This window comes from Hydra vulgaris, chromosome 15 (genome assembly GCF_038396675.1).
Source record: "Hydra vulgaris chromosome 15, alternate assembly HydraT2T_AEP".
NCBI lineage: Eukaryota > Metazoa > Cnidaria > Hydrozoa > Anthoathecata > Hydridae > Hydra > Hydra vulgaris.
This window is the reverse complement of record NC_088934.1, coordinates 3,083,521-3,155,609: the sequence shown is the minus strand read 5'-3', so window position 1 is coordinate 3,155,609 and position 72,089 is coordinate 3,083,521. Positions and strand designations below refer to the sequence as shown.

General features: G+C 27.7%; 4 protein-coding genes and 1 long non-coding RNA gene across 8 annotated transcripts; 2 read left to right on the top strand and 3 right to left on the bottom strand.

Annotated features, from left to right (window-relative positions):
- The first annotated feature begins 4,639 nt into the window (after positions 1-4,639).
- LOC136091538 (uncharacterized) lies at positions 4,640-11,139 on the top strand. Of its 4 annotated transcripts, XR_010644056.1 has the most exons (6): positions 4,640-4,967; positions 5,249-5,357; positions 5,474-5,704; positions 9,715-9,840; positions 10,608-10,761; positions 10,904-11,139. It is a non-coding gene; the product is annotated as an uncharacterized LOC136091538 (long non-coding RNA). The 4 variants fall into 4 exon arrangements; XR_010644058.1 differs by having other exon boundaries at positions 4,640-5,357; positions 10,608-10,677; XR_010644055.1 differs by having other exon boundaries at positions 4,640-5,357.
- Positions 11,140-18,682: 7,543 nt separating this feature from the next.
- On the top strand, positions 18,683-19,675 carry LOC136091677 (ADP-L-glycero-D-manno-heptose-6-epimerase-like). Its single transcript, XM_065819385.1, has one exon. The coding sequence runs from the start codon at positions 18,683-18,685 to the stop codon at positions 19,673-19,675; it is 993 nt and encodes a 330-aa protein (XP_065675457.1).
- A 3,245-nt stretch (positions 19,676-22,920) lies between these two features.
- On the bottom strand, positions 22,921-33,779 carry LOC136071996 (uncharacterized). The gene is made up of 4 exons (XM_065819054.1): positions 33,566-33,779; positions 28,897-29,070; positions 28,664-28,795; positions 22,921-23,131 (listed from the first exon to the last, which is right to left on the bottom strand). Exons 1-4 carry the CDS (start codon positions 33,629-33,631, stop codon positions 22,988-22,990), a joined length of 516 nt encoding a protein of 171 aa, XP_065675126.1. The 5' UTR covers positions 33,632-33,779; the 3' UTR covers positions 22,921-22,987.
- A 6,990-nt stretch (positions 33,780-40,769) lies between these two features.
- On the bottom strand, positions 40,770-41,312 carry LOC136091676 (uncharacterized). Its single transcript, XM_065819384.1, has one exon. It carries the CDS (start codon positions 41,310-41,312, stop codon positions 40,770-40,772), a length of 543 nt encoding a protein of 180 aa, XP_065675456.1.
- A 2,325-nt stretch (positions 41,313-43,637) lies between these two features.
- Positions 43,638-66,396, bottom strand: LOC136091411 (uncharacterized). The gene is made up of 4 exons (XM_065818954.1): positions 66,010-66,396; positions 60,891-61,091; positions 43,981-44,145; positions 43,638-43,906 (listed from the first exon to the last, which is right to left on the bottom strand). Exons 1-4 carry the CDS (start codon positions 66,112-66,114, stop codon positions 43,769-43,771), a joined length of 609 nt encoding a protein of 202 aa, XP_065675026.1. The 5' UTR covers positions 66,115-66,396; the 3' UTR covers positions 43,638-43,768.
- Positions 66,397-72,089: the final 5,693 nt, after the last annotated feature.

Sequence of the window (72,089 nt, the reverse complement as noted above, 5' to 3'; positions counted from 1 at the left end):
AAGAAGGCCACTACAGATGAGGAGGCTATTTAATAGAGGTTATAACCCTCTCTCAACTCTATAACTCCAAAACACGAACCTCGACGAACAAGGCCGCTGCGCGGATAAACAAGTTGAGCGCGTTACTACCAGGAACGTGGTGGGGATTTATGGAATATATATATATATATATATATATATATATATATATATATATATATATATATATATATATATATTTATGGAATATATATATATATATATATATATATATATATGTATATTTATGGAATATATATATATATATATATATATATATATATATATGTATATTTATGGAATATATATATATATATATATATATATATATATATATTTATGGAATATATATATATATATATATATATATATATATATATTTATGGAATATATATGTATATATATATATATATATATATATATATATATATATATTTATGGAATATATATATATATATATATATATATATATATATATATATATATTTATATATTTATGGAATATATATATATATATATTTATGGAATATATATATATATATATATATATATGGAATATATATATATATATATATATATATATATATATATATATATATATATATATATATATATATATATTTATGGAATATATATATATATATATATATATTTATGGAATATATATATATATATATATATATGGAATATATATATATATATATATATATATATATATATATATATATATATATTTATGGAATATATATATATATATATATGTATATTTATGGAATATATATATATATATATGTATATATATATTTATGGAATATATATATATATATATATATATATATATATATATATATACACAAATATATATAAAAAATATTTTGATTGTAATTAAAAGTTTGTATTATATTAAATTAAAGTATTATAAATATTTTAATAGTTTTTAATGCACAGTTTTTGAAAGCTTACATTTAGTTATGACTTAATTAGACTTACAACTAATATTACATTTATACACCAATGTTTATTTATGTCATATTAATAATAAAAATCCATAAGTTTACAAAATAAAGGATTGTTTTGTTATGAAATTAGAATTATCTGGCTTAATTCCTGCTTAATTTTAATGGAGTGATTTAAACGGATTATTTTCTTCAACAGCCTTATTACTCCATTATTTTAATGAATATCAACTGCGCATAACTTGATGCACTAACTTAATACATGGTTTTTTTTAAACACTTTTATTTTCACATGTATGCTTATAAAATATTAGGAAAAAAAATCCGAACCGTTATGCTTGAAAAAAACAACATGTAACTGCTTTTTTTCAACTGATTGTTTGTTACATTAAGGTGTCTTCTTAAAGTAAAGTTTTTATTACGCAGTTATGGGGGACAGGGACCATCCAAAAGCTTACAGATTCGTAAAAGGGAGAAAGGGTGTTCAAGCAGTGCCGTATCCAGACGTAATTCTATACCGTTTGACCGGTATGGGCGCCCAAATAAAATTTTTTTAATAATAATAAACTTAATGTAAATAAACACCGCATTAACAACATCAAAAAAGTTTAAATATTCCAAATGATCACAGATTTTATTAAACGTAAATTGCTGAACGTATAGGTTAAATCGTCATTTCGATGAACCGGTACATTGATATGGAGCATTACCGCTTTATTTGGGAGGTAACGGTCCGTTACAGCTTAAACTATCGCTGGGTACGGCATTGGTTCAAGACGGCGAGTAAGTACGTGGTTTGACTATCTTTTTCATGAATCTTTACTAATGAAAATACTAATAAAATTTTAATTTACTAATAAAAAAATATAATTTTAACAAAAAGTTTTCATTTTGTTTGTTTTTTATTTTATGAAACTTTTTTTATAAGAGATAATGCTTACGTAAGCAGTGAAAGGACGGGTCGTTAAAAGCATACAGCTGCCTTCAAGGGCGAATGTGGAGTCTGAAACCATTGGTTTTACTGCGTACGTACTTTATAGATGCCCTCAAACGTAATAAATCCCTTATTTGAAAAAGAATAATATCCACGGACTTCAATCCGTTAAAATTTTCAACTATAGCGGGATACCCGTTAGTTTAATGACAACGGATTGATCCGTTATCAAATTCTCTGTGTGCAATGGAATTTGGGCATTTGTTGTTTTTAATTTATATCAATAGTATATATAAAGCACTATTAATAGTATCTTCTACAATTTATGCAGGTGACACAGATTTGTTTTTTTATCTTAATAATATAAAATCGATGTTCGGAACTATAATTACCGAACTAAAAAACTTTACGGTTCAGAGCAAAAAAACTTTTACTGCGAAAAAGCAAATACATCTTGTTTTAAAACAGAATAGTGAATATTTCTACCGTTAAAAATTCTGGAGTTGTTTATTAACAATAAAACAATAAAACGGAAATATATGCAAAGTTTCTTGGTGTTCAAACAGACAAAAATTTATCATGGAGAAATTATATTAGACACATTGAATCAAAAATAACATCTGCAACAGGTATATTAAATAAATCTCGCTTTTTTTTAATTTTGCTCAACAAAAAAACTCTCTCATATGCTAATATAGTATGGGCTAAAACATACAAAACCATATTAATCAAATTATAAGGCTTGCAAAACCATGCGTTCATTATCTGAAGTAGTAGAATGAATAATCCTTCCAATGTGATGCAAAATATAAAACTCTTAAACTTGGAACAACTTAATTTATATCAGTTCCTATTTTTATGTTTAAATATAAAAATGACATGTTACCGAGATCTTTTTTAGACATATTTTCGTTTACATTTTCATAAAGTCGTAAATTTGCGATCAAATAGTTAAAATAGCTATTATTTAAAAAAACTAAAATCCAATATTCTGAATTTTTGGTTATGTCACAAAGCCCCAAATCATGGAAAAACTTAAAAAGCAAAAATTTAAAAGACTTTGATGGACTATCATCGTTAAAATGGCAAGTAAAATTGCATATTCTTAATTCGTAAAAAAACAAAAAAACAAACAAAAATATTTTGTGTAGTTTTATACCCAAAAATGCTGAATCTTCTTTGGTTTTCTTCTATAAGTAATATACTCATGTCTTATCAAAAAACTTATCCACATCACCTAACTTCAATACAGAGCCAATAATTTACAAAACTTAGTATTGTTAGTTATTTTGGATAACTCCTTATGACATTTTTTATCGTCTTCAAGATAGTAATTGACAGAGTATTTATTGAATATTATTTCAAAAATCTCTATAAATACTAATTTTTTGGGTTCGGGGTTTCAGACCAGTCTGAAACCCAGAACGATCAAAACCCCCTTCCGTAAACCCAAACAAAAATCATAATGTAACCATCTGTTTTGCTCGTGGGTAGGGTAGGCAACTTATTTAATAGAAAAATTTGCGGAAGTTTGAAAAGTGCTAAATGTTAAATTTCCAGTAGTAAACAAATAGTTCGTCTCAAATCTATTTTTTTTAATTTTATTATAGGTTCCCCAAGAAATCCTTAGAGTTTTATCACAGAGCACTGCGAAATAGTATTTAACAGGAAATACACGCCTCCTTTCTAACCGATATCGCAAAATTTGCCGAGTGGTGGCTTTGAACCACCAATCTCTTGCTTCTTGTCCAAGCGTCTATTTGATGTCCAATAGGGGCTGTCCAAATAATATGTGACAGTCCAAGAGGAAAAGGGTATTAAAAAGTGTCACCAAATATCACATAGGGGAGGGTTTAGCTACAGTGTCAAGTTGCCAATTTTTTTTTATTTAAACTCTTATCAAAGCGGAACTAGTGATCTTTAGCTTACCAACTCTGAGTTAATTTTTTGTTTAAAAATAATGTCACACACATATAAGAGGGGGTTTGGATCAATAAAAATGTCACAAAATGTCACGTATTATTTCAACAGCCGCTTTAACCAAAAACTAATTATTTTGCTAAACTTTATTAACTAACTTAATCATTAAGCAATCGTTAAAAAAATCTCAATATAGGCTTATCCTATACTACCAATTTAGCTTTCAATGCCTTATAGCATTTTCTGGGCATATTTTATCCTTATTACTTATTAATTTTTTTTTATTGGTACGCACGTACAACTAATTTTTTCATGTTTGTACGCGCGTACAAATAATGCTTACCATAATATAATGTAATAAACTAAGAAATAAATTTGTTTTACGCAGTATAACCCAAAAATGTAATTGCACCTGTCACGATAATATTGGTCCGCCGATAAAATGACCCCGAACTAAATTTCTCAGAAAATATATATCCGCCCGGATAATTTTTTTTCGAAAAAATTAGTCATAGCTAGAAAAAATTGATCCGCAAAGAATAATTTAGTTTGCATATGCAATATATTGCAATAAAAAGTTAGTTTGCAATAAAAAATAATTTAGTTTGCATGTGCAATAAAAAGTTTTTACTATTTAAGTAATAAGCAATACCCTGATGGAAGTTTAGATGGCGATAAAAGAATAATTAGAAAAAAGGCTTTTAAAGCTTATAATTTCTGAATGAGGGGAATTACTATAGGCTGTGGTTATTGTTCCGACACCGGAATAATAACTTACTCAGAATCAAATGGCTCTTCTTCCGACAAGCATGCGCGCGCAGATACAAATACTTAAAATCTCGATTTATTCCTAAATCAATTTATTCCTAAATCACAATTTTGCTAATTTAAGGTTACACTACAATGGACACTTTTGATATTGGCAGGGCATTTTCCTCTTTTGGTGATTTGAAGAAGGCGATAGAAACGTTACAAAAGACAACTTATATAAAAGATAACAGAAGTATAGCATCAGCATTAAAACGCACGCCAGGAAAGATAATAAAGCCAGAGCTGGAGTATTCCTTTATAGTTTTTGCATGTATTGCAGGGGGAAAGAAGTTCGTATCGAAGTCAAAAGGCAAAAGACCAAATCAAAGGTGAGTTTTAATAACTTTTACTGTTTGTTGTGTATAGTCTTGATGTGTACGTGTATATATACCATACATGGTCTAAATATTTATAAATTAAAATATTATAGTATAATATTTTAATTTATACTATAATATATTATAAGTTTTGTAATAAGATAGGATCATTTTCGTTTATATATCATGTTCATTAAGTTTTAATGATGTACTGGAAAAATAGGTTAAAAATTGTTGAAAGTGTTGTTGCAACGAACTTTTGTAACTGTAATAAAAAATAATTTATGATTAAGTACATTCAAAATGAATTGTCCAGTGGAAATAATATTGACAGTTGAAAAGGAAGGTTCTTGCCTTAAAGTTGCATCCTTAAATATGAATCATAACCATCAATGTAGTGAGGTAACTTTGTTTAAATATTTTCTCTTTTATTTTAGTATAAGGATGAATAAAAAAATTTAGATAAACAAATACTGACAGTGTTATTGCTTCTTTACTTTATTTTGTTTTTTAAGTAGCATTTTCTCATCTACCTCATCAAAGAAAGTTATCTGGATCTGCTTCTGATGAAGCAGTCAAACTACTAAAGATGCGATGCAATAAGATGGTTTTGCAAAGTCATTTGAAAAACATTACTGGGAAAGTAATAACAGGTCGTGACCTTTCAAATATAAAAGCAAAACATGTCACATATTCCATCGGAAAAAATAATGTAGAAAGTATTGTTAAAAAATTGCAAAATAATGAAGGTAAGAAATATTTAAATTATTTATATCTTTTTAAGATAAAAAATAGCTCTTTTAATTATTTTATGGATTTTAACCCTTATAAACAGTTCCCTAGGGTTCTAAAGAAAAATCTGTACAATGGAATTTTAGTTGATTTATAGCAACTACGTCCCCTAATGGGTGGATTTTATATGTTTTTGAAATTTTGGTTATGAAAGAATGAGTGAAAAGCAAATAAACAATTTGTTAATCAAAAAATATTTTGAAAATTTTAAACTTTTAAAAACACAACATAATTTTGTTAAGTTAAATAATTTATTTGTAAAATAGTTGTATGTGATGTTTTTTTAAAAGAAACTGCTTCTGTGATACATCATAAATCACGATGAAAGAAAAAAAGTATTAGTTGCTTGCCATGTCCATCCTACTGGCCATATGGGTAAAACAAGAACATTGGGCAGGATAAAAGAGCGTTTCATGTGGCACAGAATGGTAAAAAATGTCCATGAGTTGGTAATTCAGATTTTGCATTATGCATTATGAGCAAATTATGATTTTTCCTAATAATTATAATAAGGTATTGCTATACCATTCTAAATTCTGTTTAAGCTTATATCATGTGATGTATGCCAGAGAATGAATAGAAAGTTAAACTGTGGGAAACCAGAGACGCACCCAATAAAGGTGAAGGCTCCATAGTATATGGTTGGCATAAATTTTATTGGCCCACTCAGTCCAATTAGTGAAGATGGTTGTAAATATATTTTAACTATTAGTGACTTTTTTTCAAAGTGGGTTGAAGTAATACCCACTAAAGACAAAATGGCAGTTACAGTCGCAAGATGTCTATTCTTATGTTCTTATGATTTATGTGTTATGTATATTAGCATCTATGTAACTTCATGGTTTGCGTATATATAGTACTTTTATAATAAGTTTATCATTCAGGTTTTCATGAGGTTGGGAGTGCCAAGAGTTTTGCTGTTAGATAATGGGACTGAATTTTGTAATGAACTTAATAATACACTTAATGTATTGCTTGGTATAAAGAAAAGGCTCACAACACCATATCACCCCCACAAGTAAGTTAAATTTAAAAAAGTTCTTAAATAGGTTAATAAAGAAATATGATATTAATATCTCAAGTTATTTAGTCAATTAATTCAATTAGTTTAAATTATTTAAATTATAAAACATTTAAAAAATTTTTTTTTTGATTTAAGGCTAATGGACTTGATGAACGATTTAATCAAACTTTGCAGAATATGCTAGTCAAATATGTATCCTCTAGTATTTCTGTGCATGCACACACAATACATCTTGTCATGATCTACAAAGTTCACACCATTTTAACTGGTGTATGGTCCACAAGCATATCTTCCAATTGATGTAGATTTCCAGACAGAATCTTTGGAAGAATTAAGTTCAAATTATTTTAAATTAAAGGAGCCTAACATGGCGCAAAGTGAATATAAGTTAGTTTTGGAAGAAGCTGAACAAAATATTTTAAAAGCTTAAGTAAAGCAAAAAAAAAATATGATAAAAAGCACACGAAACCTGTAGTCAATAAAGTCAATTCATTAGTACTAAAATTAAATCATAGACGGAAAAAAACTAAAGGAGGTAAATTAAATGATAGATTTGTAGGCCCGTATAAATTACTTAGTTGCCTATCTCATGGAGTATACAAACTTCAAGATAATAAAGGTGTTATAACTCGTGCTACTGGCAGTCATCTCAAAATTTGTGAACCTTCAGACTCTACAAAATTGCAAAACATTTGGTTGATTATAGCTCTTCTGATGAAGAATTCTGATAATTAATGTTTTAATGTTGAAGTAATTTCTCCGGATCCCTTGGTCTTTATTGAATCATCAGACTTAATATCAGAAAATGAACCAAGAAATGATAATTATGAGGATTTAAATGAAACTCCTCAAAAAACAAGTATCTCTGGTAATGGCTCACCTTCAGTAGATGCATTAAACTATGCTCATGAGTGCTCCAAAGAAAATATAAATTGTTCCACTATTGATGATACACATTCAGAAGTAAAAATAGAAGATGAAATCTATCAAATGAATTTGGTTTGTTCATGCAAAAATAGGTGTGCTACAAAACGATGCCGTTGCAAACAGTTCCGTGTAGCATGCAAAAGTCATTGCCACCCAAATAGAATGTGTAAATAGGCAGAAAGCTTTTCTAGCAGAACTTATTGAAGAAGAAGCATATACAGAAGAGACCATTTCTATGGTCTTTTTTAAACTAGAAAAATAATACTTTCAGTAGATGATAAAAATGTTTTGATGAGTGGTGGATGGTTAAATGACACAATCATTTATGCTGGTATGCAAATGCTTAAAGATGCTTTTCCTCATTTATCAGGGTTTCAAGATCCCATTTTACAGCTCACAAATAGTTTAGTGGTTCAAATAGATAAAGAGTTTATTCAATGTCTGAATTACAACGGTATATATTGAATCACTATAGCAACACTAGGCTGTACACAGGGGACTGTTAGGGTTTATGACAGTTTGCATAATAAGTTGACATTGTTGCTGAAGAACACAGTTGCTGATCTTTTGTGCTCTAACACTAACAAAATTAAAAATTGAATATGTAAATGTTCGGTATCAGTTAGGTTCAGATGACTGTGGACTTTTTGCACTTCCAAATGCTTGTGAACTTTGCTTTGGCAGAGATCCATCCATTGTAAAGTACACACAGGAAGATATGAGAAAAAATTTGTTTAAGTCATTTGAAAAATTAGAGTTGACACAGTTTCCATATAAGCTGCAGAGAGTTATGTAACAAATTTCAAAGGTTGAGTTTTTAGATATATATTGCAATTGCAGAATGCCAAGTAATGAAAAACCAATGATACAATGTGGGTTATGCAAGGAATGGTTTCATATAGAATGTGTTGAAGCACCAAAAACATTGATATGCAATAATCTTTTATGGTGTTGCGGTTGTAAATAACTTTATTTTGGTCTAACATTACCATATTTTGTTATATAACAACAATATATATGTGTATATATATATATATATATATATATATATATATATATATATATATATATATATATATATATATATATATATATATATATATATATATATATATATATATATTGTTGTTGTTATATAAGTTGTTGTTCTTTGCTATGTATGTGTTTTATGTTAGATAGTCTGTCAGATAGTGCACAGCAGCCTTGATCAATTACCAGTTTATACTTTGGTTTGGCAACCTATTTTTAGTAGAGACCCATTTTTTCTTAAATAATCTTATAAAAAATCTTATAAAGAGGAATAAGTATACTTATTGCTCTGTAACTATACTTACATATAAACTATCATATATAATAGTTTTATTATGGTTTGATTAAATATAGAAAGGTTTGAATTAATATACCAGATAGATTGAGATAAAATAATTCTTATTAATAAAATTCTTCTTCTTATTAATTTTATAGTGAGAGTGCCAACAAGTTAGAGCTAAAAGTTTTGCTTTTTAGTGAGAGTGCCAACAAGTGAGAGTTAAAGTTTAGGTTTTTTAGTGAGAGTGCCAACAAGTGAGAGTTAGAAGTTTTAGTTTTTTAGTGAAAGTGCCAACAAGTGAGAGTTGAAAGTTTTTTAGTGAGAGTGTTAACAAGTGAGAGTTATAAGTTTTACTTTTTTAGTGTGAGTGCCAACAGAAAGAAGAGTGGGTAGTTAGTAAATTTATCTATTATATCACTTTATTTAAATTTATTAAAATTGAAATATTTTTATATTTTAATAAGTTATAAATAAGTTAAGTACATATAAAATATATTAAATATATAAAGTATATATAAATAAATGAAGTAAAATTTTATATCCTAATTTATTTAATTCGTTCTCTTCAATTAATAATTTTTTTAATTTTCAATTGTTAGGATTATATTTGTTGATTATAAGGATTATATACTTTGTATTAATTTTTATTTTATTTTGTTTACAAATATAAACACCTATTTTTTATGCTTCTTTTTTCATTTCTTTAGTTTGATGTTGGAAAATTTGCTGGGAAATATCAAAGTTTATCTAAGCGATGATCAAGTTAACACTGGCAACCATAATTTAAAAAAATAACTTTCTTGTTCAGTTTTTGAACAGTTCAACTACCTCAGGTATATCTAATTATTTAAAATTTAAAATTGGTTGTGTAGTTTTTATATGTTACTTAGGAATTGAGATAAAAGTTTGTACTTTTCAAAATAGTAACGATGATGCATAGCTTTTTCTGGTGGTAAATGGGTATTTGATCTCGGATTTAGTTGCAGCTATCAGATTTTCATTTACAATTGGTACTAAAATGTAATCTGTTTTCTGATTGGAATATTTAGTAACAATCAATAAGATTCAATTTTAAATGTTTCTTGATTTGGTAGGTATCTAAAAGAAACCTGCTACTCTCATGGACAGCGCATGTGTTGTATGTTAAAGAACAAAGCGATATAAGTTAAGGGAAATGAGCATATTTATAATACATGTGTGTGTGTGTGTGTGTGTGTGTGTGTGTGTGTGTATATATATATATATATATATATATAAAGTTTTCCTAGTCCTGGTTACCAACCCATGGTAATCTTTTATTTTAACAGGGCTGCGGTCTTAGGCCTACATCACTACTTATCACTACGTCATATATAACTACTTCTTTCATTGACATATGAACTATGTGTTTCACGCTTTGCAAGAACAAGACATGTTAATTTTTATTCAAAATTAAATAAAGCAAAGTTTCCAAATCTAGTTTCAAAATATTCATAATGGCAGTCTTCTAAGACTGCCATTATATTATTTTTCATACATTATGATTTTTTATTTATTTAGGTTTCAAATGTTTAAAATATGATTATGTTTTTTACTTTTAATTAAATTTCTTTTTCTTTAGTTTTACCTTTTGTTTAAATTTCATTGAACTGTTGAAATATGGTTACCTGTTGAAATATGGTTTTAATTTGGTAAATTTTAATATATTGATCATTGAAATTTACTATATTGATCATTAGCCAATAGTTAAAGAAAAGAAATTTAACATAAGTAAGGTAAAAATACTTTGTTAACTGGTAACATTGCAGATCAGTTTAATGCTTTTTTATTCAATTTATTGTACTTGTGATGTTAATAATGAGATTTTTTTTAACTTATGATGATATTATTTTAATTATTTGCCTAATATATTTTTAGATTTAAAATGTTTTCAAAGTGATTCGAATGTAGTACATACATGTACATCTTGGGGTTACCATTAGTAGATCTCCTTTGTTTTTTCAAAGTGTTTTTTAAAGTACATTTATTTGCTAAGCTAAAAACATTAGTTGGTAGAACAATAAATGGATAATATGGATGAATGAAGAATTTGAATCAATAACCAGTTATTGAAATAACTTTGAAATAAAATCTAAAAATAAAAAATTTTATAATTGCATATGGCTTATAAATTTAAAAACAAAGCTTACGTCCAATTCATGTCTACTTACGTATCACAAACCCTATGGATACTTAAGTAAAATAAATGTAAGGCAAAAAAAAAGCAAATACCGATGTATGCCGATGATATACGAAGTTTTTCTAGAAAAGTTTTGTATATAATACATAAAAAGTCCTATAATACGTATTAATACGTTTAAAAGATACGTATTTAGTCCTAAAAAAGTTGTCTACGTATTTAGTCCTATAAAAGTCCTACAATACGAATTAATACAGGGTTCGTAGCGAACCTGGAAAACATGGAAAATTGGTTCATTTTGGCAAAAGTGAGGGGAAACCTAAAATAGTCAGGGAATTAATAATATTGAATTAGATAGTCAGGGAATTTTGATAGAGAAAGTGACTTATTTTATAATTATGGTGTTTTTTTCTCTTGCTGATACCATACAGTTAACTCATCGGAATCGATAAGGCTTTTATGCTAATTATTTGTTTTGACAATTCTAAAATGTCCATTTATAACATACCGAATATAGCCGATGGCTTTTTTAAATGTTGTTCTGTGTTAAAAATAGTCAGGGAAAATTGACCGATTTTTAAAAAAAGTCACGGAATTTTAAATGAAAAATTGTCTACGAACCCTGTAATACGCTTAAAAAATACGTATTTAAACATCTTTCCAGCCGTTAAAAGTACCCTAAATTATACAAAACACGCACAAGTACGAATTAAATATTTACAATTTTATTTGGCCTGTTACATTTAAATAAGTAGAAAACACTTATATAACTTTGTAGAATACGCTAACAATTTACATTAGGCATCGACCTACGGACTAATTGATTTTTTCAATATGTAAAATAATCTATTATCAGGCCCGTACAATGAACGTTTTTATAGTACCATTTAGGGAGTTAATGGTCCCTCTTCCCCAACGATTTTGGCATTATATTTGCAGAGGTCTGTAATAAGACTTTGTGATATGCACTTCTTAGCGTTTCCTTATAAAACAGTCATTAAAAAAAGGTTGTCAGTCCTCTGTTTGTTTGCACTAACCTAAACTACATTAAAAAATTTTAATGAGTGAACTTGTCACTATACAGTAAAATAGTTTTTTAAAGCTAAGCATAAATTTTCAGACATTTTCAGATGTCTGAAGCATATACTAGGCATGCAGCATATACTTTAACTTTCAGAGAAAAGCGCGCCAAAAAATACTCTCTCAATACTTTCTCAATAGTGGCAACCCAGACCATTTTAGGTACACCCAGAGCAGGATTTCCTAACTTTCTCTAAACCGTCCCCAAAGTATATATAATAAAATTTTCATCGACCCATTAGTTAAAATTATTACTTGGTGTAACATTTTATGCACGCACTTTTTATTCAAAGGGATAATATTTTGTATAATGCATTTCTGAAAAGATATATATATTTTTTTAAACAGAAAAAAGAAAAATATTAAAACTAAAATTCATTTTCCGAAATAATATTTAGAGTTTCCTTATATCTTTTACAAAATTCTGGAAATCTATGGAATCAATGAGGAGCTTTGATTCTGGAAAGCTATGGAATTAATGAGGATGCTTTGTGCATGGATCAAAGCATAGTTGTCCATGGTTACCATCGACGTACCCTAAGGTTCGGTTTTAAGTCTATTATAGTTTGTTCTGAATATTGACGGTTTTCCAGACAAATTTAAAAATCAGATCAAGCTCTGCTATACTATGATGATAGTGTAGTCTAAATTTAGTCCAAGACGCAAATTTTATGCAACTAGACAAAGCCATCAAAATCTATAAGTACAAAGATATGCAAATATGATTAAATGCTGGGAGAGTGAAAAAGCATAAATCCATGTCAGTAAATTTTAGTTACGAAAGGTTATAAATGGGTTAACCGTTGTTTTCTTGAATAATTGATTTCAAAAACCTGTAAAAAAAATTTATATCAAATTTACTATTTTACACTTTATCGCACCGATCAAAAATTTTACGTAATATGGTCCGATATCAAAACTGCAAAATTTGTGCGCAATTTGTAAAATATTATCACGGATCTTTTCTTTCAAAGTGGACCAAAATTATCGCAAAAATTGATCCGGCCGGACCAAAAATTTCAACGAAATATTTGGTCCGGGATAAGAATTTTCGCTGACCGAAATTCCAGCGACACACCTTAAATCTAGTTTTGACTTTTAGTTTAAAATTTTTAATCTTTTAAATGTAGGTTTTATATAAATCTAGTAACAAAATCAAATTTCTAAAAATTAGTTGCAGTCGAATGAACATAGTAGCAAACATAAAAGTTTATCAGAAAGTATTCTTTATGATAGGTATGTCAAATCCCGCGTTTTACGGAGCCGATTTGTGTGCGAAAAAACTGTTCCATGTTTTTAGAACTTGGCGTTTGAGCAGTATGGTGTTTTGTAGCATATTTTTTTAGAATTTTATATTAACTTAGAAGTTTTTTTAAAGGCAGAATAGTTGAACTTTTTTAAAGAGTATTTTTTTATTATATTGACGAAAGTTAAAGTGTTACTTATTGATATCAAAAAGTGTGTTGTACTTCTTGTTCTTAGTAAATGTTGAAAATATTATCTTTTTTTTTCTATCTTATTCTTTTTTTTAAGTTTATACGTTTTCTATGCACATGCCAAATTTCAAGAATTTATTTTAACTAGCAGATACCCTATTTTTACCCTCACTTTTGGTACCTAAATTTTGTTTTTCCGACTTCTGTTTGGGGGAGAAGGGGAGGATACTGAAGGCTATTAAATATTCGTTTTTATAAGCCAATAATAATTATTAAAAAATTTATGTGATTTTTCTATACAATGATTTTGTGATATAAGTACTAATATTACATTTATAAAGAATCAATGTAAAAATAACATTTATTATACATTAAATCAATAATACATGTTTTTTGCTCAGTCCAATCATATTATTACATTTTTAAAAAGCTTTATATCATATAATAATATAATAGATTGCTTTTTTATGTATTTAGAGTATATCATATATTAGTAATATACTAATATTTGTCTAAAAATATATAGACATATAATATATTTATAGTATATTAAATTTAATATACTATTTATAGTATATTATATTTATAGTATAATATATATTTAATATATACTATATTATAGTATATATTAAATATATACTATTATATAATATATATTTATTACATTATATTATACAGCAATGACAGTCTTGCACAATAGCAGAATAGAAAAACTTAAAAAAAACATAGAAAGGCTATTACTATTTTTTACTGGACTAGAAAAGAAAATGATTCTGAAGTTGTTGATTATTATATGAAAAAGTTCCAGCTAGTTGCTGATATTGTAGTTGATGTTTTCATTTTCATTGATGTTTCCAGTGATGTTTTTATTTTCATTGATGTTTCCAGTAAGTTGATGTTTTCCTTATGTGAATTTGTTGCCATTATTTTTTGATAATTGGACATGCATTTTATTATCTTACTACATGATTTTACTATTTTTTGATTGTATGTATGTATGTATATATATATATATATGTATATATATATATATATATATATATATATATATATATATATATATATATATATATATATATATATATATATATATATATATATATATATATATATATATGTATATATATATATATATACATATATATTATATATATATAGTGTGCAACAAGTAGTGGAACTTGCAAAAAAAATTTACAGCGAGTAGTGGAACTTGCAAAAAAATTTACAGCGAGTAGTGGAACTTGCAAAAAAAAAATGTACATTGAGTAGTGGAACTTGCAAAGATATGTACACGGAGTTGTGGAACTTGCAAAAAATGTTTAAAGCAAGTCGTGGAACTTGCACAAAAAAAATTACAGTGAGTAGTGGAACTTGCACAAAAAAAATCTACAGCGAGTAGTGGAACTTGCAAAAGTATAAAGTGAGTAGTGGAACTTGCAATTTCTTTGATAGACGGGTCTAGTTTACATTCACGTCATGTCTATTGTTAACAATAATTATTATATAGTTTCATTAATGGAATTTAATATCTTAATCATTAACTAAAAGCCAAGATGTAAACTAATTAAAATAATATTTTAAAACATTTTTTGTTTTTAAAATTTTTTTCAGGTCAGAGGAGGAACCATCTATAACTATCACTAAGCATTATGTGATGTATTTTGAATTTTGGTAAAAGATAAAATATTAAAGTTTATTATTTTAATTACATTTAAATATTTTTTCGAATCTCATTAAAAATATAAATTTTTTTAGGTTGTAAAAAAGGGGGAGGAGAGCGATGACACGCCCCCTTCCCCATCTACACCCCTTGAAACAAAGGGTGCGCTGCTATTGATGTTGTAAAGTAGTAAAATATAATTTTTGATTTGATACTAGGTTTCTTTTTAATTATAAAGATAAATATTTATAAAAAAAAGAGTCATTTTTGATAATAGGGTGTTTGAAACCATCACCCTTACATCCACCCAAAGACAATAATGAAACTTCTATATTTGACTGTGGTCTGATAGCTAATTACAAAACATCTTGTATATAAAAATTTACATTTTCATTAAAAAAAAACACTTTTATAAATATTGTCAGTCTTTATGGTATGGATAGTGGTTTTGTGCCCCCTCTTGCCCCCGGATGTGCCCGTACTCCTGGATCTATCTTTTGATACCAAGATGTAAACTTTTGGATAAGAATTGATTAAGTTATAATAGTTTTAGTTAATAAAAATTTTATTTTGACCACAGTTTCTTCAACAAATCCTATTATCAAAAAATTGGTAGTTAAAACCTCATAACTTTTTGTAGGGTGGTTCGATTTTGAAAATTTTTTCACTTTTAGAATATTGAAATGAAGCTCTTTTTAACGATATATAACAACCTAGAATTTGATGAATTTAAAAATTTCATGTAACATATTTATTTATGATAATAGTAAAATTATTTATTTTTCCTTCTTAGTCAAGTTAGTAGTATGTTATGACAAAAGTATAACACATTCAACGTTATATATACATATACACAATGTTATACGTATGTATATATATATATATAAATATATATATATATATATATATATATATATATATATATATATATATATATATATATATATATATATATATATATATATATATATATATATTATGTTTGTGTATTCTACAAACAGAGTGCTCAATGTTATAAAAGAACAGAGCAATAATAAATTTCTAATTTATATATATATATATATATATATATATATATATATATATATATATATATATATATATATATATATATATATATATATATATATATATATATATATATATATATAGTATATATATATATATATATATATATGTATATATATATATATATATATGTATATATATATATATATATATATATATATATATATATACATGCTATAATATATATATATATATAAAAGCTAATTTATATATATATATATATATATATATATATATATATATATATATATATATATATATATATATATATATATATATATATATATATATAATTTTTTATTTATTTATTTGATTCAGACAACAAGTGCAGTACAAGGTCTATAGTTAAGATTAAAAAAAAAGAAGTAATTAATTAAAAGTTCTGTTTAATCTATACACAGCTGCATTGCTGCTGGCACAGGTAATATATATATATATATATATATATATATATATATATATATATATATATATATATATATATATATATATATATATATATATGTATATATATATATATATATATATATGTATATATATATATATATATATGTATATATATATATATATATATATATATATATATATATATACATGCTATAATATATATATATATATAAAAGCTAATTTATATATATATATATATATATATATATATATATATATATATATATATATATATATATATATATAATTTTTTATTTATTTATTTGATTCAGACAACAAGTGCAGTACAAGGTCTATAGTTAAGATTAAAAAAAAAGAAGTAATTAATTAAAAGTTCTGTTTAATCTATACACAGCTGCATTGCTGCTGGCACAGGTAATATATATATATATATATATATATATATATATATATATTATATATATATATATATATATATATATATATATATATATATATATATATATATATATATATATATTTAAACAACTTTGAAAAGTATTTTACACAATAGAGTGCTCAATGTTCTTAAAAGAACAGAGCAATTATATATTAGTAGAAAATCACTTAACAAAATTTTTTTCCATTTGACACTGTGTTTCATCAACAAAGATTCATCAGAAATGAATGATCATATTAATTTGATCATTTATTTCTGATGAATCTTTGTTGATGAAACACAGTGTCAAATGGAAAAAAATTTTGTTAAGTGATTTTCTACTAATATATATATATATATATATATATATATATATATATATATATATATATATATATATATATATATATATATATATATATATATATATAATATATATATATATATATATATATATATATATATATATATATATATATATATATATATATATATATATATATATATATATATATATATATATATATGAATCGGTGAAAAGAAGAACAGTTCTCGTCCAATATTTTCATTTCGAGATAATATTTAAGTTTTAAACAGTTTATAAACTATTTACTCTATCTACTTTATGGCAAAAAAATAATGAAAGGAAAATGAACTAGTATTATTTTTTTAGTACATAGAGAGATCGACATAAGTTATATGAAATTATGAAAAGAAGTGCAAATAACAAAAAATGGACTTGTACTGTTCTTCTTCTCACCAATTCATATGTATAACATCACATATATGTAAGGGTATATAATGTTGCACTGTTTATATTTATGTTTATAATATACTATGAATATTGTAAACATAAACAAAACAGCTGTCTATCAATAATTATTGCAATATTGACTCTAGGTAGACTCTTTATTATGCTTACCATTTTTTTGGAAAAAAAAAGTTAAAAAAAAAAACAACCAGAAAATGTTTGAAAACATAAAAATAACTTTTTTATGAAGTAATAGACTTCCTGCTTGAGCCAAAACCCTTACTTGTTTTACATTGTAAGGCATTGTATTCCTTGAAAATCAGTTGATATTTGTAGGTTCACTCTATATATATTTCTAAATGGTTATGAAAAATTAATTCAAATAAAATATCTATAGCTTATTTTTAATTAACAAGATGAAGAACTTTTTAAACGTGTTTTTTAAAACATAATTTTCAAACATTTATTCTAGTTAACTTTGCTCATCCAATTTAAAAAAGTATACATTTAAAAATGTACATTTTTAGTTTGTATTATGCATATATATTATTTATAGTAGTTTGGACTACTATAATTAATTTCTTGACTTTTTTTATTTTTTGCAGTTTTATTTAAAAAATACAACAATAGTAAATTATATACATATTTTGGTCTGATAGTAAGAAAACTGTAAAATTGGTATGATAAGGGGGCTCCATGCAAAGAAAAATCCAAACTTCAGATTTAATTGTCATCACAGGTGCTGCTGGTTTTATCGGCTCTTGCATTGTGCGCCGTCTCAATGATTGTGGTTTTACCAACCTTGTTCTTGTTGATGATATTGGCACTTCTGACAAATGGAAAAACCTGCTTGGTAAACGTTTCAAGTACTTTATTGGTATCAGTCAGCTGTTCGATTGGCTAGGAGGAAAAGAGCACAATGTTGCTGCCTTTATCCATCTGGGTGCTTGTTCAGATACTTTAGAAACCCGTGTCGACTATCTTCTTGATAATAACACGCGCTATACAATTAGATTAGCAGAATATGCCCTGCAATATGGACAGCGCTTTATCTATGCCTCCTCAGCAGCTACCTATGGTGATGGTGCTTTAGGCTTTAATGATGATCATGACATGTTACACAAACTCAAACCGCTGAATGCATATGGGTTTTCTAAGCAACTATTTGACCTTTGGGCACTTGAGCATGGAGTGATAAACCGTATTGTTGGCCTAAAGTATTTTAACGTTTTTGGGCCTAATGAGTTGCATAAAGGAAGAATGGCCTCCATGATTTGCAAAATGGTTCCACAAGTGCAGAAAGAAGGGGTCATTCGCCTTTTCAAATCAACTGAGCCTGGGCGTTTTTCAGATGGTGGACAATGCCGAGATTTCATTTATGTTAAAGACGTTGCTGAGATGACCTGTTCTTTCCTAGACAATCAACATTGTGGTATATATAATATCGGAACTGGGAAGCCAACTACCTGGAATCAGCTAGCTACAGAAATTTTTAAATCTATGGGTCTCCCAGTGAACATCGAGTATATTGAGATGCCAGCAGATCTAGCCAAGCAGTACCAGAACTTTACCTGTGCCAACATGGAAAAATATCATAATATTACTGGAAAGGCTCCTCTTAAGTTTACGCTTGATGAAGCTGTTCGTGACTATGTTCAAGAACACATTTTGAAGGAAGCTACATGGTAAAGCTGGTTGGTCTGCCAACTTTTTTATGCTTGGTTAACTATTTTTTATTTTTTTTTCCTATAAAAATTTTATAAAATAGCTTCATGTATTTATAGTTTTCTACAGGCAGTTTTGAACTATAGGACTTTTTTTATCAAAATATTGGATGAGAAAATAATCTTTTAGCATAAGATCCCCCTTCACCTTGTACGCATTATTTTGCTTTTAAGTCTTCCCTCTATAGTACATACGCACTATTTATCCCATAATTGATAAACTAAATTGATTACATTTTGTAACAGATATGTCGCATCAAAATAATTTTTATGTTATGTATTTAATGTTTTGAAAAAGTTATGCGTTGTGGAAGAGGAGGTTGATTTTGTATAAAAATATCGCGTATGTTCGCAGAGAAAGGTGAGGTTGTTAAATGCACACAGGTGCGTAAAATGGGGGTCCTTAATCACTGCGTACGTACTTTATGGATGCCCTCTAAAATATATATATATATATATATATATATATATATATATATATATATATATATATATATATATATATATATTTGTATGTTGAATGCAATGTATTCTAGTAGAACTGCACTGAGCATTGGATGTCTAAAAAAGCATAATATGTTCAAAAGGGTGTAGCAAATTGAGATAAAAGTATAAAAGGACAGATGTTTAGTGGAGAATAAGGAGTAGCTATCAAGTAAGATACTAAAATTTAATCATGCTAAAACAAAGTAAATATAAAAAGAATAATAAAAAATAATCAAGAATGGTGACGGTCATTAAAAGTCGTAATAATAAATAGCTATTAGTGTAAGGCGTAAATGTACTGCATAAATGTCAGTGGTGAAGCAGAATTATTTGTTTTATATGTAGTTACCATATGGTGTTTGTTATAGCAAGATAAGCATACATTATTGATATACGTGTTTCATTAATGTTCCGAAACCCTCCCCTAAATGAGAGGATTGTAAATTTTTCATGGTCATAGATTTTGTAATTCACAATATTTTTTAATGAAATTTTAAATCTCTCAATAAAATTAAATTTAGTTTAAGATTGTATAGTTTAAAACTTCACTACATCAGTGCCCTCACGTTGAGGAGGGGAGATCAAATGAGGAGCCCATCTAAAAGTCACAAAAATAAAAATTAAGAGTTAGTTCCATTTCTCTATTCTTTATATTGAAATCTAATATCTATTTAAATTTTAAACCTGTTAATAAATGTTTACTCCTAGAAATGGACAAAAATTTTATTTTTTTCTTTTGATGCGCAACTAAGGTAGTTTAGTTTTTCGTTGTTTTCTCAAAATCAGTTTATTCGGACTTGGCGCGTCTTACAAACGGGCTCCTCAAATATGACTTATGATAAATTTGTGGTATGAATGATACCTACTAACTGTTTTATAAAACGAATAAATACACACACGAACGGTATTAACTACATTCATAAGCGTTAATAACTACATACATAAAGTTTCTTTGTAATTTCTTTTTTTTTCTTTTTCTTTTTTTTAAATTTTTTACCAACACAAAAATAAAAAGTTAAAGTCGGACTTTAGGACCGATGATTTTTATTTTATAAACGTTTTTTATTATATATTGTTACGTTTTTAATTTTTCTTGTTTTATATTTAAAGTATAGGCTAAGGGGCTTGGTGATAGGACCAATTATGTCTTCTTCTTGCCCCTGCTATTTGTATTTATATTATGGTTTCCGACACGAATAAATTTATATGGCAAAAAAAAAAACAAAAAAACAATAAACGTTAGCAAATTGCATCTTCACACTTTAATCAAAGTTTTCTATTAAGACATAAGAAAAATTTAAATACTATTTTGTAGGCGGAATTTATTCTAGCCAATTAAAGAAAATTTTGAAGAAATATTTTATTCGAACATGCTAACGTATAAACAGGGCAACTGCTTGTGTTTTGGGCTAAGAGCATTGAGAGATGGTTGTAACAACAACTGCCTCCTGGACTGTGGTAGCTCTCCTGTCACAGACCTCCTGAACTATGGTAGCTCCCTAAAAATGATTATTTCAAAAGACTTTGTTGTTGCCTTTTGTTACTATTTAAAAAAATAAAATTTCAAGGATAAAACTTTCCTCCACAATAAAATTGAATCTCATATTTATGAAACTTAGCTGCATATTTATGACAAAGTTTAAGAATAAACAATTTTTAGTTTATCATTTTGACATTTTAAAAACCAGACACTAAAACTTTTTAGTCCGAAAAGATGAGAAATTATAGTTTTTATGTTTTATAAATGACCTATGTGCCTATTTTTCTATCTGTTATCATTTTAACTCAATCGTTTCAGGCTCTTACTTTATTTTATTTCTGTTCTTCTAAAAACTCACTTACTCCTGTTCCGGAAAGGTGGGTTACGATGCTTTCTAGTAGGCTTAAGTCTTCTTCGGATCTTTGTATGTGGCCTCTATATTAAAATTAGCTGGAGAACGATAAACCACAATATCAATTGAAGGTTTAAGAGAATGAAGGTGTTATGTCGCGAAAATACAAGCATCCTCATTGCAGATAACAGTTTTAAGTAACGCTCATTCACACGAACTTAATAAGATTGCATAAAAATATACTAAAATAAAATTTTCACTGTGGATGTGGAAGAGTTATGTTGCTCATCAACTCACTCTCAACAATATATAACGGGGATGTATGTTCATTAACTTACCCTCAACAATATATAACGCGGATGTATGTTTATTAACTTACCTTTAACAATATATAACGTGGTCGTATGTTCATTACCTTACCCTCAACAATATATAACGAGGATGTTGGTTCATTAATAATGCTATTTTGATTGCAACATCGTTACAAATATCTTTGCTATAGAAAAATATCTAGAACAAAATATGTTTAAAACTTTCAGTTTAATTCACAACAAACCCCTTTATTGGGGTGACATACCACCTTTATCCAATTATTGATAAAGTAATATAATTTATTAAATTATCACATTTCTGCAAAATTATAAAGAAAACGAAATATCAAAAATTAAAAGTTAAAAAGTGATAATTTTAAATCCAGATAATTTTAAGTTTATAAAATGAACCGAGTGAGCATTGGACTTCCTTTTAACGTCTTACTTAAGGTATTACGGCGTCAGTGCCCACTGTAAAGGCACCTTCAAAACATTAATCAAGTTAGAAAATAAATAAATTGAATTATAAATCAATAAGGTTACGCTTTAATCAGGGGGGATCTATGTGTTTTTACATGCAGTTTTTAAGTAATTTTTTAATTTTCTTTAAAAATAATTACAAACATTAAATAAAGTTTTACAATTTTTTTAAACGTTTCTTGTTGTCTTAACGACAGTTTTAGTTGTTGTAACTGTCCGACTATTCGAAGTTGTTCCTGTAATTGTATTCATGCTTTTCCAAATTAAAATAGCGTCCATCAAAAATAAAAATGATGCAACTATTCCTAGACCCTAAAAAAGCAAAACATGGACATAAATAATGATTTTATATAACTTCGCAGTTTATAAATAGCTACAATATACGTTATATATATATATATATATATATATATATATATATATATATATATATATATATATATATATATATATATATATATATATATATATATATATATATATATATATATATATATATATATATATATATATATATATATATATCTATTTTGTAATTATTTATTTTGCCGTTTAAAAATGTTTACATTGCAAATACATTCATATAAACTATTGGCTGGAGCAAGAAGAAGGCGTATTCAGCCTTATCGTCGAGCCCCATTAAAAAAAAAATAATAGCAATAAATTCTACATTACCGTAACGTAAAAATATATATAAAATAACAAATAGAAATAAAAACCAAAATAACTAATATAATTAGAAATAAAAAAAAATTTTTTTTTTTTTTTTTTAGAAGTGTTTAAAACAATTGTTAAAATGTTTTACAAATATATTAATAAAAAATAAAAAAGTCAAAAAAATAAAATTTCTTGAGGATGAAAGACAACAGGAAATGAAATTTCATAATTAATATAATCACTATATAAATTATTAACATCATCAGTGATATTTTTTATATATATTTTTTTATTTTAAATATTTTGTATTAATTCAAATTAATCACTGATACAATTAAATCTATTTTTTATATGTTTGTTTTTAGTTTAAAATAAACATTTAAAGTTGGAAATATCCATGAATAATAATAATCGTTTTGATTCGTCCTTAAATTGCTCTAATGTAGTCTGTTTATTGTTAACAATATCTGGAAACTTTTTCCACAGATTAGGTCCGCGGTATTTAATTGAATAAGAAGTTAATTTTAATTTATATTTTGGAACAATAAAATTGTTATCTGAGTATTTATGGTTAATTTTATTAAAATAAGATTGAAATATTTTTGGAGATAATCCATTTTTTGTTTTAAACATAAATAATAATTTCAAAATAGCAACGTCAGAACTTCAAGAAGATGAAGAGGGTTTTATTATGAAAATCTTTTTGATTATATGGTTAGCTTTAACAAGTTGCTATGTTTGTAGTGAAATAAAAATTTATGTGTAAAGTCTCAAAAAATAATAAAAATAGAGTGTTAAACAAAAAAATAGACAAAATTATTATAAAAATTGTATTTTTATAATAATTTTGACAAATTACAACAAAAAGAAAAAAAACAAAAAAACAAACTCTAATCTTTAAAACGTTTAAAAGTATAGACCAGGGCCGACGACACGGGTTTCGAAGTGGGGACAGAATCATCAATTTGTGAAAAAAGTCCTCCATATCTAGATTTTCCTTTAAAAAAAAAGAAAAAAAAGAGGTCCTTTAAAAAAAAAGTGCCCCCCCCCCGTGTCGTCGGCCCTGTAGACTTTTAACCCTATTCACCCCGCGTTCAGAAATGATTCTCAATACCGTGTTGCGCAAAATAACGCGAAAGCTTTTAAATCTGATTTTGTTGACTAATTTAGATAAAAATTAGACTTAAGGTGAACTAGAGATTATTATTAAGTTACATTTTTGAAAGGAAATAAGTTTATCCCGGAATATTTACTTCAAGTATATCTTTGAAGATTTTCCTTTGGTCCAAAGAGTCCCAGAACTCAACTGCATAGTTTAACCTTTAAAAATCTTTTTTAAGAATTATGTTTTTTAATACAATAGTTTTAACTTGTTTTGTTGCTTTGTATTAAGTTCTTTAGATTTAGTTCATTTCCATTAGAAAAACATTTGACATCATTTAAAAAGGGTGCCAAGCAGTTTGGTTTTTGAACTGCGAATTTAAAATATCCAAGGTTGTTTTATTTGTCAATATGCGATTAAATAAGTTTAGCTTTTGTTGCTTTACGATTGTTGATACGTCTTAAATGTAAAACAAAGAATGAATATAATTTTTGTTGTGTTTGGAAACATTGAAGAGTGACTTAAGTGCATTTCTTACTATTACATTAAGCTTTCTCATTAATATGTCTTTATAATTGCAAAGTTCAAAACCATACACAAGTATGAACCGTCAGTATTTTATATAGCTGGACAATAGAGCTTAGATGAGCAAAGAGGTTTCCAGACTGAATAAGAGTCTGGATTATTGCCCTGAACTTTGATATTCTATAATAACTATTTGAACAAATAGGTGAAGCATATGAAAAACTTGTAGTACACCATAAAAAACCTAGATGACTAAATTTATCATCCAGTTTTATTTGTTGCTGGTCGACTGTTATTGTGCAGATTGCAATTTTTTCCCCAATGAACAAGAACTCAGTCTTGTTAGCATTCAACTTTATACAGTTTGCGTTAGTGTATATGTAACAAGCTGCTATAAGCTTTTCAATTCCAGACAGGGTAGAACTAAGAAATATGATGTCATCAGTGTATGCTACAACACCTGAGTAGTTTCCATATATTGATGTCCCTACGATGCTTTCATTTTGTATGGTTTCAAGTAGGTTTTGAGTATATATATTATACAAGTGAGGAGACAGAATCAATCTATGTCGCACTCCTTGTGTTAGATAAAGTGGATATGATTTGCATCTTAGATAAGCGACAGAAAAACTGCTTTCAATACACAATGACGATATAGTATTAATAATATCAAGATAATTTTTTATTATAGTATAGCTTCTCAAATAGAATGTCCCAGCTGCAGCTGTCAAAAGCTTTTATACATTATATATATATATATATATATATATATATATTTTTTTTTTGAACGCTACGATGTTTATTAAGCATATTTTTTAACGAAAAAAACAATGTATTTTTTACCTGATGATTGCTAAACACATGAAACTTTTAGTAGTAAAAATCATGTATTTATTTTTATTTAATCTCGTCAAAAAATCAATTTTATATATATATATATATATATATATATATATATATATATATATATATATATATATATATGTATAAATTGAGTATTTAAACGTTTTAATTGTTACAGTGACGTTTCTTTTATGTACATCTCCGACATATAAAATGCCTACAGGCATTATTTGTTTATATACCCTCAGTCGATATATGCTTACTTCACTGCGCCTATCACTATTTATGCCATTAAAGCCCCATATCTTATACCGAGTTCCTGATTAAAATACTGCGGATAGTTTTATTTTTGAAATGTTTAATATTCTGACTCTTCCTCTAATTAGAATTTCCCTGTTTATTACATTTTATAACTATGTTTCAGACCCTCCTGTTTATTAAGTTTTATTTGGCAGGTGAAAGTATAAATTAGTTCAATATATTTAGTATTAAAAAGCTTAGATTTTCATCAGAACTAAAAGAATGCGGATAACAAGCCGTTTTAACGTAAAGTTTATACAACTCTTCCATTTAACATCTTTACGTCGATAGCGGACGCCATTTGTGGTCGTCTCCAGAAAAAAGTTTGGAAGCAAAATTATTTGAAGACCGCCTCAAGTGGCTTCTGCCTTCCAGCTAATATATTATCATACTAAGCAGTTGATATATATGCATATGATTACAATAATAGCATTACCATTATACTATAAATTATTAAGATTAAAGTCTCACGCACTTACGTGTAGTTAAGTATGTAGTTGTAAATATGACGCGGTTTGTAAACTGTATATAAAATATTTAAAGTATATCAGTTATTTAATTTTTTTAAAAAAGAAAATATTTAGTCACCACTTTAAAGCATTTAAAAATTTTTTTAACGTAATCACAAAAACCTTTTTGTGATTGATCACGTTGTGTTTTGTGATCACGTTGTATTTTGTGATCACGTTGTATTTTGTGATCACGTTGTATTTTGTGATCACGTTGTATTTTGATTTGAGGGGAGGGGGGGGAGGGAGTAAAAATCTCATGATACTAGATATTTAATACAATATTTTAACTGGTAAATAAAAATTTAATATAAAATTTTTTACTCGGGAGTTATTATTTAAGATTTAAAGATTTATTATTATAAAAACATAGTATTAAAAATCTCATACAACATTAGAAGTAAAACAATACCCATAGTTTATCATTTGGGTTGACGCCAAATCGCGTTTTTCATTTACAATTTTGTTGCAAAAAATGTTTTTTTTTTTAAAAAAAAACGTTTAGTTTTTGTAAAAACTTTTATTCTTGAAAAAATTCGATTCAATTCGAATTTGTGATCAGGTTGTGTTCTGTCATTAGTAGGGGAAGATCGTTTTCCCTGGGCCTCCTTGTACCTGCGACCACTCCACTATTATTTAAAAACTGTAACGTTCTAAGTTGTGCTTCTCAGTCATGTGATTAGTTACAAAACTTTTTATTTTTAATCCTATCTAGATTCTCAGAAAGCGTTGCAACGGCAAGTAATAATTGGAAAACACTTTTTGATGGTCTTAAGTAAATTTTTGCCGCTGGTATCTTAGATTGTTTTACAATCCTAGAGTAAATGCTTTTCTATAAGTTCTTGTATATTATATCGTTTGTTACTTGGATAACCATTTTACGCATAGACTTAATTTTCAATTTTGCTCAAGAACTATTAATAAATGTTGTTATTTATTCGAGTGTTGTAAACAAGTAACACTAGATAAAGTTGTTGAATACAATCTATGGTTAAATATATTTTTAATCAAATCTATGCATCTATATTTGTTGACAAAATATTATGGAGTTAAACATAATTTTCAGAGAGCTGATACCATTATGGCCCTAGATACCATTAAAAAAAGTTTTTTGTACGTAGGACCAACAAGTAGTTAGTATAGAGATGTGATCAGTTGCAAAATACAATTTTACGGGGTAGTAAAAACCTAAATAAATTAATTTAATAAATCTCAATCAATATTAAAAGATGTTGTACTTTTCAATTATTTTTACAATAAATAATGATTAATTTTAAAAATTTAATTTCATGGTCGTATAATGAAAGTTTTAGCATGATGATTGGGCGACAAAATGTCAAAAAAATTTTGATCTATAAATTAATAAATTTTTGAATGATAAACTGACAGTTTGATTTTTTATTATAAACTTTAGTGGTCGTTTTTTAGTGGTCGTTTCGCCTAAGACATGGAAATGAAAGTTTTAATTTATAACATTCGTGTTGAATATGAAACTATTAATTTATTCAGTAATATTTTTTTTAATTTTGTTTGATAAACAACCACTCTGACAAAATTATAATTTTAATAAAATAGTCAAGTTTGGCAATAAATCACATAAAAGGTAACTTTGATGTCAAATTTTTAATATATATATTTAATAATCCCAACTAATATTTAAATTGCTTGTTAATTTAAAAACAAATGTGAAAAAGTTTTTTATTAAATCCGCAGGCAAAAAATGGGCCACATAAAATGTTTTAAAAAGTATGAAACATATTTTTTTTAGTGATTGATTTGTGCCCCTGCGCATGGCCTGTTGACTCTAGATTTTATATAACCACCAGCGTTGCATTTTTTAAATGCAATAAATGAAGTTTTTCTTATGCATCAAAAAAATGTTAAAATCATTAATAAACTTAAACTTACCCCTGCAGCATCGTAAATTGAACAACTTTTATTATACTTGCATTGCCAAGATGTAAATCGAGCTGCTTGTGCAGCGACTAGAGCTCCAGATATTAATAACAATACAAACCAAAGCAAATGAACAATTACAAACTTGAAATTATAAAAAAAATTATTTAAATTTTTGTTTTAGATAAAACTTGCTAAAAATTATCTTTCTAAAAAGTTTTACGAAAAACACAAGAAAAACTTACAATAACCACTTTGTTAGCAAAGTTAAAACGATGACACAGCATAAAAAGGTAGCAAAAAAACCAGACCAAAACAAAAATAAACGAGGCAATGTTTACTCCCAAAAAAAAATCTTCTCTGATTCCTCGATAAAAAGTTGCATCTATCATACACACAAATGCTGCCAAAGTGCATATCTAAAATTGATTTTAAATTGATCTTAAGACTCTAAGTATAATAACAACAGCAAAATAACTATTTTGCAAATAAATTCCACGACACTGAATACAAAACTTAAAAACGTTTAATAGTAAACATCTATATAGAAAACATATAGCGTTAGTACTTAATCAAAAACAAAATAACATTTAGTTACCAGGAAAAAAAAGCACCGATAAAAAAGAGAAACATTGTTTGAAAATAGGACTTAGCAAAAAATAGAAAAACTTCAAAAAACCAGTTTTTTTTTCAAATTGTAAAACCAGGTAACCGGTTTAAAACCGTTATTTTAAAAACGGTGTAAAAAAAAATAACTGTAATTAGTAATTGAAGTAAAAAAAAAAATTATTTTATTTGATTGCTAATTTTTTGGAGGACAGTGTATATATTTACGATATTTGAACTTTCCACGTTACTTTTTACCCTCTCAACAAACAAATTTCGAACTATAAATGTAGTGATGTATAATTTTTCTTTTATCTTTTTTTTTTTTGTGGTTATTAAGGTGCTCCTAGAATTCCTTAACTTGGAAGTTTATGCCTCCTTACCAATGTTGTATATTGGGCTAGAGCCAAACGTCAAACCTCTTCGTTCTGAGTAAATAAATTAAATAAATTATTGACCGGTTTGTGTTTTTTTCAGCTGAACAAAAAACTAGTTAACCGGTTGCTAAGCCCTAGTTAACATCTATTTCAATATTTTGGAATCTTTTATAAAAGAAAGAGCATGCCTACATTTAGTTTAAAACAATCTTTTAAACGAAAGTCAAAATGACTTGATGTCATGTTCACTTTATGTCATGTAAACTTTATGTTGTTGATATTAAGACACATGTTAATATTTTTTGGGCGTTTGTGATTAGTGGTTTGTGATTAGTGGTTTATGATTAGTGGTTTGTGATTCGTGCTTTGTGATTAGTGCTTTGTGATTAGTAGTTTGTGATTAGTAGTTTGTGATTAGTGGTTTGTGATTAGATCAAGGCAGTGTCTTAGGACCATAATCATTTATAATTTTTTTTTAATGTTTTATCCAAAACAATGCAAAACCAAAGTATGCTGATGATACCATAACTATTGCTGAAATAAACATTTTTCAAAATATTGTTAATCTGGTAGTTTAGAAGTGCAATGATTGGTTGATACAGTTAAAATGATTGGTTGATATAATTAAATTAGACAAAATGTAAAGTGATGCATATTGGCAAAAATAATTATAACTTCAACTACATAATAACAACGAAAAATGGTTATATTCTCCTTTAGCCGTATTCTCATCTCTCCGTTAAGCTTAACGGAGCGTTATTCAAAAATTTCTTTTAAATTACATTAATAACTAATTTATTTAAAATTATAATTTTTTAAACATAAATGTTTTATTTTGGTAAAAGTTTTATTTTAACGAATTTATATAAATTTTCGTCATTTCTTTACTTAGAAATATTGTAATGAAATTTCAGACAAAAGCTCCGTTAAGCTTAACGGAGAGATGAGAATACAGCCCCTTATTGCATCGAGTTACTGTGAGAAAGACTTGGGTATTATGTTGTCTAATGATTTGAAATAGAAGGAACAAGTTAACTAGGCATGTAATAAAGCAAATAGAACTACTGATATTATACGTCGTACCTTTACATTCTTAAATACAATAGGTCTCCATACCATGTTGGTAACATTAAAAAGTCAAAGAAAATGTGCAAAGACGAGTAAAAAGGTTGTCACCATAGTTACAGCACAAAATAAGACTTGAGATACTTGGAATTAAACAAGAAAATATTTTTAATTGAAACCTATAAAATTGGTAATAATCTAAATATGTTGAGACGTGGCATAACTTCGACCAGCAATTACCAATAATTAATAGAACAACATTAGCAACACGTAATAATCAAAATTATAAACTGATATCGGAACACGAATTAGAATGCCACCAAGATACAATTTTTTTATAAATCGCATGGCCACAATTTGAAACTCTGTTACAATCTTCAAATGTGAAGATTGTAACAGAGTTCAATCTTCACATTTGAAGATTGAACTCTTTGAAGAATTAAACTTCAAAGGACTTCAAAAGTGCTATTAAGTCTAATAGTCCAACGGCTATTTAGAATCTTCAGTAAATCAACTAACTTATAATGTAAAAATAATATTTTTATCCGGAAATGCTACATACCTTGAAACTAAAAAATTTGAAATTTCTAACTTCAAATAATTTTGATATAAAAGTTCTATTCAATGTCCGTGTATACCACCATTCCAAGACAATATGCTGAACACCAGGACCTGTTAAATTAGACAATCCAAAAAGGAGAACGGAAAAAAAGAGCAATTCTACGCTTCAAATGTTGTTTCTGTTGTAGTATGTATGACAAGTAGCTCTCTTGCGTTCTTTATCTTATTTATTCTTTATCTTGAAAAAATGATATGAATTAAAGAGGGTTCCATCAATACTATTGTCATTCGGTTCCATCAATACTATTGTCATTTGATCAGTGTGTGGTGTTGAATTCAATAGAGCAGAATTTTTAGAAGTTAGTCAAGTTTGTGTATCAAGATCACTTTTATATATTTTTTGGTAACTGTGATAATCAACTTCATAATTCAACAGATTTTTCTGGTAGTCTTCATTTTCTCCAACAAGAAAAATATCTTACGACTCGGTAGAGTAATTGATATTGATTTCTATATCAATGATTATAAATAAATACTGAATTATTTTAATTATGGAAGTCACAAAATCTAAAAATGATTTAAAGACATGTTCTCTTTAATCTTTATTTTTAGTCTAACAAACCCAATCTCAAAGTTTTGTTCTCATTTTCTTTTCGAATCTTTTAATTTTTTGGATTTTTTGCAGGTGCAAGAAAAAATATCTGGAAAGCTAGGAGAAGATTTGGAGTCAATGTGGAAATATTTTTTAAAACCTTTTTGATATAAAAAGTAAATTAAGCAAGTTCTGTATATTCAAGAATTTATAGATTTTACAAAAATTCAAAGAAGAGTGCCAAATAGCTTCTCCTATCATGTGATTTTAGTCAAAGTGTAGAGACATATTGCAAATTATTTTTTTCTGTCCTGTGAATTAGGGAAAAACGATTACTGAGAATAAGGAACCTTAAGGAAATTGAAAATTCCCTAAAGATAAAAGAGGAAAAGGTATTACTGATTGTCTTTAACAGAATGCTTATGAAATTGTAAGAAACCACATGCAGTCTTTCCCACTCAAAAAATCGCGTTACTCAGGGACAATAATCTATTATCTCACTGTCAATTTAAATATAAAAATAATGAGGCAAATTTTCTGTAAAAAACATCATGATTTTAAAGCAAACTTTAATTTTTGTTTTAGCCGTCTGCATGTAGACACATGCAGCAAGTGCGAAGTATTAAATCTCAAACTGAAATCCCATCTCTAATTGATGTAGCCAAAATGGCAGCACAGGCTGCCATTTGAGCAACATCACTTAGTGTTGAATGTTCATAAACAGATAAGTAAAAAACTTTACAACGCTATAAAATATGAATTGTCAGAAGATGGTTTAAATGAGAAGCACGTTCTTTAATTGGACTTTTTCTTAACATGTCACAATATGACTTTATGAAGCTTACCAAAAATACCTATCAAACAATTTTATTACATTAAACAGCTGTCAGTCAATAACTTTTATTATTTTGTCTAATGATTTGAAATAGAAGAATTGAACAGCTGTTTATTTTAATTTATTATTTTGCCGAACAATTCAAACATCGAAACTGATGCTTCTAAGCCTCTTAATACGTCGTCACGGCTGTTAAGATGACATTTTTTGATATTGGTTCAAAAAAGTATCAAAATTTGCTGCGTTGCGTTGCTTAGGCATATAATTGGTCGCATATTGGTTGCATATTGGTTGCATATTGGGTCAATTTTTTGTAGTTATTTTTCTTCTTTTATACCTCTATCAAACAAAAAGTTCTCTTTAGTCAATGGATCAAAATAGAGTTTAGTAATAACTAATTACTAGTGTTGTTATTCTATATGCTTAATGTAATTTATTAGCACATTTGTGTTTTCAATTTGACTTACTAAACAATGCTTGCATTAAAACATTTTTTTACAAGAAATGCGTTTTTTATTCATATGCCGAGGCATAACCAACCGTATTTCTTCTTAAACCAATCAACACAGTTGATACCAGCTGCTTGGGTAAATGCTGGTATTCTTCCATTTACGTAATAAAATGTCATTTGTTAAATTAAAAACGAAAATTAAATACTTTTCCTCTAAAAATGATCAGTAGTAAATAGTGAAAGCAACTCTTTGATCAAAACATAATAACAAACATACTTTCACCCTCAAATTAAAAGTGTTAGTATTTTAAAAATATATAAAAGCAACTCTTTCTTTTATCAAAACACGCATAAATATTTTAAGAACAAATAAAGTTTTGATATCAATTCAGTAATAAAAGTCTTTCCATGATCAAAACATACTTACACACTCAAGAATTTTTATTATTCCTAAACATGATGTTAAGTAGCTACAATCCAATTGTACTGCCATAGATACTTTTTTTAAATCAAAAAAAAATTAGAAGCAAATACAAACTGCAATCATAAGTTCATGTTCAAATTAATGCAATAATGTTTATTTGATCATAACTTTGTAACTACGCTTATAATAAATTGCTATGTTCATAAGATAGCGCACATGTTCGTAAGCCAAAGAAGTTGATAAGTTTGTAAAAACCGTTGCTATGTTCATAAGATAACAGTTTTATTGAATACAAGATAAATTATCAATCAAATGTTAGTAAACATGGCTTCTCCAAACTTCTTTATTCTATATAAAACTTACTTTAGGTAAATAACAATGTGTTGTGTATATAAAATAAAGTTTTTATTTGTTAAATTTTTTTCTTTTATTATCTAAGTTATTTTTACACTTACAATTGGTACCTTTAAATAATTATTTATTAAAAAATGTAGTATTATGTTTTGCCGATATATTTGCCAATTTTTTTGTTGACGTTACTTTTCTTCTTTTTTTATTAAGCATGAAATAGAAATCGTTGAAAAAGAATTAAAAACCGTACTTTTTTTTTTTTTTTTACCTTTTTTAGAAAATTTTAGACGTTTAAAAGTTAGGGGTAGGGAGAGAGGGGAGGGGGATTTTATCTACAAATGTATCATTTAAACGTCGAAACATATATTGATAAAACTTGATACCGAATTAAAAATTACGATTGCATTTAAGAATATTTTTTCCCCTTAAACTAACTTCTTCAATCTATGGAGATACTGGGGGTGTTTCCTGAAGGTATTTTAGTTCAAATTTTTAAATCGCGTGGTGTCTGCCACAAATAAAAGATTTTTTTTATTTAGAGGCTAAATGCAAAAGGTTGGCACAAAATATGTCAAAAAACCAATCTCAATTCAGTTGTTAAACTTAGCTTAACTCAATAAAATTAATTTCGATTGCCTGATAATTTGTTTAAATTAGGCAATTAGTTAGAATATTTATAAAACTTATAAAACAAAAATAATCTAACATAAAAAATTCCAAAACAAAATGTTTTGTTTCAAAGTGAGCCTGCCAGACTTCATTTAGAAAATAGGAGATGGCCTTGTTTCTGTTGCGTCAACAAAAAAAATGTCTACCTTTAGAAAAAAATGGTTCATTCATTCAACTGATCAAAAACTTTATTGACTTTCAACTGGAATTAGTGGAAGCTGCAAGACAAACTAGAATTAGTGGAAGCTGCAAGACAAACCTATTTTTTAAACAGAAAGGTAAGGCTATCAGAATGGCTGCAGAGACTTCCAGGTTAAATTGAAATTATTTACATTATACATTAATTTAAAATTCATCAAAAGTTGAGTAAAAAGAAAAAAGAAGATAGAAAACTGCTATTGTACTATTTGTGAAGAGCAATGTACTAAAAAGTAATCGCATACTTAATCTTGCTGAATTCACCTACGAAGAAACTGATAAAAATTCCACTTGAACAAAAATCACTTTCTGAAAAAATTTGTCACTTTTGTAACAACAAAAATAACTGTTCAAAATCTCTGTGCCTAAATTATTCCAAAAAATCTAAATTGCTGTCAGAATTGTTTCTCGTACGCTAAAGGAGAAATTTGTTATCTGTGACAGTACATATATAAAAATTGAAACATAACGCGACATTAGAATTATCTTGTTCTACCTCCTTATTTTTGAGTTTAGAGATAAAAAGATTTGAAAAAAAAATATTTTAGGAGACGGTATATAAAATTTATTTTATAACTTATGATTTCTCCGCAACTTTTTACTTATAACTTAGGTTTTAATACAATAGAAAAACATTCTTCTTAACCCTAACCCTAACCCTGAGGTACATAACACTATCAATAACTCAAATTTTTCAAAAAGTGGAGGTAGAACAAGATAACTCTAACATCGCAATAAAAAAACGCTCTTCCTGTTAAAGTGTACGCTCTTTCTGCTAAAATATGAAACGATTACCAGTAAGGTGTATAAGAAATATTATTGGTATAATAAAAAAGAGAAGAAAAGTTGTTAAAGGATCCAGAATACAAGAGAGCGCCTATGCTGATGTTAAGAAAAAGTCAAATTACCTTGATAAGTTTTAGAATGTCAAAAAATGTTTTTAAAACATTTATAAAAAATATATTGTTTATTGTAATGACATATCTATGCCAGAAAATAAAGTGTGATCCGTCAGGTTATTGAAACTTTGAATTCTACATATTGGTGTTGATGGAGGAGAGAGATCTCAAAATATTGTCATGAACGTGATTGATCCATCAGCATCCCAATCTCAACCAAAGAAAAAGAGTTACACCGAGTTCAGCAAAGCGATCTTTCTAGGCACATTTTCGGAAAATACTTCTCTAATTGCTTCAACTCAATCGATTGAAATTTACTTATTTAATTCTCTCTGCCCTCAAACGCATCAATATTGTTCTTGCATTATCTGTAAGTACCTTATTTAGTTCTCTTGAATTAGGGTGCAATGTAAGTTTTAAATACCAATACCTAAAAGTTTTTTTTTATATAGAGTAGACCATACAACTACATTTGCTTTTCTGTTTTCTGTTCAATATGTTTATCAGTTTAGCAATAATTTTGCTTTGTGGATCTAAAATCAAACTTATTGCGTTTTGAAGTTCTTTTCGCTGTTCTTTTTAGAGTTTTTTTGCAACATGTGATGCTGTTTCTATTAAATCATCTTCATCAAGTGAAGATGAGGAAGCATCATTATTTTTATAAACGTACATATTTATAAACATTTTTGGATGTATTTGTTCCATAATCTAAAAGCAAATGAAATCTCTGCATTTTTTGAGGAGTTTTCAAGTGATCGTTAGAACCTGGTATATTTCCACTCTGTTGATAAGCTATCAGAGTCATTAAAACTGGATCTCTTTTCTCATCCATCCTTTTATTGATAGCATTTATCATTTTTTTTTAGCTATATCAATTTGCAATGGTTGCAATTTTTTAAACAAATGTTGACTCCTCCATCAGTTATAAGATAGGCATTAGTATTTTATTCTACTGGTGCGAGAACTTCAAAAAGGTTTTTTGCTGCGCTAAAATATCAATTTCTAAAATGGAATCAATTTTCAATTCAATAAATACAATCGGATATAATTAAAAATCGTCAAATCATTACACTTAAAGAATTCCATTGAGTTTTTGTCTTATTTTTTTTATCTATTATATTTTACGTTATTTTAGTCATATTTCGTTGCAAAACAGAATATTTATATATTTAAGCAGAATGCTTTGCATACAGTTTTTCAAAAATTCTTGTAGCACCTCTTAAATTGATAATAATTTGATCAAAGTAATTATTTAAATGTAATAAAATATTCATTTTCTTCACCAAAATCTAAACGGAATGAGAGTACTAATTTCATGTGAAATCTTCTTCTATTTCTTCTTCCATAGTATCATCAATCAAATTTTCGATACCATAAAAGTTAGACAACATCGAAAATTTGTTTGATAATGATATGGAAGAAAAAACAACAAAAAAAAAAACCATACAAAATTGTATTTTTGTTTCTCCACATCGAGACTGTCCAAAAATGTTTCGAATTTTTTTATTTGTAGTTTCGTTTTGAATATTTCAAAAAGCATTATTTGAATATCAAATAGTGTAGGATGGAGTAATGTTGGCCTATGAGCAAACTTAAAAACGTTAATTATGGTATAATCAACGTTTATAAGTTTTACAGAAGTAAGGATTTAGGTAGAAGCTATTTTCTGTATGTTAAAGATGGTTAAAACAGCTCTCTAAATTTTAATTATCAGTTTACTAGGCAAATTCTTATGTATATTTTTTATTCAAAATGGCGCATATATTTAAACAGAGTTTTTATTTTTATTCGGAAACCATAAACTTTGAAAAAAGGTATTAAAAATGGGCTCCAACACATAGAAAATGTCTCATCTGGCAGAAAAATTACCAGATAATTAGGTTCAATTAGTTTTAAGACAAATGCATAGTTTTTTTTGGAAATATACAACATTGTTGGATGGGGTGTTGTGGGTCTATATATTATGCCATTATTTAATGCTTATTAACAATAAATACCTTTAAAATAAAACTTATTATAAATTAGCAGTCTTAAAAGCATTGCATATTGAATTTTTATTATTTTTTATTTTTTTTTATTTTACGTTTTGTTTACATTTGATGTAATATATATAAATTAAATATTTTTCAAATACAAACAAGGCTTCTAAAAGAAGATCACAATGATCTTATTGTCAGAAGTCTTTTACAAAAGAGAGTACGTAAAATATTATAAAAACGCCTTTTTACAATAAGAATACGTAAAAAAAATAACATAAAAACAATTAATCATATTTAGGTAAATGAAAATAAACTGTAAACAAGTATAAAACAAACTTGAACATACATGACAATAAAAATTATTTTTTATCACAAGATAAAAAATAATTTTTATTGTCATGTATGATAGGTTAGGGGTTATAATAATAAACAGGCAAAATAATTTAGGCAAATAATTTTGTTCCAGAGACGAGCTGCACGATAAGTGATGCAAAATTGATTGAATTTTGTTCGACAGAATGAGATTAATATGAGGGATAATAATTAAATAATTATTATCCCTCATATTAAACTTGCTTAATTGTTTCAAAATAAAAAAGTCTTTAAAAATTAAAGGAGATAAATCATACTTCAACATATAAACAAAAGATAAAGTTTTATATACGTTTATTAATATATATTGGGGATTTTCATTTGATTAAAAAATATTGAGGAACGTGTTTTATTATTATAAAACATTTCGTTATTATATAAACATGTCGTTTTTGTAGGATGATGAATCTTCAAAATTTAACGTGAAAACTTTAGGGTAATTTTTAATAGAGTTTTTGGTTTAAATTCTTCCTTAAAGATAATTTCATCATGCTTTGTCTTTTTATAAGTACTTCAAGTTTCAAATTTGAATATCATATATTGAATATATGGAGAATTATAGTGTAATTTATTCTATATATTCAGAAAATTGAAAAAAAAAACTATTAAAATTGAACCACAAGAAAGCTCTAAGAGAACCACGAGAGAGCTTTACGAGAACCACTAGAGAGCTCTACGTTCTTTGAAAAACAGCTAACAGAGATAAGGTAGAGCGGGAGGAGGGGATACTTAAGAAACAAATGCTAGTTGCAGATAATCTAATCATAGTAGACACTATTTTTTATAAATTTTTATAAGTTTATATCAATTCATTGATATAAGAAAACGGAAAAACAAAAAAAAAAAAAACTAAAGTAACAAAAATTCTAGACTAGCAAATTTTTACATTTTGCAAATGGGGGGGAGGGGGGGGGCAAAATGGGACAGTGAAAAAGCAGCAGTGATTCGTTAATTGTATAGCTTTATAAGTGATAAAAAATGAAGGCATTTTATCATTTAAACTTGTTCAGACATTAAAATCTTAAAAAAGTAACATACAAATTACACGCTCGTACACCCAAACATTACAAAAAAAAAAACAAAAAAAAAAAAATAACTAAAAAAAAAAACTTTTTGTGTTTATTATAAAATACTCTCAAACAAACAAACTTAAGAAATTGTTCTAAAATTTAAGTAGGGCAAAACTAGTATATATTGTTAAATTGGTAATTACTAAATCTAAAATTAAACAAAATTATTATGGGTTACATAAATCACACAAAAAATATCCTGAAACTATTTGGTAACATTTTTGATGAGCTGACTTATTAGCAATATGGTAATGTAGGCCAAACTTAAATATGTCATATACATTAGCAGCTTTTCGAATTCTAAGTTTATTCACAGCTCTTTTCTTTATTATTGTTAGCACTAAAGCTTTTTATTTCATTTATGTGCAAATTCTTTGTGCTAAACTTGTAAATATATATAAATAAATTTTATTAAATATACCAAACAATAATTAATAGGTTTTTAATATTTGGAATAACATGCAGTTTTACGTCGTTAATGATAAAATCATCAAGAGCTTTAAAATATGTCGGTAGAACGAAGAAGAGAGTAAAACCTTGTCAACAAGCACCGTTTTTGTATGATTTACAATGACCTTTATAAAATAAAGAATTAAGCAGACAAGGGCTCAAAGAAGATGAAGGTGAGTATAAGTTATCGCAATCTTTTCATAGATCCCCTATATATACATTCAATAGAATTTAGTTATTATATTAAAACTGGGCATAAAACTGCTGCGCTGATTAATAAACCAAATAAAGATAAAAAAAACTGAAAAAATTAAAAAGCACAAATGAATTTCAAATTTTAAACAAATTCTTTTTTGATTTGAAACTTAAATGAACTTAATGACTTTGCCATACATTTAAATCCTTTTCGACAAATATTCCATATATTTGGTCATCGATATGCAATGCTATATTCAGTATATTTATTAAAGTTTTGAGGCAGTTTATATGTTTTAAGGAGAGAGATTATTGTTGAATCGATATATAAAAAATAAATGCTGATATTTATTTCAAAGTTATCCATCATTTTCATATCATTCATTACAGGTTAAGTGTGTTCACGCTTATTTTTAGAGTTAATAATTCTGCACTCATGTTTTTGCAAGCTTTAAATTTTTTTTAAGTTTTGATGCTTGCCTACTTGATGTTTAAGTTTTTGATAATTGCGTACTATATATTTGCATAACTGATGAAGCAATCAATTAATCCAAAATATATTAGTTTGAGGCTTGTTTATTGATACACGAACTCGATACATCGTACCAATTATATTGGTGATCTTAGATTGAATATATCTTAATTGAGAAAGCCAAGATAAATTCTCATCAACAAAAATTCCTAAGAATCTTATACTGGCTCGTTTTTTAATTTATTTATAATTTTAGGTAAGGTCAGGCAACTTAAAAGAAAGGTTTTCTTTTTGTGTTTTCTTATAGAATGATAGTACTTTATTTTCTCTGAGTTAAGCAAGATTTTATTTGCCCTGAACCAATTGTTTTTTTTTGTTTTTTTTAAATATTCGCTTCCAACAAGGCTGCAAGTAACCACTATTTGGAGTTGGAAGTTACTGGAAGAGAGAAGATGAAGATTGTAGAGCAAGATAACGATTTACAGACGACTTAAAAGATTGCAAATTATATGAATCAGGAAAGCAAGATGAAGGAAGCGAATTTCAAAGAACTCATATTCGAGGAAAAAAACTAGAGAAATAAGAGTTTTTGGAGCACTTAGGAACAGTTACAGTGAAAGGATAAGACTTAATTGAATGACGAGTAACAAGAAAATGAATTTTAGTAGATGGCACAAGAGACGCTAGCTCTTTAGAGCAATGGTCATTATAGTATTTGTAGAAAAGAAAAAAAGAAGCAACATTAAGACCATGTGATAATGGTTTGAGGTTGGTTGCAAGTGCAGGTCCAACTATGCTTACAATGCGTTTTTGCATTGTAAGCATAGTTGTCTTTTTGTCTAAAAGAGAAAGGGCATTATTAGAAGATTCGCCCCAGATATGGCAACAGTATTCCATACAAGGACGAATTTGAGATTTATGGAGATAGAGAATAGAATCCGAAGTAAGAAGGTGTTGAGCTTGATAAAGAGATGCAACCTTAGCAGAAGCTAATTTTGCAACAGATTTGATATATGGCTTCCAAGAAAGATTAGAAGTAAAAGTTAATCCTAGAGGATGAAGATTATATGACTCATTGAGTACATTACCGTTCATAAATATAGGAAAATCTAAATTATTGCAATAACACAATTGGCTGAAAAAAATTGAGTTTTATCTGAATTAAAGTTTACCAGCCACTGTGAACCCCATGCTGTAGCAGAAGTTAGATCCTTTTTAAAGCTCAAATGCCTCCTCCAAGCAATCAGAGAGTGTTGACTTCTTATCATGACATAAAATAAATGGTAGTGTCATCAGCGAACAATGCCACCTTAGATGTAAGAACATCTGGAAGGTTGTTAATGTAAATTAAAATGAGTATAGGGCCAAGGATTGAACCTTGAGGAACCCCTGAAGTTACAGAATAAGAGTGCTGACCATCAAGGACAACTTTTATACAACGATTGGAAAAGAAGGATTTGATAATCTTAAAGATGTTACCAGATACACCTTAAGAAGAAAGCTTATGGAGAAGACCAGCATGCCAAACTTTATCAAAAGCTTTTGAAACGTCAAGAGCAATGACCTTAACCTCTCCACCTTTATCTAATGCACGATAAAACCTATGAGTTATTACTGTTAGCAAATCAGCTGTAGAACGAAAAGATTGAAATTCATATTCATGATCAGAAAGTAAGTTATTAGATTCAAGATGAGAAATTAAGTGTTTGTTAATTAAAGATTCAAAAATCTTGCTTATGATAGGAAGAAGACTAATGGGACGGTAGTTAGACGAATCAGATCGCTCTCCAGAATTTTTGAAGATAGAGATAACAGATGCCGCTTTCCAGTAGGCTGGAAATCAAGACTCTGATAAGCAATTGTTGATTAGTTTTGAAAATATAGACAACAGCTCAGGAGAACACTTCTGAAAGACTATAAAAGGTATGTTGTCTGGGCCACAAGCTGTAGAAGAGTCTAGGCAGGAAATCGCTTTAGATACAGAAGCTGGAGTGATACGAATGTCAAACAACGGATCAACCTGTTTGTCGGCTTTACGCAACTCGCGGAATCAACTCAGTAGAAAGCAACTATTGGAATCAAGAGATAATATTGACAAAAAGTTTTTAGCAAACAGTTCAGCTTTGTCTTTAGGTGAGGTGACAAAGTCTGAACCATATAAGAGAGGTGGAACTAAAGATTAGCCCTTATTATTGATACTGTTATAGATTCTCCAGAAGTCACGAGAGCCTATTTTTTGAGATGAGATATGAGATTTTATGACCTGAAAGTAGCGGGCTTTGGCGTTAGACAAAATAATGGTTTCTGGCAGTAATAAACAGACGTCTGTTTTCTGGAGAATTGTTTTGCTGATAGATATGAAGGTAACAGTTTCGATTGACAATCACAGCAGCACAATGTGAGGAAAACCATGGTGAAGAGTGAGGCTTGACCTGGAATTGTTGAAAAGGAATAAAAGATTCCATGCCAGCTTGAATCTATAAATAATTTCTACCCAAGGGCTATCACAAAGAAAATCATGGAAAGAGACCCAGGTGAAATTTGCAAGAGATAAGACTCAACAGAAGAAAAGTTACTTTCAAGACCACGAATATTAGTGAATAATAGGTTTAAAGAACTTGGTGATGATGATAGTTTTTTGTGTTTTATGGTTTTTGGTAATTTATTTATTTAAATTTGTTAAAGAACTTGAATCAAAGCATAGATAGTACTCAGTACACTGTTTAATAGCCCAAGCAATTGCCTCATTACTATTAATAAACCCTAAGCCGTAACAAAGGGCTTCAAATGGGGCCATGAGAATGCACACCAAAAGTACAAACAGGGATACCATCCATGCGCAACATGGCACTGTTAATACTTTGATACTTTTCAGCTGTTGATGGAATCAGCCTCTCTGAGAGCTATCATAGAGTTAAGGAAACCTTACTAGCAGTCGGCCTCAGAACCATAAAACTGAGTTTTAGAGCTGTAACCTATTTAGGAAATATTATAATAAGTTGCCTAGTCATAAAAACAGAGACATATGCAAAACCCATGCATTGAGTCAAGAAGGTCCAGCATTCAACATCCTAAACTGGAAACAATGTATTAAAAATACATCTGCGCCAGCCTAATAGATGAAGAAGGGGTGCGAGGTTGGTCAACAGATAGAATCTGTTTACCCCTTAAGTCTTTGCCTAGGAGGCTTTCTACAAGACAGTAGATGAATGCGTTTAACATCTGCCAAAGATGAGTATTTTTATCGAGACACTATCTCTTTATTCAACTGAGAGCCCCAAGGCAGGGGGTGTTTTAAGTCGGAGCAGGCTTCTTTTAGCCGTTGCCTAAAAAAAGCGTATCCTGCAAGGCAATAGGACATGAAGCAGATTGTACTGGGTTACATGTTACCAGTAGCAGGATAACCTGACCTAACAAAAGTTTTAACACAAAGACTGCATACGTTTTTAACAAGTATACATTAAAAGTTGTGGACTATTAATAGATATTTAAAATTAGTGTTTTAAATATCTATTAATAGATAATTGAAATTAATAATAAATAAATTTTCTTTAAGGAGATGGCAACTTTTCTTTACTTTTTTCTTCTTCTTCTTTTGCTATAGCTAACCGTCTTTTAATATCTAAGTACTTTAGGCAATGCAAATAGGTATCGAATACGAGCACAATTAAAGCTAAAAATCCAGCAGCCTGTTCAAAAAAAATAAATAAAAGTGAAACAGCGTTTCAATTAAAGTATTTTCTCTGAAACATTAATAACTTACTGCACTTCCTTCACAAACTGAGCAGCTTGTTGATGTTAGCTTTTTAATTTCACGACAAGTATCAAAGTTTAACACTTTAAAGTTTCGAATGTCTACACAGCTTTGAATAATCATTGACGTACTGATTAACAAAAATATCACACCAGTTACATGTAACAAAGTCAGCTAAAAAAACAAAACAATTAACATTCTGCGTCATTAAATTGCATCGATTAAATTATTTAAAATATAATTTTAAAACTATTTCTAATACCATTAGTTATATACGCTTATAATATAGAAATTGTATTATATACTTCTATATCGAGAAGCAGAATTTAGTATCATGTTTGCAAAGATATAATTTTTTCTTCAACTTAGTGTATCGTAATTGAAATTTGTTTCCTAATAAAATCGTAGGAGCAAGATCGTTGAATGTTTTAAAGCGCAAAATTGATAAATTTTTTTTGCTAACCTGTGTTTCTAATTGTGTGAGCTGTCTACAACATGATGCATGCATCGTGTTCTACAATTTTTTTTTTTTAACTTCAAAAATAAATTGTAGTTGTTACTGCAATAAATATTACAATCCTTTTTTTAAATACTCTTTTAACTGTTTACTGTCTCTATTATTTTTATTTTTATTTTTTAATTTTAGGTGTCCTTAGTGTCTTGTCACAGAGCATCGCGGTAGAGCATTATAAAGAAAGTTTACGTCTTCCTTACCGATGTTACAAAACCTGCCTATAGGTGGCGTTAAACCACGGTTAAACCACGTTAAACCACGGATCTCTGACTTCGGAGCGCGCTAACCACTGCGCTACTTTTACTGACAATTGTAAATTTTTTTTGTTTTACTATGATTGTCGTTGCATTATTAGAAAGACTAAAACTTCGATAAAACAGACAAAAAAAAACATTAAGTTTGAGTTCCTTTTGTTCCGCTTTTTACGTGGGAAAATTACGTAAAAAGTGGGACAATGGATATCCTACACAAGGACCAATATTAAATTCAGTGAAGAATAATTGAATTGCTACTGTTGATTCGTTTACAAAAATCATTATAGGAATGCCCTTTCAACTTATTTAATCAGCCGTTATATTCGCATCCAATATTAATGAAGACATTTAAATAAAATCCTTATTTAGAAATTATAGAAATTTTAATAAAATCCTTCTGTTAAATTGTGAAAAAATAGTTTTTGTAAATCAAAAACTTCTATACATAATGATTTATGTTCTTAATATTTGTTTGTGTCATAAACCTTATTGAAGTGATACTTGGACCAACTGTTCTCATCTTCCACTTTTTCGACTCCCTTATCGGATAGTTTAATAAAAGGTTGCCTTAATATTGCGAAACATTAATATTTTTCATTAATATTTTTCTTAATTAACTATTAATATTTTTCTTAATTAACCATTAATATTTCTTAATTAACCAATAATATTTTTCTTTATGAGCGGAGTCAATATCTTTATCATTATTAAAATATTAATCAGTTTAAAATTAATCACGTTACTGAAACATTATTTTTTGATTTGTTGAGAACTTTTATTCCTTTGAGTATCATGCTCCTTTTTCGAGAACAATTTATTCCTTTAAGTAATATGCTTCTTTGAAGCTGTTTTGATGCTTTTCAACATCTTGGGCAAGATATTTTTTTTTTTTTTTTACTGGATGAAAAAAATTTGTCTTTTGTATCTTTTATTGGCTTGATAACTCGTTTTTTAACATCATGACGCAAAAAAGATTGCATTCAAATTTTTTTGTATATATCGAAACTAATGTTAAAGATTTAATAGAGCAATTCTTAACTATTTAATAAGTGGAGTTTGTTCTCAAATGAATTCTCTTTTTTTAAACTGAAATCTAAAATAAGTTAATTATAATTAATCATTTAAATTACAATTGGCAGGGAGTTATTCTTGTTTCCCTGTGACACTAAAAAAATTACTTCTTGTCTAAATTATTATATTTCTTACTAGTAGACTGCAAATCTAAAAAACTAATTTAAATTATAACTATTAATTAAATTACAATTAAACTATATTATGACGTCAGTTTTCTTGAACAGCACGCTTATAAGTCATTATTTCTCAACTGTAATCCCTTTGAAACTTCAAAAGTACGTATATAACGTCATTGTTGCAATATAAAGCGCCAATTAATCTCTGGCGGTTATTTAGACGAGATTACAAACTGTTGTCAATCCTTATAGGAATAATAGTTGAGTTTAGTTGACCCTAAAAATTTTGTTTTAGTTCACTAAAAATAAATTTTATTATTTTTATTATAATGGACGTAACAGACGAGTTTTTGTACTGAAGTATTAGGGCAGAGTTGGGAGAAGTGGGACGCGGGAGAAGTGAGACAGCCTAAAATTTCTAATTAGGAGTGGTGCCTAAATACTGTTATTTAATGTAAACAATTAAATTTCTTCCCCTCTATTAAGCAAAAATTGCATTGTTTCCCTGGGTGCGCTAGAAGCCCTAATTTTAAAATGTACCTTAAAAAAGTGTTTACATTGGGGTGAAGTGGGACAGAAAAAAGAAATATTTATGCCCCGCCATTCCCATCGCCATTTGATTATTTTGATTGGTGAAAGCTCTTGAACATTTTTATATCGGTTAGGTGATTTTATGATTTTATCAGTTGCTATTTAAATATTTGTGTTAAAATGTTGTTTTAAATGTATTTGTTCCACTTCTACTCACACTTGTCCCTTTTTACCCCAATGGAACGGTTTCTCTAAAAGCAAAAATTTATTTACTTAGTTATAATTGGCTGGAAACCTAAGGGGATTGAATCGGTGCCTAAAAAGAGGTTTTTTCGTAAAAACTTGTTTTGTTCAGTTTATACATCAAATAAAAAAGATATTGAAATTACCCTAAAAATAATTTACGTGTCCCACTCACCACTCTCCCCTACTTGTTCAAAGAGGTATATAAGCCTTCAATGCTTTTCACAAAACTTAATTGTGATATTAGGTCTTCAATTTCTCACTTTAATTAGGCTTTTGTGCGCTATTATATAAAAACCAAAAAATAACGTCTGGCTATAAATTTATTGTTTGTAGGTTTAAAAAACTTGATAAGTTGCAGTAAACTTAAAAATGAGAGAATGTAAGTCAACCTGTGTTTACGTTTATTGGCGCAAATCTACAAAAATGCTAAGCGCAATCAACAAATAACCATTTCCAATTTGGAGTCAAGTGCTTCATTAAAAAATGTTTGAAGACTTCGATCAACGTTAGGAAAGTGTGATTTCAAATTAAATTGTTAATTCTGCGGAAAATCTGCAAATTTATAAGACGAAAGTAAGAAGAAGTATAAGAAGAGGCAAACAATTTCTATCGTATTAACTATCGTATTAACTAGAAACAATTTCTATCGTGTAACTAGAAACAATTTCTATCGTGTAACTAGAAACAATTTCTATCTTATTAACTATCGTATAAACCTATAGCCATTAAGTTAGATTTAGCTCAAATGAAAAATGACGATTGAGACGAGGTGGTTTAAGCACAAGTTTGTATTGTTATAGATTAGGTTGTTTCAAAAGGGTGATATCATAGGGCCTGTCAGGTGCAGTTTTCGAAAGAAAAGAAAGTTATTAATAGAAAGTCTTGTTGTCCATTTAATTTAGAACAAAAGTTGGTATTCAATAAATTATGCGATTATCTCAATGATAACAACGAGTGCCAGTATTTAATTTCCAAATTAAATGACAAGTTCTGTGAATTCCATCCAACTAGAATTGATCCGTACACAGATAAAAATTTGAAAATTAAACTTAAAGCATGTTTTAAAGATTAACTGTTAATTATAACTTTTCCAGGGGAAAATTATTTTTTGCTTCCTTCATGCAAGTCATAAAATTTTAACGGATAATTGGTATTTACAAAAGATACGTCATTGGAACGATGAACGACATCGGATTATTGAGACAGCTGCAGTAGTTATTCGAGAGGACATACTTTGTCATGCTTATGAGTTAGAAAAATATCCTACATTTCAGAATATGATGGTTACCTCAAAGGAACAAGTTGCATAATGCTTATTAATCTTTGTTGAAAACGTTGTTAATATGGACAAAAAGAGTAAGGAGAATACCCTTAAACGTTGAGAACACCCTTAAACGTAAATGCGTTACTTAAAAACTATTATATGTGCAATAAAATCATTTCTGTCTAACATTCAAATCGGGTTGTCTGCGTACTTATACAGACACTTCGAATTCAAGATTCCAATGGAAATTCTTTCCAATATTGGACTGTGTTCATCATATAACGAAGCAAAGTTTTTCGAATCTGTTGAAATATTTTAGACCTGGTTGGAACGGCTATATGGTACTATCCATGTCCGTAAGTCAGATGTACAAATTGTCTTTTGTCTTTCTAATACCTTTATTTAACTATGCCCCAGGAGATATAAGTACAATATTCACATTACTCCTGATGACTAAAGAAGAATGCAAGAAAGCTAATCAACTGACATGTTTATTCCTGTTAAATGCTCATCCGCGATGCTCTGTGATATGACCGTATGGACTTAGGCACCTAAATAAAATAAAATAAAAAGATCTTGCTATGTAAACCGATGTTTTAGAAAGTGTTATATTATCTCAAATTGCATAAAATAATTCTTGCTTTGGTCTTTTATGATGATGCAGTTCGTTTTAAAGTCATTTCTATTTTTTAGCATTGATTTTGTTTACATAAACAGTTGTATGATAAATCATTTTTTAAAATATAATTTTTGACCTTAAGAGGTTGAAAATTATACCTTACTAAAGGTATATCATACATCCTACCCTAAGTTAGAAATTTCTACCTTTTTTTTTTTAGTGTGTACTACAGCCATCGAGCCCACATAGAGAAACTTTCAATGGTCTTTCAGGAATTCCCAGTTAATAGTACTTTCAACAGACTTTTTATTTTTACTTAAGTAAGTTTCGCAATGCTTGTTACTTTTACTTTTTACTTAAGTATTTTTAAAATGTAAAATTTAGTAAAGACCCTTTAGTTGTGGTCTAAAGAGAATAAAAAGAAATACCTCCTTAAACGCAGTTTTGCAATATTATATGCATTTGAATGAAAATAGCGATATAAAATGTTTAAAAACAATTGAAATGAGAGTAACTAAACTGATTTATGTTACGTGACATGTATGGCGTTTGAAAGCAAATCTTTTGTTGGATAAGAACAATTAGTAGTAAATTAATCGTATTATATATCTTATTACATATTAACCGTGTATATAATAAATAATTGTACTTTGTATAATTATTCTTTAGTGATTAATAAAGCCATTGTGTGAACCCCACTAAGAAACAACAACAGCTAGTCTGTAACAATCCATTATTTGAACTACCATTGTTTTGAGGGATTTAAAAATTGTCCTAAAGTTGTAGTTTTAGGTATTTAGCGTTTTTTAGAAAAAATGTCATTACTGGTAAAACCCCTGAAATAATAAAAAAGTTTTAAAACAGACTACCCTACTACTACCCTAAAGACTTATACATGCTGATCTTACTAAAGTTTTCCTTGATTACTTACATGTCTTGCTCTGCATGACACCACTAAATGATGAAGTGTCTGTTTCTCCAATCCTATATAAATTAGATTATATTTCGATAGAGTTAGGCTCTTTTAAAGTTATTTTATATTTATACTAATTCATAGTTAAGAAAACTTTAATTTTATTAAAAAAAAGATTGTATTAAGGTCTAATGGGCTTAGAAAAAACATGTTGGAAGTTTTTGGTGCTAAATTAATATATCGGTACGTTTATTCGGCACCATAAACTAGATTGTCACTTCTATCAATACATTGATAGTAGGGACAATCCATTTCATTTTCTATATCTTTCTTAAGCTTGCCTTTTTTCACACTTTTAGTTGTAACATTTGAATAAACATTATAAACCAAACCATTTTTTTTTTTTGCAATTTATCAAAAGCATTTTCAGAAATACTAAATATATTCATACTCATTCTAAAGGTTTCGAAGGCATAAACTCCTAGTTCAATATCTTGAAACTCCTAGTTCAATATCTTGAAACTCCTAGTTCAATATCTTGAAACGCAAAAGTAAAACTTATGCTTACTTTGGTTACCTGTTCATAATGTTCCAAAATGAGGTAATGATTTTTTGAAAAAATGTAGACCTGGAAAGTTTTAGCACGCATCCTTATTTTAAAAATTCTTTTCCTAATTTTAGATCAGCCCTGCTAAACGAAAAAAGTCAAAATTTGTTAAATTTTTTGTCAACAGGTGTTTTTAATTAAGTGAGCTCTCTTAAACATGATGCATGCATCGTATTCGGCAATTTATTTTAATTTTTTAAATATTTTATATTTAAAAATAAGTTGTAGTTGTTACCAGAATTGCAAAAAATAACGCTTTTTCCTCTTGCATTTTTTTATTTATTTTTTTTTATTTTTAATTTTTTATTTATTTTTTATTTTTTGGCTGTTTAACAATAAATAATCAACATATATATACAAGAAAAAATAAAAATATGTCCGTAGATACAAAGAAGACAGTAAAATCTTGTCAACAAGCACCGTTTTTGTATATGCAATAAAAAATAAAAACTGTTCTTTTTTACAATGATCTTTATAAAATAAAAAGTTAAACAGACAGGGGCTCAAAGAAGATGAAAATGACAATACGTCATCGCAATCTTTTCATACAGCCTCTTTATACATTTTTAGTAGAATATAGATATAAAATTAAAAAACGCTAATGGACATAAAACTGCTGCGCTAATCAGTAAATCAAAAAAAAGATCAAATAAAATAAATACTAAAATAATTAAAATTACTTGATGATCCTTTTAAGCACAATTGATTCTCAAATTTTAAAAATTTCCTTTTTTATTAGAACTTAAATGAACTTAATGATTTTGCCATACATTTGAATCCTTTTTGATAACTATTCCATATATTTGGTCCTCGATATGCAATGCTATATTCAGCATATTTATTTAAGTTTTGAGGCAGTTTATATGAGTTACTAATATTTGCTCTTAGATAATAGTTTTCATTTATGTTTATTTCAAACTTGTTATTAAAGTTTGCAGGAGAGAGATTATTATTGAATCGATACATAAAAATTAAATGCTGATAGACATTTATTTCATAAGCATCCATCATTTTCATATCTTTCAATATAGGTTTAGCGTGTTCACGCTTATTTTTAGAGTAAATGATTCTGCTAGCATGTTTTTGTAGACTATAAATTTTTTTAAGTTTTGATGGTTGCGTACTCGCCCATGTTATGTTAGCATAGCTGATGAAGCAATGAATTAGTCCAAAATATATTAGTTTGAGACTTTGTTTATTGATATATGAGCGAACTCGATACATCATACCAATTATATTAGTGATTTTAGATTGAATATATCTTTTTTGAGGAAGCCAGGATAAGTTCTCATCAACAAAAACTCCTAAGAACCTTATACTGGCTTGTTTTTTAATTAAGTTATCATTAAAGATAACGTCAGGCAACTTAAGAGGAAGGTTTTCTTCTTGTGTTTTTTATGGAATAATATATAGTTTGTTTTCTCTGAGTTAAGTGAGAGTTTGTTAGCCCTAAACCAATTATTTACTTTATTTAGTTCAATATTCATATCTAAGTATAATTTCTTGATATCATTGTTAGTAAGAAAGATATTTGTATCATCAGCAAACATGACTGAAATAAGTTTTAAAGATGCATTGCAAAAATCATTTATATAAATTAAAAATAGGAGTGGACCAAGGATAGATCCTTGGGGGACTCCACATAAAACATTTAAAACTCCAGATTGTATATTGCACATGTATTGTTTTCTATTGGTAAGATAACTTTCAATCCAATTGTAAGTTTTATTAATTATGCCATAGTGCTTTAGTTTATCTAATAGGATGCAATGGTCAACTGTGTCAAAAGCTTTTGATAAGTCAATAAATACTCCTAGAGTAAATTTGTTTTGTTTAAAACCATCAGTTATTTGATTAACTAATTCAATGATTGCATGCTCTGTTGAGAGATTTTTTTGAAATCCAAACTGGTTTGGGTAAAATAATTTGTTTTTAGTGAGGTGATTATAGATTCTATTATAAATTACACGTTCGAAAAGTTTTGAAAATACAGAAAGTATTGATATAGGTCTATAATTGGTTATGTCTGAATGTTCATTGCATTTAAAAATAGGAATTAATTTTGCTAATTTAAGTACATCAGGGAAAATCCCCGATGTTATTGATAAGTATATGGACCAGAGGTCTGCTTAGACTGATTTTATTGAAGATAACTAAATCGCTAGTTATTTCATCAAACCCTGGTACTTTCTTTTTTTTCAAAGAGGAAAAGGCTTCTTCGAATTCTTTATCAAACATGATAGCGTTATTTGCGGGTTTTAGATTTTAAATAAATCAGATGTTGGACTTATTTTATTAGCGAGATTAGAACCAATATGTATAAAATATTTGTTAAATTCTTCCAAGATTTGTTTTTTACAGAATATGTCAGTGTTGTTAATATTAATTTTTTTTGGTAAAGAAGTTGAATTTATCTTTTTCCTTCCGATTATCTCATTAATAATGGACCACGTTTTCTTATTATCAGATTTGCATTTAATGATTTGATTACTGTAGTATTTATTTTTAGCCTTTTTGATAAGATTTTGGTAAAAATATTTATAATTTTTGTAGTTTATCTCATTTTCAGTGTTTAGGAATATATCTAAAAAATTATTAAAAGCTTCGTTAGTGTCATGACATCTATACACGTTGGACCACGTTTCTTGTTTTAGTCTAATCGATAATTCATTAGTATTACTCGTTTTAAGATTGCGTTTTTTCAAACTTATAACTTTTTGTTCACAATCAGACATGGCCTTTAAATTTCTTACTTTTATAAATATCGGAAAGTGATCGCTAATATCAGTCATAAATATCCCGGTTTGAAATTCCATTTCCAGGTAATTGTTAATTAAAATATTGTCTATTGCCGTTGCCGAAGTTTTTGACACTCGTGTTGGCTTATTAATTGCTGACAAGACATTAAATTTAAGAAGCATATCAAAAAACGATTTTGTTTTCGGAGACTTTGAATAAGTTAGAGAATCAAGGTTCATGTCTCCAATAACGTATAAAGTTTTATTTTCTTTATTTATTTTTTCAATAGTGTTTTTGATAAAAGTTTGAAATGATTTGATTTTGCCACTTGGTGGACGATAAACGCATCCAATTAAAATATTTCGAAATTTTTTATTTACAATTTCAATGAAAAGGCTTTCATAATTATCGTTTGAGAAGCATAGTATGTTTTTTACCTTAAAATCATGCTTTTTTGAGACATAAAGCCCTAACCTTCCACCTTTTTTCGACTTCCTCTTGTTTGACTAATAAGTTTATAAGATGGCAAATTAAAAGTAGAATTTAATTCTACTTTTAATTTGCCAGAGAATTTTCAAAATCATGCCAAGTCTCTGAAAGATCTATGACGTCGAACATGTAATTAATAATATTTAAAAATTCTTTTAGTTTCTCAAAATTTTGCTGCATACTTTTAATGTTTATATGCAAAACTGAAATAGAACAATGATCGTTTATTATTTTAAAATCAAAAGGATCAATATATGGTGTGTCAATTAAGTTCATTTGGGTTTCTTGAAAAATATTTATATTTTCTTCAGACAGGTTATTTAAAAAGTTACCCTCAAAAGAATTTAAATTTTCAAAATGAGTAGCCATTTTTAACGAATAATTAAAAAGATCAAATAAAATATCCATAGATAAAAAACAATGAATTAAATTAGAACTTTAAAAAAACTCGTTTCTGTGCGTCAAACAACCAGCTGCGCTGTGGTCAATTTCTTCATTTCCATGCGTTAAATTAACAATCACTTTGTGGATGTTTTCTTTAAATTCGTGAACAATAAGTTTATTGTACACGACTTTAGCGTAATGACCGTTTTGTCGATGAAGCTTGGCCTGCTCAAAAAGGTCTTTTCGTATTTTTCGAGTCGTAAAACTAAAATCTTCATTTATAAAGATCTTGCTCCCTTTTAATTTCATTGCTTTTTCTAAGATTACCTTTTTATCATCATAATCACGAAGCTTTAGAACAATTGTTCGAGCTCGTTCTACTTTAGCTAGTCCCACTCAATGGCCTCGTTCAATCTTAATATTTTTCTCTATTCCAAGTTGAACGTTAAGAAGTTTCTTTATTTTTTCTTTTGTTATATCCCAATCTTTTTCTTCGTTTGTTTCAACTACCCCATCGATTCGTAAGTTATTACGCCTATTTCTATCTTCGTTATCTACGCTCTTTAGTTTTAGTTCGGTATTGTTTAAAGATATTTTTCCCTGCATTTTTCTGACATTTGTTAAATCTTCACAAATTTTATTTATTTTTCTCCTACTGCTTTAATTTTGTCTTCGCATACGCCACCAACAAAAATCAATCCTGATTTTATATCGTCTAGTTCGCGTCGAACATCTTGAAAACTTGTTTGAAAATTATCAAACTTTTGATTCATGCTTGAAATAGCTTCACGAAAAAAAGATAAAATCGTTTCTTTTTGTAGATTTAGCATTTCCCTCGTCATAACAATGGAAACAAATTCGTCCGATTTAGCCATTAGATAAATAATATTTCGTAAAAATAATATCCACAAAACTTTTTTTTTTTAACTTTTATCGCTCTCAAAGTTTTTTTTAGTTTTTTTAAAACCAAAAGTAAAAAGAATAATGTTATTAAACACATTTTAATTTCAGATTTATATAGGATAACGAAGACTGAATTTGACTAAAATTCTTTTTACTTTTGGTTTTAAAAAAACTAAATAAAAAAACGCAAGAGGAAAAAGCGTTTTTTTTTGCAACTCTGGTAACAACTACAATTTATTTTTAAATATAAAATATTTAAAAAATTAAAATAAATAGCAATATTGCTATTGAAGTTGAATTTATTAGCTTGAATGACGAATTTTAATTATTTCCCCCGAAAACGAACCCTACGTTATTTTTGCAAAAAAAACGACCAAAAAAACAAGTCACATCTCTAGTTGTTACAGCAATAAATATTACTAGTTGCTTTACGCTTGACGTTGCTCTGTACGTTTAGTAAAAGATTTTATTATACTTTGTGTTTATATAAAGTACTTTTAATACAGTATTACTTAAGTTAAAATAACATAGAAAGAAGATATTTATATGCCCATTATAAAAGTTTCTTTTTAGTAAGTTATTCTACATAATATACGTAATATGAAAAATACTATATATAAGCAAAAGACAGGTTTTTTAAATACCTCTTTTCTGTTTGGTCACCAGTTAAGTATTTAACAAACTGCGCATTTGTCTTGTTTAAAATAAAAATAATGTTAAATCTGCTATTGGATTTATAATTTCTAGTAACGGAGTTTTATTATTAAAAAAAAAAATTACATTTTTATGATATATTATAAAACCCAAAAAGCCGTTTCAATTTATTCTTAGGTTGGTAATAAATGGAAATGGAAATTTTTTTTTTATTTCAACTTCCATTTTCTTAAATAAACAATCGTCCATTAAATTGCGCAACGCTAAATTTAAATAATAAACAAAGCAAAAAAGTTTTCTTTGCAGATTCTTAACCTTAATCAGATATTATAAGAAATATATATTACTGTGCAATTTGAGCTAAAAACTGTTTACTCGTTTTTAACTTTTATTGTTTCTTAAGGATCTTCTAAGACTAAAAAATAAACTATTTATAGTTTTTTTTCTAACTCTATTAGATTAGGTTGCTTATTAGTGGCAGTTGCAGATGCTTATTATTATTCCCCCTCCACCTCAAAAACATTAATATTCCTTTTACATCGTTAATAAAGTGCTTTAAGATAGTATTAGCGGTCTCGAAACATTTCTTTGTTGTCAACTTAAAACCAAAATAAATCGAAAAATAATTTCAATTTCAAACTAATTTTTTTTTTTAACACAAGGTGAAACCAAACAAAATAAATATAATGCCAAATATTTGTCAACCTGTTTTTTTTAATGAATTAATAAGAAGTTAAGTGACTACTCTGAAAAATGAGTTAAATCAAACGTGCAAGAGTATTAGCGAGCTCGTCATAAAGTATTAGCGAGCTCATTAAAAACTATTAGCGAACTCATTAAAAAGTAATAGCAAACGCTTTAAAAAGTATTAGCGAACTCTCTTAAAAAGTATTAGCGAACTCATTAAAAAGCAGGGTTGTTATCTGTCAAATATGTCTGAGACATATTTTCTGCCGACATAAAATATGTTCCACATATTTTCTATCGACATATTTTGACATAATTTTATGTCTGAATTCTTTTCTGCTGACATAAAATATGTCAGACATATTTTCTATAGACATATTTTGACATAATTTTATGTCTGAATTCTTTTCTGCTGACATAAAATATGTCAGACATATTTTCTGTCGACATATTTTGACATAATTTTATGTCTGAATTATTTTCTGCTGACATAAAATATGTTAGACATTTTCTATCGACATATTTTGACATAATTTTATGTCTGAATTATTTTCTGCTGACATAAAATATGTCAGACATATTTTCTATGGACATATTTTGACCTAATTTTATATTTAAATTATTTGCTGTTTGATATTCTTGAAGAAAAAATCAATCTGACAAATTTATTGCGCATTTTAACTTAATTTACAGAGTTAAGTGAAAATAGTTTAACAAATCTGTTGCTTTTTTGCAATCAATTATGCTTCATGAAACTTTTACTTTAAACTCTATAAGCAAACATCAGTTGTTTCATAAAGGTCTTTTTCTGCCCTTTTTAGCGATGTATTATTTGATAGTATTGACTAATATTGGCATTTATTGACTTATTTATTGATTATGACTTATTTATTGATTATGACCAATATTGACATTCATAGTATTGACTAATATTGACATTTGATAGTATTGACTAATATTGACTAGTATTGAGGCATCATTTGATAGTATTGATTAGTATTGGCGCTTTCCCTTATTAGATTGTAAAAACCATCTCAAGCTGAGTTTTTATTATTGAAAGTGGTTTTTATTAGTATGACTAAACTTAAAATTATTTCTTTGATTAAAATAATAATAAAAAAAAAACTTTTTCAGTTATTTTTAATTATTAGTTGATCCTGAAAAAGATTTCATTATGAAAAATTGAATTCAAAAGATTCTATGAAAAAAACGGTTCACAGAATTTCAAAAAATTCGTGGCAAATTAAATTCATTTAAGCTGAAGAATTTGAAATATTTCACAAAAGTTATATTCAGCTCATTAAATTCATATTAAGAAGACTAACCGGTAATAATTTATAACTAATTACGAATAATATACTTTTAGTTATAATAGTTATGTTTTGACAATTGCATTATAACAGCATAATTAACTGCCATAAACTTGCATAAAATGTTTTGAGTGAAATATAAATTGGAATAATAATTTTTTTTGTTTTCCTTACGATTTAAAGTCAAAAATAGAGAATAATTTATTGAATGAATCAACTATTAGTTAAAAATAACTAAAAATGTTTTTTTTTTAATATTATTTTAATCGAGAGAATAATTTTAAGTTTAGTCATATTAATAAAAACCATTTTCAGTAATAAGAACGCAGCTTGAGATGGTTTTTACATTCTAATAAGGGAAATCGCCGATACTAATCCATACTAATCAATACTATCAAATACTATCAAATACTATCAAATTCTATCAAATGATGCATCAATACTAGTCGATACTCTTAAATCGCTAAAAATACTTTGTCAATACTATCAAATGATACATCGCTAAAAAGGGCAGAAAAAGACCTTTATGAAACAAAAGATATTTGATTATAGGACTTAAAATAAAAGTTTTATGAAGCATAACACAGGTCAACAAAAACAAAATTTTTTTCTGGTGCCAAGAAAACAATTTGTTTTTTATGTAGGATTTCTTATCTTGATTTCAAATATGCAACTCATTTTTTACCATCACGTCAAGTTGTAAAGATATTTGGGTTCAAATTTTTAGAATTTGGGGTAAAGTGTCTAATATTGTCGAAAAAAAAGTTGTTCAAAAGTATGTCAACCTGAGTCTCAAAAGAAGCGTATTTTATAGAGATTTTAAAGATGTTATTCGTTTGTAATAAAAATAAGTATTTTTTGTATTTTTGCTGAATAACATTTTGTTGACATTTTTTTAAGAGTCTTTAGCATTTTTTCAAATAATTTTTTTGTCAAAAAATTTTAAGGAAAAATTTTTATGTTTTCTAAAATCTCTATACTATCTTCTAAAATACGCTTTTTTTGAGACCCAAGTTGATATACTTTTGAACAACTTTTTTTTTTACAATATTAGGGACTTTACCCTAAATATTAAAGATCTGAACCCAAATATCTTTACAACTTGACGTGATGGTAAAAAATGAGTTGCATATTTGAAATCAAAATGTGAAATGCAATCCAAAAAACAAGTTGTTTGCTCGGCACCAGAAAAAAAATTTTTTTTTGTTGACCTTCAATTATAATTGATTGCAAAAAAGCAACAAATGTGTTAAACTATTTTTGCTTAACTCTGTAAATTAAGTTGAAATGCGCAATAAATTTGTTAGATTGATTTTTTCTTCAAGAATATCAAACAGCAAATAATTCAGATATAAAATTATGTCAAAATATGTCCATAGAAAATATATCTTACATATTTTATGTCAGCAGAAAATAATTCAGACATAAAAATATGTCAAAATATGTCGACAGAAAATGTCTTACATATTTTATGTCAGCAGAAAATAATTCAGACATAAAATTATGTCAAAATATGTCGACAGAAAATATGTCTGACATATTTTATGTCAGCAGAAAAGAATTCAGACATAAAATTATGTCAAAATATGTCGATAGAAAATATGTCTGACATATTTTATGTCAGCAGAAAATAATTCAGACATAAAGTTATGTCAAAATATGTCGACAGAAAATATGTCTGACATATTTTATGTCGGCAGAAAATAATTCAGACATAAAATTATGTCAAAATATGTCGACAGAAAATATGTCTGACATATTTTATGTCAGCAGAAAATAATTCAGACATAAAATTATGTCAAAATATGTCAATCGAAAATATGTGGGACATATTTTATGTCGGCAGAAAATATGTTTGAAAATATGTCGACAGATCTGCCAGACATATTATGTCGTAACAACTCTGTTAAAAAGTATAAGCGAACTCATTTAAAAAGTAATAGCGAATACGTTTAAGAAGTATTAGCACACTAAGTCAATTTCTTCTAGAAATAGTTTTTTGGATTCTTTTTAATTGATTCTTGTTAACTAATCTTTGCTGATTAATAATAGTAAATAAAAAATATAAGCAGCATAAATTAAAGCGACGAAAATGTCATTTTAAACAAAGTTAGTTAAAAATTTCAAAACTTCAACAACAAAAGTATGGGTTTAAAGACCATATCAATTGAAAAAAAGTTGCTGGCATGCACAAAAGCGGTCTCAGCAATCGAGAAATTGGACGTCAGCTCAAGATCAGCGAATGTGTGGTTAAAACAACACTTAGAAACTATAATAAGTTTGGCACTGTCATAGTCAAAAGTCGCTCTGGTTGTCCTAAAAAAATGTAAGAAAGCAAGGAAAATAAAGCAATCATGCTCGCTGAACGCAACTCAAACATAAGCATAGCTAAAATTGCCTCAATCTTGAATGAAACAATAGTTGTACATCAAGTTAGCTGATGAAGAAAAAACAACTAAATTCGTACCTTGCAAGAAAGAAGCCACTACTAAGCATCGATGACCGTCTCAAGTGAAGAAAATAGTGCAAAAAAGAGCTGCATGGACTGTAGATGGAGAAAAGTAATTTTCTTGGACAAGTCAAACATTGAACTTATCAATCGTAAAAAAAGGATTTTAGTGAGGAGATACAAAAACGAAAAATACAATCCTTGTTTTTCTTGTCATGGCTTTAAAAGGAAGAGACTCAATTGGGATTTGGGGCTGCATTGCCCCCAAATCCCAATTGAGGGATTCGGGGCTGCATCGTATTTTTACTAAAATTAATGTAAAGTCAGTATAAACATGTTGGTCTAATCACTTTTTTGCCATAACCAATATTTATAAAAATATGACCGGTATGCCATCATTGGCGCTATGCCATCATAGGCGCCTTTCCCCTATATTGGTATAAAGAGATATTAGAAGATTATTTATAGCTTTTAATGGGCGCATTCAGAACTGACTCCACTTAGCAATTTCAACAAGAAAACGCTTCTTGCCACACAGCACGCTCAATCAAATAATATATGAAGGAAAAACGATTGAATTTGATGCCTTGGCCCGCTCGCTCACCTAATTTGAATCCTATTGAAAATCTTTGCAGTTGGATGGACAGCAAAAAGCAAGCTTACTTACTTGATGTAGCTCAAGACTCAAATGCAAACGTTGTGGAATACCGTACCATAAGATCTAATCAAAAAACTTATAGATTCCATGCCGCATAGAGTCTTGGTATATCTTAAAAACAAAGGTGGCCATGTAAAACATTTAATTTTCTTAGAATCTTCAAAAGATCATAAGTGCGCTGATACTTTTGCACACATCTTTTTTTTATCTTATATTTGTCACTCTTATTGTATTCTAAATAAATTAAAGATTAAAAAAACATTTTTTTATATTCGACATTTTGTAATTGTGTTTTCTTTTATCACTAAATTAAAAAGGAATGGTAAATCAGTCTTTTATTATTTTCGAATAACGCTCGTTTGAAGTTGATTAAAAAAAAAAAAACTCTGCGCGAGCTAATACTTTCCGGAAGCACTGTATAATAAATATAGGAACACGAGTATGATATTTTTTATGATACCTCATCATGCTTATTACACTAAAAAATCCCAATTAAAATAAAACTTACAAATAAATATATTGTTTGAAATCTCCTCTGTAGCAGTCTTATTATGTTAAAACAATAGGCAGCGTATATGAAAATACAACCAACCACACTCAACACAGATATTAGTAGGTGGAATTGCTGTATATTCCATTTTATTTGTATAATATTTTTTGAACCATCTTTAAATAGATTGGAAAGTACAAACGATATGACAAGAAATACCTAAAAAGCAAAGTTTCGAAAGTAAAAACTGTACAAAATTAATCTAAAATAGGACTTTACCTAACTTTCTTCACACAGGAAAAAAATTAATAAATAATATATATATGTGTGTGTGTGTGTGTGTGTATGTGTATGTGTGTGTGTGTGTGTGTGTGTGTGTGTGTGTGTGTGTGTGTGTGTGTGTGTGTGTATGTGTGCGTCCGTTAAAATTCTAAATTTGCTTTTAGTTCTCTCCATTTGTGTATTTTGTTGTGCAACAGACTTTAAAAGTCGAATTTTTTTAAAATGACGAATTTGGAAGCACTAGTGCTTCAAAATTCATCATCTTTTAAAAAATTCATGTTAATATTAGTTTGAACATTCTGAGGAAAAATAGAATCTTTGAATTTTAAACCATTTAAAGAGGGAAAAATGTTGGTCTACAAAAACTGTATATCATTAATGAAAACAGAGCATCTTGAGAAAGCTGACGGTAAAAGGTATTGCTTTTAAAATAAAATGCTCATTCAACGGGTGGAAGCCTGTAACTTTAAAACTGATAAAAATATTTATTAGTAAGAATGTATTAGCAATTTAGGGTAAACTCCCTTTGGTATTTAAAAGTGCTTGGCAGCACCAAAAAAAGTCAACCTTTTTTTTATAAGTATTATTGCAGTCTTTAGATAGTCTTATCATGAACAGCTTTTGTATTCTAATCATTGCTTCGTATAAAATTATCGGTAAAAAAATTATTATTTGAGAGTAAAAGGGAAAAATTATACCGAAATATTTATATTTATACCGTTAGAATTTACAAATATATGTTGCTGTAAAAGCTACATCGATGTACCGTGTACTTTAGGATAACTAATGTACAACACTACTTCAATTAAACACAATTAATTTACTTTTTTTAATGTTACAAGTATTTTGCTTTTTTCTCAGCACTCACTGAGCGGCAGCCTTTTTTTTTTTTTTTTTTTTTTATGTAATCCTTTTCGTCAATATAAAATTTTATACAAAATTGTTAACGTAACAAATTGACTGGAGCAAGCAGAAGACAATGGTCTGATCATCTTTTGAAACTAAGTTTACATTGTTGGTGTCACGCAATGCTTACAACACAGTTTCAATCAATTTGAAAAAAATCTGGGGTTTTTGATGAATATATATATATATATATATATATATATATATATATATATATATATATATATATATATATATATATATATATATATATATATATATATATAAATTAGTAAAAAACATTTATCTAACTTTTTTTCAAAAAAAAAAAAAAAAAGTTTTTTTTAATAATTTATTATTGCTCTGTTCTTTAAGAACATTGAGCACTCTATTTGTAAAATACACTAACATAATTTACATATTATATATATATATATTACACAACTTTATTTTAAAGATGACGTAATGCGGCTAAATAAATATTTGTCACTTGATAATTTTTTGAAAAATAAAAAACTAATACCATATGAAATGCTTTTTCCATTAATTAATGATGCTAAATTAAAAAGAGTTAAAACTACAAACTTTTAAAATATTTATATCGATGAACATCTCACATAAAAGCAGCAAAAAATTTAACAACAAAATTTGTTTAATGTAAAATATTTTGTTCAGTTTATTTAGAACGAATATGAGTAAATCTAAGTATATTTGACGTCAATGTATATGATTATAACGCACTATTATTTTGTTCACGCTGGTACGAAATCCTAGGTCATTAGGATCGTCTATAAACTACGTCACGCTCTAGGGGTGGGGGATAGGGGTTTATGATTTTGTGACGACTCATACGGGACTTGTTACTAAAGTGTTACGATGCTGTGACGAGAAGTGGGTGGGGAGGTTGTCAAAATTGGTCGAGAATGTCCTGATGTAATTTATGGACGACTCCATTTGCAATTTTTCGTTCTTAAATTCAATAAAACGCAAAAATAGTTTAGTAAACTTTTTTTCATATAGTACTTCCAGAAAGTTATTAGGGCACTCATAATTTTTAATTTTTTTTTTAAATAAAATTTAACTTTTAGTGTTTAACTCGTTCAAATGAAATTCAAAAACAGTAAATGACGGATTGATTATTTTTTTAATGCTAATTTGCCCAGTGTCATATTTAAAAAAAAAGAAAATTTTTTAAATATTTCTTTATTATTATTATTATCAATTTAATTAGAATCCAATAAGAATGACAAAAAATGCCATAGAAAAATTGTGTTAAAGTTTTAGCGCATTTTTTCTAAGCAAATTTAATATTTTATATCGCCACCTTTGTTTTTAAAACATGTCAAGACTCTACGGGGCATGAAATCTAAAAGTTTTTTGATTAAATATTGCATCACGGTATTCCTCGATGGTGTCATTTGAGTCTTCAGCTGCCCCAAGTTAATGAAATTGTTTTTTTGAAATCCATCTAATGGTTCTCTATATTATTCAAATCAGTTAAGCGAGCAGACCAAGGCATTAAATTTAATAATTTTTTTCTGTGTATTGGATGATTGAGCGTGCTGAGTTGCAAGGATCGTTATCCTGTTGAAATTGTTAAGTGAAGTCATTTCCAGAAACGTCCATTAAAGGCGGTAAATATCTTCTATAATCTCTTTATACCGAATATAGATAGAGGCAATCAGTGTAAAGATGTACCAGGCTAGTGCTAGATCCAGCAATGCAGCCCCATATGCCAAAAGTGTCTCCTAACCCTTGAAGTTTTTTAAAATGATAAAATGAGGATTATGTTTTTTTTATACCCCCTCATTAAAATCTATTTCTTTTGATTTGAAAAGATTAAAATTTGATTTGTCTGAGAAAATTCATTGCTCTACTGTCTATATAGTTCTATACAATTATATACTTCTATACAATTAAAAATTTAATCTTCACTAATACTTTACAAAACGTCTTTTAAATCTTCACTAATACTTTACAAAACGTCTTAAAAATTTCCACAAATGTTCGTTACTTATATAGCTATAAAATGACTAAAAATGGCTATATTTTTGCAAGTTTTGATAGTTTTAATGTGAAACTGGCACAGATTATAGTTTACATTGTTATAAAACAACTGTGCAAATTTTAGAGTTATACAGTCACTCTATGTCAAATGATTGCATAAAAAATTGTGTAAACGGTTTTAGCCCCTTTTTGGGACCAAAACCAACTTTTTATTTGCTTCAAAAAAACAATTAATGGTTTTTTTTAATTCTGTCTTACTTCGACCTATATTTGTAGTTAATATGATAAAAAACTTAATCTATCAATTTTTAAGAAAAATGTTGTCTAATTGTATAGAAATATGACGGCTAGTGCTACTTTTATTTTCGACTGTGCCCAACTCATTATAGTTTTTGAGCTCGAGTTGACATCCAATTTCTCGATTACTGAGACCACTTTTGTGCATGTCAACAACTTGCAACTTGGTTTCAGTTGATACGCTTTGTACAGGGCCGTCCCGAAGCGGAGCATAGGGAGGTGTTTAGCCTCCCTAAGAATTTTATTAGTCGAAAAATGGGATCTATAGTTGATATTCGGCAAATGTCCGCTAATTAGGATATATTTTTTTTTTCCTTATAGATAAGCTAGACAAAAAGCTTTTTTTGGCCTTAGCCGGCAAAAAACAGATACGTCATCCTCCTTCCTCATTAAAATTAATTCGGTACTGCCCTGGCTTTGTAAACCCATGTTTTTAATGTTGCATTTTTGTAATTTGTAATTTGAAATACAAACTGTATTTCAAATGGCAGTTTCGTCACTTCAATTTATACTAATTACATTTTTTATTGACAATTAACAATCAGAAATTTGTTTAAAAGTAACCAATAAAAAATTATGCAGAAAATTGTATTATAAAATTAAAAGAAAAATCAGATTAAAGGATGCGTTAATATATTTTAACTAGTGCCCTAAACTTTAGCACACTTGTTTTCTTGCTCAACTTGTTTTCACTCATTTTTCAGTTGTTAAAACTTCTTATTCACCGAAAAAAAAAAAAAAAAATTGGACAAATAATTAACATTATAATTGTATCTTTTATTAAAAAAAATAATTTAGTTTTATATTTATTTTGATGTGGATTAAGAAAAAAAAAATTAATTGTGCGCTAATACTTTCTGGAAGCACTTAATACATCCATCGGGGTAATAAAATGCGGTAATAAATTTCTACATTAAACTGTTAAAAAAGAACAAAATAAATAAAAAAAATTGATAAACAATTTCGTTTTAATGTTTCTGATCAAGCATTTTAAAAAGATAAATTGGTTCTCTAAAATTGTAATTTACTTTATTATCGCAGTACTTTAGCATGGATTTGGTGTATCACATCACAAATAAGTAACATTCAAGTAAACAGTAACCAAGTAAAACGTTTACAGAAAAAATCTAATCTCTGAATCAACTAATTAAAATTTCTTTTTGATAGTTTTATGCTTGATTGGTACTTGACTCAAAATCAAATACTAGACTAAATTATCAAGTATTTGATTTTGAAATTATCGGTTTCAAAAGTAACTTTTTTTAGTTAGCAATAGTGTTTTATATATATATATATATATATATATATATATATATATATATATATATATATATATATATATATATATATATATATATATATATATATATATATATATATATATATATATATATATATATATATAATAGATTTGTTTAATAACAAATAATTAAAAAGCAAAAAAGTTTTTTTACCAACAAAAGTTTCTGTTAAAATTATATTATAACAAAAAATGTGTTTATTATAAAAAAAGTTTGTTTAAAGTTTTGTGTAACAAACATTTCCTTAAAAAAATTTCCAGCAACAACAAACATTTCCTTAAAAAAACGTTAGTTCAATTTATGAAAGTTTTTTATCTACTAATTTATTTTGTATATGAAAAGTGATAACTTTATCAAAAACTCACAATTTCTAACAGTTTCACAAAGCTTGGAATTGAAATAGGGTAAGTCGAGATAAAACTGATTCCAGCTTGCTCGTTTTGTGGTAACACGTCAAGTTTTGTATTCATTTTTGTAATATACAACGCTATCTACTAATAATCGAATTTTTAAAAACTATTTAAAATAGCAATTTCAATTATAGTTAAATAATTAATTTCGTTTCAGTTTTTGAAGTTTTTATACCATTATCAAGCTCAAAATAACTTTATCATTAACGAGAATACGAAAATCCTTTGAGACACATTTGTTTCTTCTGAGAAAAGTAACTATAAAAACGACTCGCGATTAAATATACTGTAAATACAATATATTTTAAGAATGGTTTGCTTAGCAATTGACACCAAAAAGATAATCTTGATATTTTAATAAGTTGTTTATACTTTATCTACAAGAAAAGAAAACTATTTACACTTTAAAAAACTATAGCTCAACAAAGTATACAAATCAAGTGTAAAATAAAAAATTCTAGGTTAGCAAACTATTAGAGTTTTTTTATTTTAATATTTTGCTTTTTTTTTTTAATTATTTTAATCATTTTATTTAACAACTACACTCAAGGCAGGCGCAAAAGAGCGCGCGTGGGGGACGAGACCTCCCCCACCCCCCATCATTGAATGAATTTTATACCATAAGTAGGCTAACATGGATTTTTTTTGTACCTTCAGACAGCAAACTAGGATCTTTTTTTAGATTCAGTCGGGAAAATGAGACTTAAACTATCTCCAGTCGTCAAATCGGGACATTTTTTTTTTCCTTCATTTTTTTTAGTTTGTAAAAACCCTAAGGCACACCCCATTACCTACGTTTCTTCCCCCCCTCCCTATTCCCCAACACACACTTGACACCTACCGCGCCGGCCCTGACCTCATACCTCTACCTCTAATAAAGCATGCTAAGCTATCGCGTAGCGTGAAAAAGTTGTAATACTGAGTAAGAATATTGACTAAGTATTACAATCTTTCCATTACTTATTGAACCAAACTCTGCTTTGCTACCCAATTATATAAGCGTTATTTTTTAAGTTTATCCTAACAATAAAATGAATGAAACCCATTTAAACTTAACAATTTTTAAAATCATGTTTTTACACTCATGCCGTAATTCAAATCATGCAGTTTTGAGAAGTTAAGTGTTCTTTTTTTAAGTTTTTTAGATATTTTTGCAATACATTGTAAGTCTAGTGATAAAACTAGTTATAAGATTTAAAAAATATAAAACAACTTATAAATAAATTTCAGTCATCCAATAATGAAAAAGTCCAAGAGTTATTTAATATTTATTACTTTCTCATGTTTTAGAAAAACATTTAAACAATTATTTATAAGATTAATTAAATTTAGATACACCCTTGCTACATGACACGCGCATAGCTTTTTGATACACACATTGTTAACCTTTTATATTAATGATCTTCTGGACAATTTTACATCTCGAGTGACTTTACTTACTTACGACACAACAACATACTTAGTCTTGGCTAAAGCTCATCGACACATATCTTACACATAAAGCTCACCAACACAACAACATATTTAGTCTTGGCTAAAGCTCATTACTATTTTGATAGCTTAAAATAGACAGCTAGTCTAGAGTGATAATGACAGCCTCTGTGACAGCTTGAAATGGTTAGTTAATTTTAATCCAAACAAAGTTTAGTTGTTTACTGTTAACAGTTATCTCATTATTGTTGATACTTATGCAGTTACGATTATTCTTACTCAGTCATCTACTTACGTACCTATATACAATCCGTTGCATAATTGTTACAAATGTATGTGGACATGCTCTTTCTGCTATATATTATATTTTTGACTATTACGATACTTTTTATATAATAGTTAAAAAATATAAATACCTTCTGCTATTTTAAAATAGCTATAATTAAAAATTTTTATTTTAAATAACTATAGTTAAGAGAAAAAACACATTCTCTCGTATTTTCGAGCACCAAGATACAAAAATTACTTAAAACCTTTCAAATATATATATAAAAAATAATTGTTTAGCGTATATTTAAACGTCCTAACAAAAGATTGAATAAATTATAATATAACCTATAGTGATACAACAGTTGAAGACAAATAAATTGGAGAAATGCTGGTCTAACGCCTTTAACTTGGTTTTAATATTGGCATAACATAATATGCTAGATGGCAAAACATAATATGCTAGATGGCAAAACATAATATGCTAGATGGCATAACATAATATGCTAGATGGCAAAACATAATATGCTAGATGGCAAAACATAATATGCTAGATGGCAAAACATAATATGCTAGATGGCATAACATAATATGCTAGATGGCAAAACATAATATGCTAGATGGCAAAACATAATATGCTAGATGGCATAACATAATATGCTAGATGGCAAAACATAATATGCTAGATGGCAAAACATAATATGCTAGATGGCAAAACATAATATGCTAGATGGCATAACATAATATGCTAGATGGCAAAACATAATATGCTAGATGGCAAAATTTTCATGTCTATTTTTAGTCTTTTATAAAATAGACATAAAATAATTTTTTTTCTTAAAAGACTTTACGATCATGTTTTTGCACACTAAAACTTTTCTAGAGTGAGTCCCATATGTTTGTGAATCCCACATCTTATATACAGTGAGTCCCATATCCCATATATGCAGTGGCTCCCATATCCCATATACAGTGAGCATCACATCCCATATTTTTGTGAGTCGCACATCCCATATACAATGAGCCCCACATCACATATACAGTGAGAAAACATCCCATATACTTGCTAAGATAAGGTTCAAAGGAATTCAGCCTATGATACACAAACTTTAAGGATACACAAACTTTAATGATACACAAACTTTAATGATACACAAACTTTAATGATACACAAACTTTAAGGATACACAAACTTTAGGGATACACAAACTTCAAGGATTTTTGTTTTAATATTTCAAGACAGATGTGATAATTTTAGAGCTATGTTTTACTGCTTGAGCTTATCTACGAAATAATTTTTTCTGCATCCACTAAAAACTACAATTTATTAATCCAACCATTAACGTTTTTTAAACTAAAAATTCAAACCAGCAGTTATATTTTTGTTCGGAAAAAAAATACTAAGTTTAGTTTTTATTCAGTTCATTATTTAAAGGCAAAGTTTTTAGCTCCACTTTTTATTCAGTTCATGTTAAAACAATTTTAGTTCCAGTTTTTATTTAGCTCAATTTTCGTTTGTCGTATCAATTTTTATCTCATCTTATTTTAATGTAATATAGTTTATAAATAATATAGGCCTATATAATTGAAAGAAGTAGGACTTAGTGCTATAAGCAAACACAAAAATGAGAAAACTTAGTTAAATGTAAAATTATACACCCAGTGCCGTGGCTAGGGGTTCATAGACCCCCCTACCCCAAAAAACAAACGAAAAAAAAACGAAAAAAAAACACAAAAATAATTTGTCATTAGGGATCCAAGTTATTGTATTGACTTTAATAATTACTTATATATTTTGCAATTAAATGACGTAATAAATGACGAAGTGGTTGTATGATTATCATCTAGACTAGTTGAGAATTTAGCTAAAAGAAAACTCTCATTTCAAATGACGCTGACATTTGATTTCTCCATCCATTTGTGAGCAAGCTACAGATTTAAAAAAATCTTTCAACATATGCTTGAGTTGCAGGAGCTGCAATGAGGTCTTCAGTTAATGGTTCAATATGTGGGTAAACGACATGCCTCATCTTCCAGAAATTTACAGCATTTTGGTGCATAAAGCTGTTTTTTATTTCAATAAAATATTTGTTGAGTTTATTTTATGCTTTATTACGTAGAACAAGCTTTTTTTTATCTACTTGCTGCTTTGTAGCTTAAAATTTCCATTTCGTTAATGTATTCAAAATTTATGTATTGGTACACTCTCTGATTTGTATATGCTCAATATCTAAAAAAGCTATTACACACGGATTAAAATTAAGATTGTTTGACTGCATAAGAACTGCAAATTAACGGCGTAGATCTTCAAGCATTGTAACTGATACGTCTCTGGCGTCTCCAAATTGCTAAAAAAGTGGCATTTTAAACTAAATATCAAAGGTATAACACTAGATAGAGAAAGTACATCCGTCTGGAGATTAACAGTTTTATTGGTCAAAGATTCTAAAAACGATTGACAAAATCCTGAAACATTTTCCATTCGTTATTGACAAGTGAATCCATGTGAAGGTCACCAAGCACTTCATTGATAAATGTCTTTATTTCCAGAAATCTCTGAACCATAAAGCAAGTGCTGTTCTATCTTGTATTACAGTCGCTGATCCCAGCCTTACCACATTTGTCGATAATTTTTTCTTATGCCACAGAAGATTTGCAAATTTTTCCAACTAATCCACGTACCTTAAAAAGGAAGCCATGATGTTTACCATCATATGCTAAATTTAAAACTAGCTGTATAACATGTGCAAGGCATCTCAATCTTCTGAATGCTACGTTTTCTGCTATCAATTCAAGTTGCTCCCACTCTTCACTATTTGTTATATTCTCGTGGTCTTCCGTATTAGTTATCTTCTCTTTATTAACCTCATTTTCTAATTCAATAAGTATATCACGTTCAGCTTGAGCTTTCATTCTTGATAACTTTATGCCTTAGACCGTATTTACTCCATTATCCGAAATAACAAGCATTATTTTTCTCTTAAAATATTCCAATACTTCAGGCATTTTTCAAAACAATCAGCAATTTGTTCACCTGTAAGCGGATGTTTCACAAAGATACAAATCAGGCAGAGCATGTATTGGTTTTATTCTATTATTCAACCTATAAATAAGTGCGTATACGTTATCGAATAAAATTACTCTAAAATAATAAAATGAGTCGTTTGTTTAAAAATAAAAACAATTCCCCAAACAGTCAAACAAATCTTAAGATATGTTGGGTTCTTTCCACACAACTTTGTATTTCATATTTTTTCACCATCAAATAAGACTAAACATACTGATTTATAGGATGATGCATCGTAGTTAAATCATTTCTGTACTAAACTATTCTTTTCATTTCTTTCAATTCAATCATTATTCTAAACTATTCCTCTTTGTACTAGCTCAAAGTTTACTCATCGTGTTGTTGTGTTTGTCTTTCAATTTTTTTCAGTTTGAGTAAATATATTCGAACTATTTGATAACTATATTCAATTAGGTTCAAACAATACATTATTATAAAATACTATACTAAAATAATTATATAAATCAAATAATTTAATTCGTCTCAAAACTAGAACGAAAATATTTTCGTTTTAAAATAATTTCAATTCAGTTTTTATTCCGTTTGAAAATTTTAAATTAGCGTTTTTATTATGCTCTCTTTCTTAAAATAAATTTTGTTCTAGTTTTCGTTTTTGTAAACGAAAGGTGTTTTCATTCGTTCTCGTTTTCGTTCTTGTGCACAAAAAAATCGCTGCAAATCAGCATAAATTTGACATTTTTAAAGATCTATCTTTGACAAACATAAATGAATCTAGAACTTTTGACAAAAGGTTGAAATCATTTGAGTTCAATATAGCAGGAGGTACTGGTTGGGTATTCTTCCTTTTTGCACGATAACAAATACATAGAAGTGAATTAGGATGACAGTTTTTTTAATAGAATGTAACATTTTTTTTTAAGTTTTGTAAAAATTCATGCTTGTATAGAGGTCATACATAAAGTACGTCGCGCTATATTTAACTTTTAAATAGAAGTAGGAGATTATTTGTTCTTTTGCACGGAGACTTAATTGAACATAAAACGCTATATTACTTTAAAAAAAATATATTTCGGTAAGGTTACTTCTAATGAGGTGGTACGTCACGGGTGGAACCTTTTAAGGTATTCTTTTTTGCAATGCGTGTTTGTTTAGGAATTTTATAGAAGAATTTAGCAGTTATTAAAGTTTAATCAAGTTTAATTAAGTTGAGAACAAAAATTGCTTTGATCATGTGAATGACAAACTTATAAGCTTTACATTTTGAGTTTTATTACAAATTATTTTGCTTGGAAATAAATCATTATGATAA

Coding starts and splice junctions, on each gene's coding strand:
- LOC136091677 (XM_065819385.1), top strand. CDS start 18,683: ATGCAAAGAAAAATCCAAACTTCAGATTTAATTGTCATCACAGGTGCT.
- LOC136071996 (XM_065819054.1), bottom strand. CDS start 33,631: ATGGCAGTACAATTGGATTGTAGCTACTTAACATCATGTTTAGGAATA. Junction 29,071..33,565: donor TAATAAAAATTCTTGAGTGT/GTAAGTATGTTT, acceptor AATCAATTTTAG/ATATGCACTTTGGCAGCATT. Junction 23,132..28,663: donor CAATTTACGATGCTGCAGGG/GTAAGTTTAAGT, acceptor TTGCTTTTTTAG/GGTCTAGGAATAGTTGCATC.
- LOC136091676 (XM_065819384.1), bottom strand. CDS start 41,312: ATGAACGGTAATGTACTCAATGAGTCATATAATCTTCATCCTCTAGGA.
- LOC136091411 (XM_065818954.1), bottom strand. CDS start 66,114: ATGAATACAAAACTTGACGTGTTACCACAAAACGAGCAAGCTGGAATC. Junction 44,146..60,890: donor TTCAAACAATATATTTATTT/GTAAGTTTTATT, acceptor TTGTTTTTTTAG/CTGACTTTGTTACATGTAAC. Junction 43,907..43,980: donor CAGTTTGTGAAGGAAGTGCA/GTAAGTTATTAA, acceptor TTTTTTGAACAG/GCTGCTGGATTTTTAGCTTT.